The 72,089-nt window shown below is 38.8% G+C and overlaps 1 long non-coding RNA gene across 2 annotated transcripts; it reads right to left on the bottom strand.

The window, feature by feature from the left end:
* Positions 1–39,951: 39,951 nt before the first annotated feature.
* Positions 39,952–71,707, bottom strand: LOC135416128 (uncharacterized). 2 transcript variants are annotated; one of them, XR_010431452.1, is made up of 4 exons: positions 71,438–71,707; positions 65,620–65,859; positions 54,184–54,301; positions 39,952–40,098 (listed from the first exon to the last, which is right to left on the bottom strand). It is a non-coding gene; the product is annotated as an uncharacterized LOC135416128 (long non-coding RNA). The 2 variants fall into 2 exon arrangements; XR_010431451.1 differs by lacking the exon at positions 39,952–40,098 and adding an exon at positions 50,867–50,994.
* Between the last annotated feature and the right edge of the window lie 382 nt (positions 71,708–72,089).

Here is a 72,089-nt window from a genome sequence, read left to right as displayed (position 1 = left end):
ACTACTCCATTGCAGGTGGCAGCAAATATCAGACCCAGACCTTCCTGATCTCAGATCATATTTCTTCTCTATTTGTGTTATATAGCAGTCATCATTAGCAATACCAATATACCCAACAGTTGCAGAGCACTGAGAAGCAAAATAAATTAGCTTTTTCCCTTCTCAGTGCAGCTCTTTTTACACTGTTCTCAGTGCCTAAGTTAGCTGAGCTTAGTAGTCTCTAACTTGACTTTATTATATAACCTGAAATGCACAGTGGAATAATTTTATGTTGATTTGGCTAAGCACAGTGATAAAGGGTTTTAACCTTTATACCATTTATCTTTGATAGCTACTCTACACCATGTGGGCCCTTTCTACATGGATTAAAAAGCAAGCCAGTCTGTATGGCTAACATACATTTCTGGCACTATGACTCCATACGAATGTCATATCTACGCATGTCATCATCTTTATTCTACACAAAAATCTGTGATAGAAAGAAGTATTAAAAGACAAGTAATAATAGCAACAATGTTGTGCCCCAGCAGTGTGATTGAAGTCAAACCACTGTCTACATTGACACAGCATTGAAGTATTCCCAGGAATACACTCTCTCCTCCCTCATCTTCTCCAGGAGCTGATCTACCAAAACATGCCTGAGAAGGGCCTTTGTAGACCTGCCTTGCTCTACACTTCAAGAGCCAGATTCTCCATAGATCCAACTTTATAATGAAATAGGAACTAAAATTTTACAGAAGCTTGCTGGGCAAGACAGAAGACAACACACTGGAAAGCCCTGGGTTTTGTGGTGCTATTTTTCTTATAAATTCTTCTTCAGGACAGAAGTGTTACCTTCCAGATCAGTTGCCTGAATATTTTCATTCTTGGTATGGAAGCTGACGTGGGTAGATGGCCTTCTTAGAGACACTGCCATAGGCTGTTCAAATAGCAGCAACTAATTTGACTGGTTACCTGAAGCCCAGAGTAGTTTTTTCAGTGGTGTTTTTTCTTTCTTTCTAGAGTCTTTGTTTCTTGCTCAGGCTCTGCTTCTCTCTAGGTTCCTGATTCAATGTCTCTCTCCCTTATTTCACAGGGAGTCAGAAGCCCCCTCCATCCAAATCTTCTGGAGGAATACAGATCATTCCATCTATTTTGCTCAGTGCTTTACAGTGTTTCAGGGAGATGTATGGGAAAGCATTTTTTTCCAACAGTTCACATGAGCAAGGAGATTGATGTTTTATCCTGCCCAACAACAGTGAGTTTTGGCCTTTGCCTGGAATAAAGCCTAACTCAAAAGAGAAGAATTCCTAACCCAGTGCTCGTCCCATCACAGAGCTGACAGAACTGGGGAGAAGGGTGTCTGGCACTGCAGTCCTCTGGCAATTTATCTCTTGGTCACACTTCTGAACCACACAGACACTGAAGCCAGAGCCAATACCTCCTTGCAGAACGCAGGATAAATCCAGTGTAAGAGAGGTGTTGTCCCAAAAGCTGTGCAAGTTAAATTGTTATTATGGGCAAAGTATTATCGTCCCTGTTTACAGGTAAGAAAGGAACACAATTTGGTCCTCTGCCTTTCCTTAATGATACTTTATCTGTATGACAAAAACCACACATGTACAATTCCAGACGCTCAATAATGAACAAAAATATTATGTGGCAATGAGACAATAAACAAACATGAATAATCTATCCAATTAAAATTGCCAGTAGAAGTAGGCAGCTACTATAAATTATCCCAAATCATAATGATGAGTATTCACTGTGTATATCTGTACAATACACATTGCAGAGAGCCTTTTGGAAATTTCACTGAATGTTCTCCATCACCATGGAAGTATCTATGTAGTATTCATTTTCTGCACAGTTTCAGTTTTTGCCTTTGCTTGCACCTGAAAGCTGAAATGAGTGCTCACTCCTGCACAAGAAAAAAAAAAAAAAGAGAGAGAAATAGTAAAACAGGTTTTTTTTTCCTTTTAGAATCTGGCAGATACAATTGTAGGGAAAAAAATGTGATTTGTGCTTACATGATGCACACTGTTACCTCATGCACAACCACTAGACCATCACACCTGTCATGAGAAATGAAGCAAATCAAGGGCCAGTAAACACTGAACTTTAAGAGCAAATCAGCAGACAGGGCATCTTGCAGGTGTTTTTGGAACCATGAACCACAGAAAAATTCAGGGAGATCAAAACTCCTTGGTTTTCCTCTTCAAGCCATGGTGGAAAAAAAACATGGACTATAATCAAAGCATTCAGGGCATCAGCAGAGTCAGATTTTTCAAAAGGGATTTTTTCTGCTATTTTATTTATCAGCTTATGTTATCTTGTCACTGCATTTACATAAAGCTGGATACGCTTATAAAAGAACATGTGAAAAAGTGGTAGACTAATGTGGACAGCACAAGTGTACTTCTGCCTCTCCCCTTGTATTCAGTTTTGACTTTTTCAAAGCCATTTCTAATATGGTTTGGCTTCAGGAATAAGAAATTTATGAATTCATAAATTTGATAAAGGTCACACTCTTCCAGGTTACAAGTGGTTTGATTTTAAGGTGCACTCTGCTGCTATATTCTGATCACTTACAATGTTTCACAATTATGTCTTTCTTAAAAGTAAAGGACTATCCCAAATATATTAATTCTTACCTACTGCCAGTCTTTCTGTTGCTCTTCTACTATATGACGGGCTGTTCATCTTATCTCATGCTATTGCTTAGAACTACTGTGTTCAGTGAAGCTCCTGTTGTGTTTCTCTCCAGAAATGGATGTAATTCATTGATGACTACAAGGATCCTTTTACACATACTATAAATCAATGTTGCTGCCATTCAAACAGTCAATAAAGACTGCCAAAACTTTGAATGCTGACAGTGAAAGGCTCACAGTATATTCAAACAAATGTCAAAAATAGACACAAAAACGAAATAGCCCACTTCCACCCGATAAACTTTGTGGCTTCCTCAGAGCTGCAAATGTCCATTAGTCCTGTGTGATGGCTTTACTCTGCTGCAGAAGTAATGGGACCATAACCTACTTTCTTCTCAGCACCTATCTGAATTTCATTTTATTCTAAATATCATTCCAGAGTTTTCTGATTTTGAGAGGTATTTAAAGCCTTGCTCTTAAAGTTTCCTATTTATAAAAATCACTTATAATTTCTCAGTCAAACGTTGCCTCTAATCTGCCTCAGGTATGAGAGGAGATTAGGGAATGGAAAGAATAGAAGTGCATTGCAAGAGGCTGTTCATCAATTGTGCATCTTAAAGAACAACTCTAGGTCTTTTAAAGGTCCAACTGTTCACCTTGTTCTCAGGACTCCCAGCTAGTGAGATGCACTCTAGACAGAACAACTACCTCCATAGGGTAAGATGCATAAAAACTCAAAACCTTTAAAATTTATTCCCTAGTTCTAACCTAATTATGGATTCAAAGGAAAAAATACCCATTGTTTCAATTATGAGGAATATTTCCAGGAGTATTCTCAGACTTCTTTTGAGACTTCTGGATCTGTTACTGAACAAATTCTATTCATTTTGGGTGGTGGATTGGTGCACAAATACTTGCACTCCAAAAAATAATCCACTATTCCACGAGCTAAAAGAGGACTCTCACAGGTTCTCAAGCATGGATCTGCTTAGAGGTACAACAGCTTCTGGTTCATTGATTCTAACTGGACTCTCACTGGTAGAGATAAACACATACCAGGATTCTGCAGGTTCAGATCTTCATCAATCATCTTTATTTTCTCTTGGCAATTAACATGTCCCACATGTACTGTCACATTAGGTTAAAAAGCAGTTCACAGTTCTAAAGTTAAAAATAAAACAGTCAACATCTAAATCCCAACCATGAAAAATGACAGTGACCTCTTTTTTGGCACAGCTTTCCCTCACCTTCAGGTACCTTCCAAGAGTTGGATGCAACTGAGTAACACTTTCTCTAGGGCACGTTTACTAAGGTATTCAGCTATGAAGCCATGCAGCAGACATCAGGAAATTCTCTTATTGACCACTACTCCAGACAGTAAAAATTCTGATAAGACTACACCACCTTAACACAGTTGTCCAATTTCACTTGTATTTGATGCAACCATTCTCAAATACAGTGCTAATTTGTAGTGAGTGTTAGACTTTAAAGAAAGTTTTGAATGCTGAGGAAATTCCACTGTGTCACCCTATTTAGACTGGTTAAGCAATCTTACTTATTAGATTTGGTCCACAATTACTGCAGTGTAATGAGGACCAGAATGCATTGCCTTGCTATAAAGGCTGTAAATTCATCTTTTTGTGCTTAGGTAAATTATAATAGATGATGTATCTAATTTTCCAACATATCATCCCTCACACAAAACAGCCAAAAAAATGGAAATTGGATATGACAACATAAATAATATTACATCCTCACTTGTCAATTTCTTCCTGCTGTCAAATCAATAAAACTGTTTAAACTATTTTGAAAACAGTGGCATTTTCATGTTGAAGCTTTACAGTTGTCTGCTGAGTATATGAAGCTGTATGTTTATTTTAGGGGAGATGGGGAAATGGGTACTTAGTGTGCCATATTGTGCAGTGGAGTCCAAAGTCTCTCTTCCAATAAAATCAATAAAGACTTCAGTTCTGACCACTGTTATGTCTATCACATTTACTAACTTCAACACCAGTAATACAATACAATCTACTTGAGCAACAGGTGGGGAAGTAGAAAGGGACAGCTCCTGACAGCTCAGAATCAAATCCAGACATCTTTCTCATAAACAAAATATCCACTACAGACAAAGTAAGGTCTGAGCAAACCTCAGATCCTTCTTTGTTAGGCCATCTCTGAAAACTTTCAAAAAAGTAAATCATAAGCCTTGTGATTTATCCTGAAACTGCCCATTCTTTAAATGTAGTATTTAAATGTCTATGGCACACAAATACACAATGATGGGAGAAACTCTCATTTCTGTCCAAGTCTTGTGTTACAACTTTTGTAGTTGGATGTGACCTTCATGAAGCTGAGTGGCTGAAAAAAAAATTAAAACCAGTTTTATCACAAACCTTTCCAAAATATTTTCCTATTCTCTAAAGCACATCACTGCTCTCCCTCAGACCTTTCTAATGGCAGCAGGAAAAAAGCCACATTGCACATGAAGTGTTTTAAATTAGCTTGTAGCATGATGGCTTCTAGCATAGAAAACACAAGTTAAATATACTATTCACAATCACACCCTGAGTCTATGCATTGAAAAATAGGAAAGGAGAAAAGGAACGTGGTCTGACAGCATCAAATCCCTGAACTTTCCTCATTTTTCTAGAAAAAAGAGCAGTTTGAGTGGCAAAGACCAATTGAACCTCATTGGCTTCAGCAGTCATTGGGTGGTGGGGATCAACCTGGTGTTCTAAAGAACATGCAAGAGACACCTTTCTGCAGTACATCTGTCACTTATTTTAGGGTGGCACCATTCAGTGCTAATTCAACCATTTTCATTTAATTTAAAATGATTTTCCTTCCATGTTACAGTACATAATATAAAGCTGATAGTTTTAATATTTTTCTTCTTCCATGACACAGTTTCTAATTAGACAACTGCAATTATATATGTAGGTGTAAAAAGTTGAGCACACATTATGAAAAATCAGCATTTATCACAGTGAAGTATATGGCTTTACAGCAAGATCATCTCTACAGGGCACAGAAAGATACCAAAGAGGTACAGGAGAGAAATCTCACATAAACAAATTATTTACAGAATGAAAATATGATGGATTTTTTAAACTGCCTGGCAGAAAAATGTGAAAATTATCAAGCCCTTTATCCAGCTACTTGAGAGTCCTGTTTCTGTCACTGACTCTCACCAGTCACTCCAAAGAAAGTTTGCACACACAAGACATTTGCCTCAAGCCTAAAGGTCCTGGTGAAAGGCTGAAATCTAAAATTATCTCAGGCTCTCAGAAGGCTTGCAGATCATGTCACAGCAGGACAGCAACAGAACGTGCAGTACTGAGTACTTTACTCATCCCCCTGCAGCTCAGCCTTCATTACAAACTATAGGTTTTTGGTTTAGACATACAGGAAAATGTTTCAAGAACCTTCCACAAAAAAAAAAAAAAAAACAAAAAAAAACACCAGTGAGACTGATGGTGCCTGTGAAAATTTCTAATTGTTTTATTCCTAAGATGAATATTCTATTCTCATATGTTGAGAAACTATTGTCTTCAGCGATGACCTGCCACAGTCATTTTCAGGGTGTAATTGCTGGTGTGAAAAAAAAAAAATTATCTCTTCTTTGAATTTCTCAGTATATTTCCCTATAAACTTTCAGATAAATTTTTGTATAGAAATGATAGAAAAATTGACATGCTTTTACTGGATATGTGCTTTTCGCAGAGATATTGTTCAACAGTCTTTTATTCTACCCGAGGCAGATACACATTCCTATACCAGCTCTTCACTGGCTTGTCCCTTATATCACACTCAACCTATTTTAATCTCTTTCAACTGGTGTAAATAGAAAGATACCCTTTATTTCTTGAAGATACATTTAGATGGGTCTCATCCTAGCTCTTTCCAGTGAAAAGTAAAGCAATTAAAATTGTGTCAGAGACCTACACATGGGCTCTCTCACTGCAGATATAAAACCCCAGAAAAGCAACCTTTTTTTTTTAAGTGCCTGAAAGTTTACTTAGTTTGAGATCAAATTTATGATTTGCCCTTTTGCTAGTGCTTCATAGCCAACTGCAGTACTTGCCATCCCATTGGTATTTGCTCTTCCTCTCCCCATCACCTCAATAAGCAATGGAGCTGATCTTCAAGCTGACCTCTGTGAGGCAGTGAGGATTCACCTCCTTCTGCTGTAGCTGTGTTTAGGATACAGGAGAAAGAGGAGCAAAAGCTTTATACTAATCAGCAGCAATGACTTGAAAAAACTAACAATAGATAAGTCACAGAGGAAGTTGCTGCTTTATAGTCACTTTTATGATTATTATGGTACTTATAATACACCTGTAGTGTTTTGTTATTTACTGCTAAAAATTACCATGAGAAACTTGTTTCTCTGCAAGTCAAGGGTCAGTAAACTTTACATAAAAGATGAATCGGCAAATTGTAGCAGGCAAAATGGGCCTGGCAGATAATCAAAATGCATTTAAACTGATAATTTATAGCATTAAAGTTTGTAACATAACTGAAGTTTAGTTTCTTAATGCATAAACAGATGTACATGCGCACTAGCAGAGGTGTATATAATATGCACACAGACATGCAGATATGCAAGGTTGCAGCTAATTTTCCAAGCTGTGAGACAAATGCATGGGCAGAATTGCCTCAGTCTCTAGACAAAGAGGACTGCTTTTCATCTCATATAAATTCACTGAAGACAGGGGAATTACACCGGAGAGAGGTTTGACCCAGAATGTCAACAATTTTGAGAACTAAGAGCTTTTATTTATTATGCAATTATTCACACAGAGGGACTTGCTTTCTCTTTTAAGAAGATGTGTCATGCAGTTTGATGTCTGCTGCTTCTTTTTCAGAAACTGCTTTCCCAGTTCAGGTGACGGCAGAACAAGCAGTGTCAGGGACATACATATTCGATTTGCCTGTGTTTGCAGAAGGAATGTAAAATTTGCTAGCCAACCATATTAAGATATGCTCCATGTCCTAGGACAATGGAGGAGATGGGATTCCTCCTGCCTGAGTGAAGAAAGATTGAGATGAATCGTGATACATCTTCCCCACACGTGTTTTCTGCTCTTTTTTAGATCTTGTCCCTCCCTTTTCCTTCCTTTGACAATATTTCAGTTCATTTGGCTACCAGTGGCACATCTTCCCTATAATACGTGTCTAAAGCTCAGTAATAGGACCAAGGAGTCCTTTCTGGCACCAAGGCAAGTAGTCCAGGCTGACCTGTGTACTCCGTGGTATTTCTCTCAGGGTCTGCTTTCAGTTGTATATGATTTCTCTATGGTCCCAACATAATTATAATTGTTTTGTGAATTCCTTTCAGTTAAGACCCAAAGACCAAACACACACTTACATAGTGGGGGTGGTTGGGTAGAAGAAATGCTTTAGTTTCTTCTTTGGCCCTCATTTATTTAACAACAGGCACACACCGATTTTAATTATCCTACATTCCTACAATCTCAGGTAGCTTTCTGGAACAGATGTCCCTGTACCTTCTTGTATGTCAGCTGGCAGCACAGCTGCCACTAGCCGGTAGTTACTGAAGCCCTACAGTAGGATTTCTTTTGCTCAAATGTAGAAGTAATTCCACAGAAAATTACTACCAGTGCCTCTCTTTCTTCCTTCTAACCAAGTGTATTACCTTGCTCATACACTTAATACTAAGTTTGCCCCACCCAATCCTAGACATTCAACCAAATGTATGAATCACCATCAGCTCCCCCTGTGTTTAAAGGCAAGAGGTGGGAAGATTCCTTTAAGGCAAGTCATGTCAGAACTGCATTATTTATGGCAGGTGTCTGCATTTTTCTTCTAACAATATGATGCCAAAGCAATCTTATTTGAGCGTAATATTTGAAAAATAAAACTTGGAGAAAAGGCAGGCCTTGGCAGAAATAAACAGACTCCTGTCACGTCTCTCAATGGAGGTAGTTATTCAGTTCTGGGTCTCTCTATCAGCAAATCCTTTTCCCAGGACCCATATAAAGTTCCAAAGCAAATTCTTCCTAAATCTCTTGGCAGCTAGTTTCTATAGGAACAACCTCAGGATCCCTGTCATGACTCAGTATATTTATTACTCACCTTATACATCAGACATTTAGAGGTAGGCATTAACGCCAAAATCTCAAGAAGCTGCCAATAAATACAACTTCAGAGATCAAATACTCAGTGAGAGCAAGTCCCTCTATAAGAACTCTGTGTCTTGATAGAAACCATCGCTTGCTTGCTGTCTTTCAAAGAATGAAGTTATTTAACAAAGATCAAAATGCAGGACATATACAGGCTAGAAACATATCAAGGGATTCATTGTCTTGATATCTCATAGAACTGTTATTGTGCCTCTCATGCATAGTCTGTAAGCAAAGTGCATGCTCTTTAGACTACAATGATTTCCAGTACAGAGATTTGGTATGGGGACTGCCCAAAAATGAAATGATGAAGACAGTCACTGAAGTCCAAGGGACAAAATTGCTGAGTTCCTTATCAGGACTTAAGAAAAGGCAGCACAAGATAGTTGATAGGAAAATATAATCCAATCTTCACCAAAAAAAAGTTATGTTGGCTTGGAGTTTAATCAGTATCTTAGAAATAGCATACTAATTTACAAACCACTAAATTTGTAGTTAGTGTAACTGTTATGAAACTATGCCTTCACCTTGTAAGCTGAGAAATAACAAATGATGATTTACAAAATGACAGTCAGTATATCAGCACATATAGGGATACTTCTGATTTTCCTGCCTAAGGCCAGAAAAGGGCTTTTATCTTTATGTGATAAAAAAATAGCAATAACTCTTCATCCTCAAGCTCAGAGGGGACAGTATGGTGCCAGTCATGTGATGAGGTTAGGAAGAAATTGCTTACAGAAACATTGTGATTAATAGATTTTTTCTCCAGTAGTGCCTTTGGAACATATATCACACAAATTATTGGGCTATATTTTCAGTTCCAAACTTCCAACACAGTATCGTATATAGTCCTTTAAACTGTCTGGAACACAGAGCAGTCTAACCACAGTGACACATAACAGTCACTGTGGTCACCAATAAAGCAAAGACAAAGAAAACAACTGAATAAAAAAAAAGTTATCATTGCATAAGGACTGGATCAATACAGTGGCAACAGTTTAAATGCATTGTCCATATGGAGTATTTTATGCCAGATTCCAGAGCATTTCTGTGTGTCAATCTTATAACAGAAGACCCAGCTCTCTTTCCCCACCCCTGAAACATGTAGATATTCATGACCAAATTTATTTAAAATGCACTCCATAATAAGGATTTTAAAAAAGATAGATTTTGTCCAATGTATTATTAAAGCCTAATGTGGTCCCCTAGGTCCCAATTAGGAAACTGATTTAAAAATGTTTGAGTTTAAAAAGCTGCAGGTAGGGAGTTCTTCTCTCAGCTGCCTTGAATTAGCATATTAATGACACCACAGCTCTAGCTGGAAAGAAAGGCAGAATCCCAGCACACATTTTGTCAGGCAAGCACAGTGCTTTTTGAGCACTCCTACCTCAATCCAAGGAAAGAATTACACAGCCAGGCCTGACCAGCAACAAAATTGTTACAGTGAGAGAAATGTACTGGGCAAAGTATTTGCTGGTAGTGGTAGTTAAGGGAAAAGGCACTGTGATTGGAGCAACATGAAAAAGAACAAATGCTAATCCAAAACAAAACCCAGGAGGCTTCTGGTTTGGATGTGAAAGGACATTAATCCATAACCTTGACCCCTAAGAGAGCTATAGCCTCAGTTTCGACATACAGTGAGGTTCTGGCACAAACCCAGAAAGTTGCTTTAGAAAGGCCCTTGAAATCTGGGTTAACTTTCATCCTCTTTGAAAATTTAGGACAACTGGATATAGTTGTTTCAAACTGAAACCCACAAAAGGTGGTTTTAGTTGGATATTACTTTATTTTTTTGCTGAGAGCTCTTAAACATTAAACTGATGCTGGTATAGTGCCTAAACCCACTTTCATCCTGGAAGTCAGTTAAAAGACCCTTCAGGCACTTATTGAACCCCACAAAACTTTGTCAGCACTGTGGACCCCATCGATGGGAGGAGTGGGAATTTCCCACTGTGGGTTCCTGGCCTGCCATTCTACCTGTCCCTTCCCAATCTAACACAGTGTCCTTCAGACAGAAGCAAAGGAGAAACTGCAAGGCACCTTTGCAGCTATTAAGGAAATTGCTTAAATAAGGTGCTCAAGAGACTCTATATGAAGTTCAGTCTTGGTGAGATAAGAGAAAGGAAAGCACTGGGAGGGATGGTTTTGACAGGCTGTCAGAAAAGCACAGAATGGATAAACTGGTGAAACTAATGGAAATTTGCACAATGATGACTATTACTTGAAAAAAGGATGAAAGTGACTCATGCTTTGGTGGAAATGGGGCATTTTTATGTTAACAACATCACTTTTGCTTCAGGCAGATCATTTGGCAGGAGACATTGGAGGGTTTGCACATCGTCAAGGATTACTCTGGTGGATAGGGCTTAAGCAATCACAAAATTGTGCCAGGATCTCTGATGATAGAGGTGTGGGGAAAATAATTGGGGATTATGGGGTTTTTATCATCTTGCTTCATCGCTAATAATAAAAAAAAAAAGCACTGAAGGACCACCTTGGCATTTTCTTTCTCCTAGATAACCATACAGTCTTAAGGCTCATGAAGGCAGTCCACTGCAGAAATACAAGCCCAAATGCAGAGGGAATCTTCCTTGGTTTTAGCTCAAGGACTCCCTGTTCTCTGTAGCTTCTCAGGTTACAACAGCTCACTTACACATGTACAGTTTTCTTGCAAAAAGATTTTTTTCAGGTTTTGAAATGGCTCTTCTCCCAAAAAGCATGTGTTAAGTAAAGAAAAGAAAATGCAAAGCCAAGAAAGTCATGGTTATAGCTCCCATGGCACCTGTAACTCAGATGTCCCCAGGACTTGCAGTACTTCATAACATTGAATTTGCTGCTAAATTTATGTCTGTATGTACAGTACAGTACAGTACGTACAGTCATTTGACCAGTCACCTTGTAGCCTGTTGAATATTATGGGTCAGTTTTACGTCTGTTTCTTATCTGCTAGTCTCTTGACCCTATTCTAGTCTCTACCACAAGTTATGTCTTAGGCCCTGGACTAGACACCCCTTTAGTTTCTCCCCTGGGGAACTAAGCAACGCCTCAGCTAAGTCAGTTCTTCTCACCTGCTGCTTCTTTTGAGAAATGTTTTTCCCACTTCCAAGAGCAGAGTATGCCTGTGCTGAGAAATGACATTGTGTCTTCGTGAAACACTTTGCTAAGCCTGTATAACTACTAAATACCACATTGCATGTGGGCTGAAACAAAGCTGTTTTCTGGAGAATGCTGCTTATGAATCCCAAGGTTTGTAGATGCATATTCAACAATATTCAGAGACTACCTAAGTGCTGTGCACATCAACACTTTCTTTGAAATACCACCTAAAAATGTCAAGTGATGCCAACAACTTAAATCCAGACTCTGAAAGTCTTTGTGTATGTGAGCTGCCCTTCATGCAAGGAAGGGAAATGAGTGCGTGAGTTCCTCTTTCTTCTTTCACATCCTGCCCTCAAAGGGCACCCAGAGACCTTGTGCCTTGTACCTTTGAGTGTAAGATTTTTAAACAAAAGATGCAGTATTGCCTGCTATGCTGCAGACAGCAGGAAGAGCCAGTGTGAAGAAAAACAATTCTTTGTGGAAATCCCTGGAGCATTGCTAACTTCTATAACTGGATATGTGTTCTTGAGAAGATGCACAGGAACAAAACAGTCATCCTGATAAGACAAAAGGTTAGTCAAACTCAATATTATGTCTCTGGGGATACTATAAATGCAAAGGAAAAAGTATAAAAACAGGCAAGTACATGACAATACTTTCCTAAATACTCTCTCATGATTCAGATATTTGTAGCTTTTAAACTGTGCCTTTAAAGTATGGAATTCATCCCTCAAGAGGAAGTCAGGTCATGAAAGGAGAATGAAAAGAAAGCAGTTGCTAAGAGTGGATGCACATATTGCCACAGCAACAGTAGTTGAACTCTTGAATCTGTGCACAATGCAGTTGCTGTTTTGAGGCAGTAGGAGAGGACATGCTCTCATGCTAACCTCTAGAGACCCTCACGGTTAGGTAGACCAACAGCAGCTCTTGATTGTTTCCTTTAGACCTATGAACTTACCTAAATTCATAAACTTTTTCTTTCAGAGATCAACCACTGAAGTGAGGCAACAAATAGTTGTCTTTTCAAATGCCCTATATTCACCTATAGATTTTTATTTAAATAAAATGCATTCATGGCTTAAGTGTAGTTCCCTTTATTACATTGAAGACTAAGATCCTTCTAACTTCGTAAAATCCCTTCTTTCACTGAAGTTGATTAAAAAAACAGGGAGAAATTCTTCCAGAAAACTGTATTGCAATAGTTTTGCATTTATTATGCAAATCAAGTAGTCGTGTTTAAAATTTTCATGAATATATATATATATATATACATATATATATATATATAGGAAATGGCAAACCAAAACGATGACAGTCTTTGGTGTCAGTTCTTCTGAGCTTTAAAAATTTAGGTATAGTACCAGGGCTTCCACTAAGCTAATTATATGGAAAGAAGAGGAATACACACAGTTATGCAATTAAATAAGGACACAGATCAATGCCCTGTTATTTTAGCAACGTTGTGCAAGATCCAAAAGGGAGTATAAATACAGATCAATGGGGAAGAAAAAGAAGAAATCAGTTTATTCAGTCAGGTCTTTACATTTGCTTAAAAACAGTTCTGCAAAAAATATCCTGGGAATGAATAGCTGACATTTTTCTCTATGTTGCATCCCTCAAAGTTATATTTCATTTAACCTAAACAGACTAGAATATCTGGAGTGCAAGATGGAATATCTAGTGGCAGTTGGGTTTTCAAAGAATTAGGACTCTAGTTAGTGACATTTCTGGACCCTGGAACAAGTGCTTTGCAGAAATCTTGCCTACTCTAACTCTGTTTTCTAGCAGTAAATAGAATTAGCACTAAGGAATATTATTACTAATCTATCATCCTAAGCTGATAGTGCTTCTAAAATCACTTGAGAGGGCACACAAAAATCCATGTCCCCTGAAGCATTGTGCCAAGATGCTGACTCAAAGGGACAGTGTAAAACTCCACTTCCCAGGAGAGGTACTTGAGCATTCCCACAGAGCCTGAGCATAACATTAACCCAGTGGACTTTGTGTTTTGCAGGTTTCTTCCCCCAACCCAATGGATCAAGACAGCAACCATCATTTTGACAAATGTACACCAAATGTACACCAAAATTGCAGAACCAAGTCTCGTCACTGGATCCAAGGGTGACGACTATTAATCTTTCTCCTTTTTTTATGTTCTCTTTAGCTCTCTCTTTCTTCTCCTAACTTCTTAAAGTTTGCTAAGTTAAGTTTGTGAAGTGCCTTACTTTGGATGTTCTTTTAAAATTTGCCAAGTACCTTATCCTACCTTAATGTTCTAACGTTTGCAAGTAAAAATTCATTAATGAACCTCTTGAGAATTTTGTTGTTTGTCCAGCACACCACCCAGAGTAATTCAAACAACCTTCCCCTAAACCCACTGAGCAGACAGGCATAACACACATCCTGCTATGCTCCTGTGCTAATCCACCAGGCTCCCTACAGGCAGGCCTGCAAACCTAACAGAAAGCAAAATCAGTGTAATGCCCTCCTGATGTTCTATTCAAGGTAAAATATTTGATATTATCAGAAGCTGAAGAACTACATTAACAGACAGAATTTCCCTGGGCTGATTTCTAAACAACCTTATGGTGTGTCCTATGGGGTCCTGTGAAATGCACTGAGGAGAGCTCCAGGAAAGGCAATCGCTCTGTTTGAAGGAGGATGCAGAGGAAGAATGTGTGAGAATTGTGTGAGGTGGACTGGGGCCACTAAAGCCCTTTCTTGAAGATGGTGTATTTGTATTGATTTGCTATTGCAGTTTATTTCCATCACATAAGCACTGTTTATCTTGCAAGACTACCCTGGTGAGGAGCAAACAACTCTGCTTTCAGTACCTGGAAAGACATAAAGAGAAGCCAGAGAATGAACATCTCACTGTTCTGTATGTTTCTCACAGATTTCCTTTTACCAGATCCACTATACACCATGTTATACATTATTATCTAGAAAACTATAAACTCTTTACACTGGGGAATTACATTTTGGTTCTGTGTTTGCATCTAATACAGTGGAGTAATTAGTACTCTACACTTTACAACAGTCTATTTGTTTCTCGGGCCACTGCTTCAAGCTGCTCTAACTTCATTTTTGCCAGCCAATTTTTTTGCCCTCTGTAGTCTGCTTAAGATGCATGTTTGCTCTGAGCCAAATCACCTGACATGGGAAGAATCTGGTCCCTGCCCAGATGCAATGAATTGGCTGTTACTGTCAAGTTATTCAAAATTTTGCAATGGCAGCACTCCTGCAAGCATCTTGTTTTATTAGTTCCTAATTTATATTAATTCCATATGCTGCTGTGTATTAATAATTCTCTTCTCTTTTGCCTTTAGAAATAAAAAATGTGATTTATCAGCAGCCTCTTTATACTGCCAGCATATAATTGCACGTGGGCTAATTGACAAAGTTCTGAGGGAACTATATTAAGGGATCAATCATTTTATTGCTGCAGAAATGAGCTTCTAATGGTTGGCTGGCTAGGCCTCCTGGCCTTCACAGGGAGGCAAGCTTTATCCATCCCCTCTCTGTCTGCCCATTAATCACTGGTCTCCCATAATGGTATATCAAGGGCAGTAGAACTGCACTATTGAAAATTGGGAGCAAAAACCAAGACTCATTGCATGTCATTATCTCCACTAATATGTAAATATAATAACACTGCAGATAATTTCCTTACATCAGTTGAAAAGAAGCCCTGGATGGCTCATGGCCATGGTAAAGATACATTAGGTTTGACTTCTTTATGTCAATGTTTCACATCCTGGCCAATGTAATAGTGACCTACAGTCATTAACAAGTGACAACATGTTTAAAACCTTACACTCTTGGGAAGCTGCCTGGCATCACTGACAGCTGTAACTCTCATAACTCATCACTGGAGAGCAATAGCATGTTCTTTCTGCAGGACAGAGAGCAAACCTGCTGATTCAACTGTACTCCCAAGCCTGGAAAAACTGGATGAAATTTAGCGCTGAAAAAAATATTTTATGTGTGAAGGAAAAGTCAAGAAAGAGGTGAGGACTTGAAACTGGTCTGTTCAGGTAATGGAGCTTAATGTCTGTTACCTGTGTTACTTGGGATAGAACAGGAATGGACTCGTTGTCCCATATTATCTGTCCAGTTTATATTACCAAAACAGTGACCTGAGGGACCGGCTACACATACCTCTTTAAGACTTCATTTAGTATTACTAGTAAGACTTAGGGTTACCTAAAATATTCTAGAGGCAGAAGGTGTTACAAAGATGGTTCCTCATTACAGTATAAAGTCTCATGTTGGGCACCAAGGAAGCGACCTATTCAGGCTGATTCCCAGTCCTAATGTAGCTGAGGATCCAACTTCTCTCCCTGCTGTAAGCCCATGATTTGTGGAAAAAACAGACTCCAACCTGAGACATACGAGTCAAGTGCCTTGCCGTGTTTGGTGAAAATATCTTACTTTACAAGACCAGTAGTCTTTTTTTCTTTTTCCTGGAGATTATAGACCTCATTTTCAGGGGATCACCTTTAACCTCAACCAGCAGCCAAGCACCAAGCAGCTATTCATTCACTCCCTCACCAGTGGGACCAGGGAGAGAATGGGAAGGCTAAAAGCAAGAAAACTTGTGGGTTGAAACAAAGACAGTTTAATAGAGAAAGCAAAGCAGAGCAAACAAAGAATTAATTCACTGCTTCCCATGGGCAGGCAGGTGTTCAGCCATCTCCAGGACAGCAGGGCCCCATCAAGCGCAACCATTACATGGGAAGACAAATGCCATCATCACTCTAAACATCCTCTCTCTCTTCCTTCTGCCCCCCACCTTACATACTGAGCATAATGTCATATGGCATAGCACATCCCTTTGGTCAGTTGGAGTCACCTTTCTTGGCTGTGTCTCCTCCCAGCTTCCCATGCACCTTCAGCCTGCTCGTTGGCAGGGCAGTACAAGAAGCAGAAAAGTTCTTGGCTCTGTGTAAGCACTGCTCAGCAGTAATAAAAAAACATCTCTATATTATCAAAACTGTATTCAGCACAAATCCAAAACAGCCCCATACTAGCCACTATGAATAAAATTAACTCTGCCTCAGCCAAAACCAGCACAGTATCTTTTCTCAGTTCCCAACAGCAGGACAGTGTAAGAGTCTTCACAGACTGCTAAGTGATAGATTTGTGGATCCACAGAGAGTGATCAAGTAAGCCACTTTGCTCCAGCCCCTGGGTAGGGCAGGAAATACAGCAGATGGACATGCACTGCTGACAAACCAACAACCACACTGCACAGTTGCACATTCTGTCTCAAGGGAAGTGTTCTCTACAGTCCAGCCAGGATGTTACCTATCAATTGAGTCTGCTTTCTCTCTGATCCATCAACTATAAGGTGAGGATTTTGCAAGTCAGCTCCTTTTTAGGCAACATATTTATTTTCCATGTGAAGGAACCATACACCCTCTTGCATGCAACAGCAGTACTGGATTGGTGGGAGGTTACACACAGTTCTTTTATGTTCCGCCATAAAAAACTCCAGCCAGGCTAAATAACACTAGGCTCACTGCACACAAAATAAATTATACCATCACATCTTGTGTCATATATTATTTCTACCACAGTGCAAATATTTGGATGATAGTAACTGATGAGTGCAGTGTGTTTGAGCATATGGTGTTGAGGGAAGGAACAGCAATCTGCATGTTCAATAAATAGAAGTAACATCTTATTTCCTCGCAGTTACATCATGATCTAACATGCAACTTACACATCATAGAATCATAAAATGGTTTGAAATGAAAGAGGACCTTAAAGATCACCTGATTCCAACCCTCTTGCCATGGGGAGAGACACCTTTCACTAGACCAGGTTCCCTAAAGCCCCATCCAACCTCTCCTTGAACACTTTCAGGGTTGGGGCATCCACAGCTTCTCTGGGTAACCTGTTTCAGTGCCTCACCACCCTCGCAGTAAAGAATTACTTTCTAATATCCAATTTAAACCTGTTTCAGTTTCAAGATATTCACCCTTGTCCTGTCACTACATGCCCTTGGAAAAATTCCCTCTCCAGGTTTCTTGTAAGCTCCCTTTAGGTACTGGAAGGCTGCTATAAGGTCTCCCTGGAGCCTTCTCTTTGGCTGACATGTAGCTATCCTTCAAAGAGGAGGACACAAAAAAGGTATTTACAGCCTACCTACAGCCTACAACAGAATTAAATATCTTCATTGAATGCAAAGACTGTTCTAAATACCGCTGAGTAGGAAAAAGACGAAAAAACCACAGTGATTTCAAAAATCAAATGGTTCCTTATTAGAAGAGCTATATTTAGAGAAGCTAAAACCGCAGTTAAATTTCCAGTCTTATGTGTTCAAATTGATTTCTTCATGCCACCTCTGCACATTTATTCTTGCCTCTTCCTCACCCCCCCAAATTCTAAACAGTTACAAACAGCCAAGTAGCTAACACAGGAGAAGGCAGATGGCACTTGTGAAAATCTTTTCAAGCATCACATCCTGTATATCCCTCACTGCCCATAGAATCTTAGACAGCTATTTTCATCCCAGTCCCTGGAATTCTTCCTCTGACAGGGAGAGATGCAAAGAGGTCTCTTGCCTGGAGTCAAAATGTAAAGGCAAGGTGTTAGGACAGCGATGGCACTGCAGTCCAGTCTGCTGGCTTCAGTGTCTCTATTTGGGATGCCAAAGTACAAAAGCAACCCTTAGCATCCTAAGAAGATACAGGAACTTTGTGATCTGTCTCTTAATGAAACAAAGAGAGTAAAAGACAATTCTGGAATTATACATTTACTTCTAGTTTCTGTATCCAGAGTTTAAATTTCTTTGGTAACAGACAAAATATTTTTTTTTTAGTTTTGGTGTAAGAAGAAAAAGACAATAGAGAAAAAAAAAAAAACCAGAAAAATATAGTATTTAGTTTTCCTTTCATCCACTGGCCTGAGCAGCAGTAAGCAAACACTTCTGTCACTTATTGTCTAGTAAACTGGAAGTCATCAGGATAAACAAGCTTTCTGAGTCAGGCCATGGGAACAACTGGACACCAAGTGTAAAATGCTGCAGTTTAGAAAGCAACATCTAAGCCCTCATTTGATCTAGTAAATTAAAGACTCATACTCACTTTCACAGCACTCACTACCCACCACTTTAGGACAACCATACTCCCCACCTCAATTTCAAATACATAGAAGTGTATCTTAAAACAATTAGCAATTAATAGAGTTGGCATTCAGTGAAGCAGCAGAAAAGTTAGTGCCATCAGTCATCTTTCAATATCCACTGCAATATTGAATAGAATTCTCATCTCCATATTATGACACAGCTCAGAAACTGAACTAGTATTGTTGTTAACTGAAATAAAACCCAATCTACAGGATTTCAAACCTCCTTTGAAATTCAGTTTATTAAATGCATCTCCTATCAAACTAGTTTCATTGTTTAAACAACACCACACAATAAAAGCACCTCAAGATTAAACTTGCCATTTAGTGATTAATCGGTAAGTCACAAGGAAAATGGTCTCACATATTGCTTCCAAGCACAGATTAAAATACTGTTGCACAAATTGGCATGATTTGTACTCTCTACTTGACAGGAGTTTGGTCCTCATATATAAGGGAATAAGCATCCTTATATGGAAGGTGCTTTCTCTTAGCATTGATTCTTCTGTCACTTATAGGCACAACTCTGTTGAAACACCCACTGAAGAGAAGAACCTGACACAGGTACTACAGACCTGTCATCATCCAGAACTCATGTAACAGGGGAGGTACAGGTCAGAAAGATGTACTAATGGTTTTAGGCTCATAGACCTGGAGATCATGCACATGGAAGGATTTTTCTCTCCTTTTCAAGAGAAGAACCAGTGAAATCAAAGGAAAATAGTGGGCTGCAGGTGCAAAAGAAACAGTAGATTTGTCCTCACATAGTTAAGCTGTTGAACTCACTGTCACAGGACATGACAGCTGCTGCATGTTTACAAGGACTCAGAAGGCAATTAATTGGACTAAATCCCAGAATAAAAATCTATCATGATTTAATAAGTACAAAGATACTACTTCCAGATGATGAAGTCCTCGAGCCACATGTTGTTAGATGCTGGAAGAGTGCACCATGGAATTTTTACTACAGGCTTAACCCAGTTCTTGTAGTCACTCCAGGCACCCAGATCAGTCCAGTCCAGGCATTTTACATTCATATTCAAGTACTAAAGGGATAGACACTGTGTGAAAACTTGGATCAACAGAATAAAAAAAAAAAGACAGAAATTACTGTTGGATAGGAATAAGGCAAATTACTACAGCTTTGTGCTGAGAACACCTCTTTAGGGATTGTGTATGTATGGTTACATAATAAGCTTGATTCCCTCTGAACATTTCTCTCCCTCAATTTTCAGGAGCATCAAATTCATTTGAATATCCTAGAATATTATTTTTAAAACATGAGTCAACTACATACTAACTGTTTCACTGTTCTTCAGAGGAAGAGCAGAAATTTATTACAGGCAGTGGAAGAAAGAGTTGTCCAAGTGTACTATTTCTTTGTCCAGGAAAAAGCTGAACAGACCCATGTTTTTCCTGCACTTAGAATCACTCAACTTTCATCTGTGTAGTTCAGTGCCAACGTAATGTTATTACTGAGAACAACAGCAATCAAGTTGCTTAATGGACTTATACCCAGAACTTTTACTATTTTCATTTTTCCAAGGATGGGAAAACAACTCTGTTCAAATAACAAAGGCAGGCACAGGGTCAGTTCAATAAGCCAGTGAGTTTTCACACACAGTTAATTGTTTTGTCAAGGTTTCATGAAGATGATGCATTACAAAATGTTTTAAAGCATAATGACTTTTTATATATTCTTCTTCATGAATCTTCAAACCCTAGGGGAAAAAATACTCTGGCTGGACCATCTACTAAAACATAATATAGGCAGTTATAATGGAAAAAAATAGAACCAACAAAGTAGGTTGAGGGAGACATGGGTATATGTTTTCCTTCCCTCAGTATTTAGTAAGAATACAAGAGCTGTTACAATTCAGTAAATTCAAATAACAAAAACTAGTTCTGCAAAGTCTATCTAAGGCTCCGTATACCCCAATATTTTGGTATAAGACATCCACCTTCCCAACTGAGCCTACAGAAGCTTTCCAGTATGTGTCTTTGGGGCCATTAAGCCAACTCCTACCAGAAGTCTGAATACAGGTCAGTAACAACTGCATTGTGAGTGGGAATCACAGGGAAGGGAAGGCACCTTCCCACGATACCCTAAGCCGTGCTATCTCCAGTCTGAATCTCAGTTCCCAGGTCAGACTGGACAGCCATACCTTGTCAGTGGGTTCTCGGAGTGTGGGGGAAAATCCACGGTCCTCTGCTGCAGACACTGAAAACACAGGCACCATGTCCAAGGAGCATGAGCGAGAAATGGAAAGGGTCAACCTAAAAGGTCTCATACTGAATCATGAGACCTAATATGTTTGTGTACTAAAGCCATAGGACTACATCTCTCCTGGCAATGATGTGCAAAGGCTCACACAATGCCAACAGCTGAGTCATCACATCCACTTCTTAACGTTTCAGTGGAATGGAGGACACACACATCTTTCTAGAGCAAGATGATAATAAACAGATTAATGTAACAGAAAGACAAAGGTAGGGAAATGGGACTTTAATACTTGTCTCCCTGTTTAGCTGGAGGGAATAAAATAGGCAAACGAATTGTAGGACCTTAAGACATTACTAACATTCTTCCTGTGAGCAGAATGTTGAATTGTACACATGCTCCTCTGAACACTTACTCCTTCCAAAGGGGAATGTAGGCTGTTTTGGAGTGAGGAGGTTGGGACTAAGAGTCTCAGACAGTTTAATTTTTTATCTTTGATATTTTCAGACAGTTTCTGGTCTTAAATGCATGTTCTCTGCTTGCTTCAGTGCTCTTTGCATTAGGAAAGAAAAACATGCATACATATGCACACAGAAAGATAACTGCAAAGGGAAGATCATTTTCAAAGCCAGAATAGTTCACCGAAAATAGAAGAAACAACCCTGTAACTGCGTGCAAAAGGAGAAGAGATCAGTATGAACATAGCAAGAGGCCACCAAACCACTTATGCTAATATTTGCTTTAATTCTCCCCTAGTTATTCTAAATCACTGAAAGAAAATCAAATTTTAATAGCCAGAGTAATTCTGCTAGAATATCACGATATTTAGTGAACCTAGAAGAAGAGAGGAATGAGCAGTAGCTGATTTTTTCTAATAAAAATGAGAAAAATATCCATATATATATGTATATTGTTCACACAAAAAATACATATATATATATATTTCACATATATATATATATTGTTCACACAAACTGAGGGCTTTGTGTTCTTTGCTGTCATCAGATATGACACTGCAGCCTGTCACTGAACAACACTCTCAGTTCCTGATCCCAGCTGGGCCATTTTTACTCACTAACAAGATGGGAGACAAAACTGTGTTTACTGCAACCTTTAAATTCTACTGCCAAAAAAATCTTATTCTATATCTCAGGCATGCCTCCATCACTTCTAGGAAAGACATCCACTGTCACTTAAAGATCATATTTATTGGTGTATAATTTGTAGATGTTTATCTTCAGCACTGAATTCAGGATTTGGGAAACTGACCACCACTGAACTTCTGGTTCTCTCCTAAGTCTTGGACTTTACACATATTTTTACCCACTCTCAGAAGGCTATAGATTGATGCAGCACTGCACTGCACTCAGCTTCCATTGAAAAAAGCAGGAGGACAGAGTTCAATCACAGGCAGGGCACTAAAACAGAAATTAAAGCAATGAGTGTCAGAAGGTATATAGTGGTAAAGTACACTGCGAAAGCACCAAGCTCTGAAACATCTTGACAAAATGCCGTATTATTGGGGAAGAGCAATTATAAAGTTCACAGTCTTTCCTACCGAGGGAAATGGGTCAGTTTTCAGTTCTCCAACCTGTTTCAGGCTTTCTGCAGAATCAGATCAGATTAAACTGACTTCTTCTTTGCTCACTTGCAAATGTACAATTAATAAGTAATAGAAATAGAAGTGCATTAAGAAAATCTGATACTAAAATGTATGGATGTATGACAGGAAGTAAATTCTGTGGCTAGAGAACACAAGGCCATTATGATAAATTAATTTACTCTTTAAGCAACATTGTGACAGGTCCTACTTTTTCAGATGGGTAACTAAATCACAGAGTGCTTAAAGAACAAAGTTCCACCTATTTCCCCATGAGACGTCCACTTTCAATTTTAAAACTTGCAGTCCTGTTTTGCCCTCTCTAATAGAAGAGCCCTTACTATAACCCTTCAGGAAACTACATGCCAGGCTGAGGTCTGCTTCTAGTCACGGACTCTTTTAAAGATAAAGAGTTTAGCAGGTCAGCAGAGTAGGTTGGTGAGGAGTAGAAGGCACTGTTATCCATGTCAAAGAGCAACTTAAAACCATTCTTGGCTTAATCTAGCAGAAATCTTCCATATAGAGGAAAAGTAAGCAGGACAGGGACTACCAGTGTCACCATGAGGTTTGGGCCTGCGTTTGTTCATTAATAAAGCACACAAACATGCACAGAGGGACTAGCTTATCTTGCTTTCCTTACAAATACTGAATTTATAACAAAAATATAGGAAAGAGAGAGAGAAACATAATATCCATGAACACTATCAAGGGAGTCTCCACAGAAAATACAAGCTATGTCTGTACATTTCTAAACACGAAACATATATTTTCTTTCTACAGCCATTTTAGCTGAAAGACTGGATTTTACATCTGGGCTACAGAAGAGCTGAATAACAAGGAAAGTCATTAATCTATTTTCAAACGAGTAGAAACAATTAGCTCTTAATGAGTGCTTTTCATAAGAAAAGACAGAAATAATATGTTTTGAGCTAAGGTGATTTCTGTACCTACTCCACCATGAGGCCTCTGTGCAACATCAGCAACACATGTCAACTGCAACTGCCTGAGAAAAGATTTGCCGGTGATGTGCAGCACAGATAAATGGCAGATTTCAGACCTCACCTAGAGGTGCCATCACATCCCATCTTTTCTTTGCCAGTGCACTTTATCAAAGGCCTGCAATGAGAAAGTGCTCACTCTAGTCAAGAAAGGGAACTCATTTTTCAGCCAAGATCTAACAGCCCTTGACAGACCCAAAGGGTTTGACCGTTGCATTATAATGGCAATGCCTTCACTGAGAAGGGCTTTGAGGAGCAAAATGAGACTATAGCTTGTGTGCCTCCCTGCATGTGTCACATGTGACCCTACCCTATGTGGGCTAGTTCTGGTAGAGGCCTAGTTCTGTGTGATACTTCTAGCACTGGCCACAGTGACAGACAGATGGACAGACAGATGTTTGGCCTTAATACTTGCGCAGACAAATAGAGAAAGGAAACAGAGACACTGATTCAGGCTAAAGTAAAGCCAGGACCTAGAAATTTTAATTGTTATTACATGCACATTATCTTCACATCCATGAACGTTCCCCCAAGCCCAAAGTTCATGGCTGGATCCAAGATGTTTAGTGCTGCTTCAACACAAGCAATTCTTTGTGAGAAGCTGCAGCCTCACTAGCATCCAGTATAAGGGAACTGTCACTGTGACAAGAACTACAGGCACAAAATATGAAATGCAAATTTTACCAGTATTTATGTTTTTAAAAACTATATTGACAGCAGCAGATTGAGAAAAACAGACTTGTGCACTTTAACTTCAAAAAATGCTTGCCACAGTTTCACTGTGTCAGACAGTAACTGAAAGTCAGCCGAGCTAAAGGGAAGGCGCAAATGAGAACTTTAAAAGATATAATATACACTATACACTACTGACATTTAAAAAGATAACCACCAAGTGCAGAGCAAAGGGAGATAATTTAATAAAATAAGGGTTTGGCAATGAGTGTTTATTTGTCTCGGAGGACTTTTTTTTTTTTAAAGAGCACCATTCATGTTACTCATTTTCAGGCTTGGTTACATTCCTGATGGATCATTTTCTAGTTACCACCCTTATTAAAAAATACTAGGCTATTTCACAGAAGTAGTATCAATCACTGTATCAATATAATGCTGCGTATTACACTATTCATCTTAAAAATGCTTCATAAATATTAAAGACTAGACCATAACACTGCAATCTACCTTGAATGAAGGTAGCCAGTAGTTATTCCAGCCAAAGAACTTAACTGTCTGTACCCAAACACTGCAATTTCCCGCTTGCATCCTTCTTGCTGTAAAGGGCTCACTGTAAGCTGAAGGGTGATTTTCCCTGAGTTATTATTCCTTACTTGTCCTCTATATGATAGTTGAGACCTCTTTAGAAATCTCTTAACGTGACAGTGAATACCAAACCCATGAAAATTGGCTTTTCACTTTCTAAGATATCCTTGAAGAATCTTCTACTGGAAGTCCATATACTAAAATGGTTTTCCTGAATGTAAACTGGACTACACTAAAAGCGTTAGAAGTGGCACCATGCAAAGAATATGTCAACACATAGCCCTTAAAAAGCTTTTTCAAATAATTCTGTGAGATTCTGGGTCCACTTATTAGCTTCAGAAGAGGAAATACAGAGAAAGGATAAGAAACAAAGATTTTCCAGGTTGAAGGTTGTTTCTAAGACTACTCTGTTGTGCCAACAGTAATATTAAGAGGTTATTTCACATGAAGACCATTTCCTGAAATCTTCAATATGTTTCTGCTTCGTTATCAGCAGCTGCTTACCCAAGACATTGGTGGGGCAAGGAGGTCAGCAGGCACTCTCTATCTGCACTAGAGTGCAAGCACATACTTCTAGGTGGAGAGAAAAGTGTTGATGTTGCTCTATTACACTGGGTCTGCATAAATATATTTTGTATCAAAGATGAAGATATTATGTTGCTAATTCACCTATCATCACAATAGATATATATAATTGCATATCACTTAAATCGCCACTGCATGTCCAAAAAAAGGATAGAAATCTACAACTTCACTAATATACTGTTTATTTTAAAGCAGAAGCACCTACAATTATATAGACGTGAAGTAACCACAGCTGATTAATTCTGTTAAGGTTAATTGCAGATGAATTTAATTTAAAGATTCATTTGAAGTTAATTATATGTTCTTTCAATAATCAATATTTTTATATTGCATAAAACAACTGGTAGAAAAATGCTCTTATGACTTAAATCCATGTTGATGTCCAAAAGATAACTCCATAAATGCATGCAACTATTTTTTCTCTCTGTTTCAGAAACTGAAATAGGGCCTTATAATCAGACAATATTGAGCATTTTTTTCTGGAATTCAAACCACCTTTAGTACCTCAAACTGTTACCTTAAAACTTGAGTAACTTATCCCAAATCTGTCGGAAAAAATCTTGACTGCAGGAGGCTTGTATCACAATGGGGTGAAAATTATTTTTTTCCTGGACATTTCAATTCATCAGAGATCCAATTGATCCTTCAAGTTTTGAAAGGAATTACTTAAAAAATGGGAGGGTGAATATTCTAATCTCACAGAATGAAATGCTTTCTGTAAGAGTAGCAGTTCACTCAAGATTTGTCTATTGATACTGAAACATTCTGAGCATTTCACTGCAGAGAAGTCTCATTATTTATTGTCCAATTTATTGTCAAAAGCACCCGGACTTCCAGAGAGTCAAGGCCTTGTAGTCTCAATACAAGAGCAGGCATAAAAGTTTGAAACTATCATAATTTCCTATTTTTACACCATGTGGCTTTAGGGAAGCAGTTTCAACTACCCACTCTAGTTTCTATCAGATAAAACCTTTCATTTAACAGGTGATATTTTGAAGAGTTCATATATTTTTTGTAAAACACCTGAAGCTACTATTTTAAAAACACAGAACAATGCCAAAGTGATATTTATGCAATTTGTGTCTTTTACCTACATTTTTTTTTACCTTTGGTTCTAAAACTATAATTGTAATAGGCATTTGTAAGGGTTAGCAAAAAAGTCATTACGAAGCATAGCCAAATTCTTCTATGGGAAGCCAGGATCTCACCTCCCAGAAATCTAGCAAACTTGGTGTAAATAACTTGGAAAAGATCTGTAAGAAACACAAAAGGGATTCTGAAGCAACATTTGTAAATTGCAAGCACAGAGTTTTAAAAGAACTGAGACTGGAAGTGAAAAGCCTCTCTTCATTCTCTAAGCTCCAGCTGAGCTATTAACCCACTTGCCACTGACTTGACATGGTATCACATTGGGTCTGTTTGGTAGAAACCTGAAGACCTCACTGCCGTTAGAGAATGGAGCTCTGCTGCTTCTGGTTCACATGGGGGCAAGAAACTAGGTGCCCTGTGTTCTGGCTGCTGGATATCTGGACCTTGTCACTGCAGCTGTTAAATAAGAGAAATTCCACACCTGAGATAGTGTCCCAATGCTATGAGAGCCTTTCCATTGCTTAACATTACTTAAGAGATAGACAAAGCTCAATAGAAGTTTAAAAATAGTTCCTTCTCTGTATTCCTATTCAGGCAACTTAGCATTTTCTGCCCTTTGTTTAGTTCTAAAAGGCTACATGCTGATCAGTCAGCTATATTGACCAAGGTATTGTTGATTTTTAAGGTTAAATTCAAAAGACAGAATGAAAATTATCTGGATTTCTGGAGGAAGAGGGAAGTCAAGGGAGAGGAGGAGTTCAAATAATGAATTTCCACATCTGTAGTAGAATTACAGATTTCCTCCTTTTAAGGACACCTTTATGTTTGAGGAATGTAGAAGTTTATTATTATTAATTTTGTAGCATCTCATTCCTTTACTGAAGGGTATTCCAGTAGACTGGAGATGAATCACAACACTAGCAAATGAAGCACAACATCTAAGATTCTAAGATCATAGTCCTCAACCTCCTATATTAGACCTTTCTAAATGCCATAAATACTGAAATTTTATTCTGCATGTTTTGAATGAATAAAGCTATACTATCTTAACAACATTACATGCATTCTAAGTTTTCTTCATGACATCAGGTGGCTATCTTGAAAGAAATAATATCATAGACTTTTAAAAATTGTATATGATATTTTGGACATAGTTCAACCCCTTTTCTAATATAGGAATGATGAAAAATAATTGGCCCAGAATACACCTATTTTTCAATGATTTTTCACCCTTCTGTCTCCTTTCTGTAAGACATAAGCCACAAACCTCTAACATGAAGTACAGAGCGGTACCAGTATAAAGGTTTGGTGACTGATTCTGCAACTCTTACATTTTGGGTTTTCTCTTTATGTCAAATTTGGGCACATGATTTTTTTTTTCTTTTTTTTTAATTTCTGGAAGGAATTGTCAAATGAACAAAGTTAGCTCACATGGCCTTCAGTCAATTTATTCTGACCTCAATGATTTTATGGAAGTAGTCAATACCAGCCACTTGTTTTCTCTTCAGAATGTCATCCTTGCTGTTCAGGCTTTCTTGTATTTCTTTGCTTTCTTCACACAACATACCTTTCAGGATGTCATCCTTCATTGTGTCAATGGGAACAGATATCTTCATTGAGTTTCAAAGACAAAGGATAATGTAGTAATCACACATGACAAATCTATTTTTCACTAAATGCCTTTTTGTCTTTCCATCAGTGTAAAAAGCTCAGATTTGAGACATTCCTCATCTGGTCACCTCAATACCTGCAAGACTGAAATGGTCACCAGGAACAACTTTTAGTTGTTCCATGACACTTTCGAAGACTTCCTTTAAGTTCAGGTTAAACTCCTACTTCTCTCCACAAGTAACACTACTGTCATCTTCTCTTCTGATGACTGAGCACCAAGAATTTCTTCACAACATTATTTTACTTTATGGACAACCACAGCTTCAAGGTTTGGTGCATTCTACTCTTCACAAGCCTTGTGTCAGATTAAGGAATAAAAGTGGTGAACAAGCAGATGTAAAACTGGCAGAATTCTCTAGAGCATAACCCAGTAAATCCATGCCTCCAATAATTACTGCCAAATATAAAGAATAAAGCAGCAGTATGCCTCAGCTACCTGCTACCTACTAGTAACTTTCAGAGAATGATTTGTCTGAAAGCAGTCAAGAGGGTTTTATTGATGGCTTGGCAAAGACAAACATATACTGATGTCAAGAAAAACAACTTATCAAAGCATCTCATCTACCATAATGTATCATCAGCATGATGTCTCAGAAAAGTTACCCAGACAGCTAGAATTACTTCCCTTTATTGTGAAAGCTGTATTGTGGAATAATACTACATCTTCAAATTCATTTCCTTTCTCACTTAGCAGCTTTGTTTGTATTCAGAATTTTTGATTACTCCTTTCCCCACTCCATCCTCCTATCCCAGAGAACTCAAGGCCTTCTGTTGTCAATGCTTCTGAACATACTTTTGCTAGATGATTATCCTATTAAATTGTTTTAGTTGAAACATAAAAGCAATCTTAAACAGATTTGAAAACCTAAGGCCTCATCTGAACCTCCTGAGTTATTCAGGCTTGGAAAATAAGACTTTTAGTTTGTCTGTTCTAGGAAAGGTAGGATCAGAGGAGCTATACTAAAAATCACTGGATGACATTAAATAGGGGGTTTCTTTCTTTTCCTGTTTGCAGTCTGCACCTCAGAACTTTAAACGTTTAGTAACATGTTTAAATTATGGGAGCTCCTGTGGAGATCCAGCAGAGAGTGCATCACAGTGCTTGGGATCAGGTTGCAGCCATTGAGCTGGGAGACAAGCCTGTATCAATATAGTGTGAAAGCAAAGTCAGGAACTGAGAAGTTAAGATGGAATCAAAGTTGAAAGGCAAGGCAATAGCATTGCTAAGCTTCAGAAAAATGACTCAAATATGGCCACAAAGGATGTTTTGCAGGAAGCATAGGATTGCTGTCAGAAATCTGGCTCCAAAAGGGAAGGGACTGAGCAAGAGCAGAGAATCCAAAACCCAAATGGCTACCCAAACAAAGGAGCAATGGTCAGAACCAGCAATCAGAGATGATTGTCCAGCTCGCATAGGCAAAGAGTGAGCAGCCCAAAGCAACTGATGGATTAGTTCTTACACCCATTTGGATACAGTAGATCCCACAGCAGTTTTACAGACCAGTTCTCAACTAGTTCAACTTGTCAGGCTCTTTCCTGTCCAAGCTGGACCCCAGACAGTGACAGAAGAGTTTAGTTGTACAACTGAAATCTAACAGACTAATAACAACCTTTAAATAAATCTTGAGACTTTCAGAACTGCTCAGTAAACATTCGTTCCTGTGACTTCATTTTTACTCCGTCATATACTGAAAACTTTCTTCACCTCCCAGTGGAAGTTTTAGAATCATGATACAGATCAAAGCACCTAAAGTTAGAAAATGAGTTGCTGTGGGATATGAAATTCAGTTAACCATAACAAGTGCTTGGGACACCTCTGTAAGAAGTATATAAGTTTCTCATTTCACAGCCCTCAACAAATGCAACTGACAATCTATCAACAAATAACATTTACTTATAGCTTTAAAATCTTGTTGTATGGCATCTTTGGATTCACTAATCACAGGGAGGAAAAAAAGCCAGATTAAAATTTGCATAACCGAAGTTTCCTGAATTTGATTATAATGGGCAAAAGGAGATTTTAGGACGCTGCAACTGCCCTCAATATTTTGCACAGAGTATGAAGTGCTCGGAAGAATGGCGTAATCCTGGGATTAGCTCAGTTGCTTAGAGCATGGTGCTAATAACACCAAGGTTGTGGGTTTGATGGTTGTATGGGCCATTCACTTAAGAGTTGGACTGGATGATTTTTGTGAGTCCCTTCCATCTCAGAATGTTCTGTGATTCTGTGTCTGACAGAGTAGGAGGAGATGCAGATCTGCCTGTTCTGCCTCGAAACCTCTGAGAAGTATTATTGTCACAGCTCATAAGCTTGTCTCCCTCCCTTGCCTGACTCTTTGTGAAAGCATAAACATGTCTATCAAGACTGTTATTATGACTGCCTCAATGGAATTATTCCATTTAGAGTCTCTCATCCTTCCAGAAACAAATGCTGCAAGCATGACCTGCATGTAGATGTGGTTACACCCACGCAGATACTGTTAATAGATGAAATCAGACAGATGAAGCATCAGAAGCCAGTACCAACATAGGTATTTAGTGCATAGATAGACAACTGGTAATTGTTTGCTGATATCTGTTAGTCTGATTTTATAGTATAAAGCTTTATTTTAGGCTCATGCCACAAGTACAGGATAACCTCAGACTTACCTAGCAAATTTTAGTCCAAAGCAGAAAAAGGCAGGAATTCATAATATGACTGCTAGCTCATTACTGCAACACAGGGGGCAGGGATCTCTGTATCACACACTGACAGAGGATAAATTCTGAGATGGAGAGACCACAACACCCTCTGAAGGCACACTTGAGTTTCAGTAAAATAATTTTTTTCAGCAGTGTTTTAAAATTGCATCCCCAGCTTCAAGCAAGTGCATCTTGATGTAACAGGAATACAGTTCAAGTGATGAAGTGCTAAAGGATGTTTTACATAAGAGTCATAGCATGAGGAGACATGCTAAGAACTCTGCTGGCAGGACTCAAGAAAGAGATGAGCAACTTTAATAAGATCAGAGTAAATGAAAGAAAAATTAAAAAAAAAAAAAAGGTAGAAGAAGAAAAGAAAGGCCAATGTAATAGAAATCTTGTCTGACTACAAAGGCTGAAGAGATGAAAGCAAAAGGAACTTCATGTGCTTTCCATCTTCTTGTTTTGGGGCTCAGATGCACTGGCGCATCTCTGCAAATGTCAGTGAGTCAGGAAGCAAATCAAAAGAAACAGCTCTGATCTGGGGAGCATGCTTTTGAAAAGGAATGCTTCTACCAAAAGTGTAATGTGGCACATCAGGCTACTTGGATAATGAGGGGCAGCAGATGAGAAGGAGGATGAATTATGTCAGCTCCTAAATGAGAAGGCTGATGGCAGAGATGGGTCTCTTTGGCTGGAGCTTTCATTAAGGAATCATTTGTGTAAAAGCACTTTAGACCTCAGCTTCAGAGCTCTTTTTTCTGTACACAACAGGTTCTGTTGGACATGAAATTTCAAGGAGGCAATCTCTGGCTTGGAGCCAAGGATGACCAAACTCTCACTTAAAAACATTTCCAAAAAGCAAAACACTGAACTAAAGTCCATTTCTGTCTACATTTTCCTAGAACTTCAGAAAATATTGTGAAGTTAAAGGAAATTACCTAAGTGTCACAACTTGTGAAATGCATCTAAAAATGCCGATTTATCTTTTAAGATTGTTAACTGATTCAAGAATTTCTTCTGATATCCAAAGATTTTTATCTTGCAATTGTAACAAGTAATATTCATATAAAAATGTAATGACAAATGCAATTTTTCTAGCAATGATTATTAAAAAAAGAAATGAGTACATATATGGGAAGAAGTTTAAATAAGTTTTTGAGATTTTGTTGAAAAGCTTTAGACAGAAAGTTTCCAATTCAACTCCAGGAGAAATGTGGATAAGTGCAATTACTCTGATGAATAAATAAAGAGCAAGTTGAAAATGTCATGAAAAGGAATGGCCATGGTCTCTTTCAGTCACCTTTTCATAACACATTCATTTGAAGTATTTACCATTACTGTGAAATAAAAACAGGATGAATGTATAAAGAAGAACAACTATGACAAATACAGAATTAATGCTGTAATGTTATTGTTACAATTTTTTTATTAAATTTTGTGTTTACTTCCACAAATATTCATGTACCCATGTGAACATTCAGACTATTCAAAGTGCTGAAGGAATTGAAAAGTGCGATCTGATTTAATTCACAAATAATCAATTAAACTAAAATAGCTAAATAACAAAAACAGAACAATATTAAATTATTTTAATTGGTGAACTAATTTAGAAACTGGACATTGCTCTGTTTGTCACTAAAACAAGTAAGTTCTCTGTTGGCTTCATGACTTACAAGCCAGCATGACAAACAGGACAAGAGAGAGTCAGGTAATGTTCAAGAAGCAGTATTACATTTTGGCCAGTGCTTGGACTAGCTCTACTGTCTGATTGTCTCCAGAAAATTAAGTTCTTTTCTCATTAATTTTCGTATTATTCTGCTACCCACTTTTACTCAGAGCTACAAATGGAAATGTTGGGAAAAAAACATATTTGAAAGCAAAGCCACAAATGATGCTATTTCTGTTCCATTTTAAAGCCAACCAAGAATGAAACAAAACTCAAAGAAAGTCTGTTCTAATGAGATTTCTCCTCCAAAGAGTTTTGGATGCACTTGGATACACATTTGAACCCTTCAGGGTTTATCTGATGGGAAATGAATTGCTGGGCAATCCTCTTACACTCACAGGTCCACGTCGTGACCTGGAACGTCTTGTTGTACTGGAAGTGCTAAAGCAATGAAACTGATAGCTTTATAGAATTAAAAGGTTGGAACTGAACCAGGAGAAACACAAGATAATTAATTGCAGCCCATTAATTTTTCAGGGTGCTTGGTATCATGTCTCAAATGCAAAGCATTTCCATAAAAGCAAAAGATAAATATTTCACATGTTATAAATGAAAGTGCAATTTGTCTTTATCTGGGCGCATCCACATCAATGCTGGCTTTCATCTGAGGATGCATAATTCAGATGGCAACAGAATGACAGAGAGTCCTTAATTTGAGTTGTCCAGGGCAGAGTAAATTGATGGAAATACACAGTTTTTCAGAAAGAAAAAGGCTTTGCTGGCTGACAGCTTTTAAGCACAGCTGCTTTCTGGGCACTAGGGAATTGCACATTTGTTGTAGCTTTGGTATGCTGCCATTTTAGTCCTTTAAATCTCTGTCCAAGACAGTAAAGATTTGTGAATGAAATAGTCTAGGAATATAGTTCCTGAACCCATTATTCCTGTCTCAGAAGAGGAATAAGCTACAATATGAGGGCACCCTGTTAACCAGAGTCCCTGGTAATATCATGGAGTCATGAGTCCTACAGATGGCTCAAAAGTCTGTCCTCCTTCTGTTCCAAAAGCTCCAGATGAAAAGAAATGTGGGAAACTCACATGATTATGGATAGTGGTTTGGGGAGACTAATGCAGTTTGAGATGGAGAGAAAGTTTGAAGGAATTCGGGAATACAACTTCGGTTTTACAGGGTTACCAACACTTAAGCACAAGTTTATCTAATGAATTATGGCTACTAAGAGTGAGGGAGATTTCTCCACTACCGTTACTCTTTTCTGTTCTGAGTAACAGTAGGGAATAGCCCGCAGCAGCAACGAAACACACAGCAGTATACCTGGAACATGGGGCTTTTCTGCAATTCCCATGGAGACAAGTATGGTTACTTAGTCATTGAGAGAGAAGACTCCTTTCTAAAATTTGGCAGGAGACCTTAAGTGGACACAATTAACATCATAATAAAACCAGCAGAAGCTTTTGAGAGTTTCCTATTATTTCAGTAGGAGAGTCATATATACCCATGCAGTATACTCCCATTTTCCCTACTATGTGTTTTACTATACATATATATTTATGAACACTGATCATTCAGTGTCATTTAACTCTAATCCACCCCCAGGGGACTCATTAACAAGAAGCTGGGTTACCCTTGCCTTCAGACATGGGTCGTAACATCAGCCTTCTTATTTCTTAAAAAAGCAACACAGTTCGAATCATTGCAATTCTGGTCCTTACAATTCCACATTCAGATGAAGTGGGTTTTAGAATTAATTCCATCACTGTCTTCTCATTGAAATGAATGGAGAGAAACAATTAAGGGTAGAATTTGTTTCATTGTTTGCAATGCCCAAGGTCTTTCTACAAAGAAATTCAAGGTTGTGTTAAGCATAGAAAATGAAAGAGCCAATCTGGTTTATCTCTTCTGTGTACTTGCAACCTTCTTTCTCTGCACACATACTCCCTTTGCTCTCTACAACAACCCTTTCCATTATTACTAACTTTACCTGCCTAAGAAGCATCCTGTGTTTTCTGAGCCAAAGACACTGTGTTTTGGCAGCAATCCCGCATTTCTAGGGTAGATACGGATTGGTAGCATTTGCATAGATTTGTTTGGCCAAAGAAATGTCATATGTTACTTCAAAGATAAGAGTCTGGGTTTTTTCCCTATTTTCCCCCATATGTTACTTGCCAGAAATTTTTAAGGTCTAGAGCGTAAGACAAGAGGATATTTTAGTTGGTTCTCAGCACCTATTTCTCATTTTTATTAGTTATTAGTAGGAGAAGAAATGGAAAAGTAAAATAATCCAGACATACTATTTGGATTCTTACATCAATTCCTGTGACTGTGGATAAGCTTCAGAACAAGAATTATTCACAGAAATAAGCCACGAAGAAATCAGACAAACAAATCTACTTCTGAAACTTTTAAACATTTTGAGTGATTCTCTGAATACTGTAATTATTTTAACAGACCATGAGGAGAAGAATGGCTTTGCAGAGGATCAGTTGAAGGTCTAGGTCCTTAATTAGCTCAACGGATTTTTGCACAGAGATGAGCAAGGGCCAGAAGGATGCCAGATGGGAGCAGTAGTCAGGCAGTTGACACAATTAGTGTATGACAATACAAAACTCAGCACTAAGTCAGAGGCAAACAGCTGTTGCATCTATTGCAAAGAAGGCAACAACTGGGAGGAAGAACCACAAGTCCTTATGTAGGACATGAAACTGGATGATTGCAAACACTAAAGAAGGAAAATATAAAAGCACAGTAAGCATGACTGGACAAAGATGACACTAAAGAAACAGAAAGTGATATGGATAAACAAATACTGTTCATGTCAAATCAGAGGCAGAAACATGCGAATCAGGAACCAGAAATGTAGTGGCTTTATTTAACATAGGGGGAAAAGTGATATTGTCAACTACAAGGCCTGATCACAATCAGGAAAAATATGAGTGAATGAATATCATTATATATAAAGCACCATGACAGATAACCTTTATTAAGGTAGCTGATTTTCTAGGGAAATTAGGTAAAATCTAATCCGTCAGACTTAAAGAAAGCAATCAACATGGTCTCAGATGAAAAATTATTATTAAGATGAAGAAGATACAACATAGTTCTAACTATGAGTAAGGTCTCCTCCAGGCCAAAGGGACCTCAGCCACTCCTCAAACTGCTTCCCCTCAAGGCCCTTCACCATCTTCATTGCCCTCCTCTGGAAACTCTCTAATAGCTGAATATCTTTCTTATACTGCAGAGACCAAAACTGCACACAACATTCAAGGTGAGGCTGCACCAGTGCAGAGCACAGTAGGACAATCCCCTCCCTCAACCAGCTGGCGATGCTTTGCCTGATGCACCCCAGGACACGGTTGGCCCTTCTGGCTGCCAGGGCACTGCTGACTCATATTCAACTTGCCACCAACCAGGATCCCCAGGTCCCTTTCCACAGCACTGTTTTCCAGCATCTCATTCCCTGGTCTATATGTACACCCCAGGTTGCCCCATCCCAGGTGCAAAATCCAATACTTTCCCTCAGTGATTGCCCAGCCCTCTAATTTGTCCACCTCTCTCTACAGGGCCTCTTTCCCTTGGAGGTAATCAACAGCTTCGCCCAATTTTGTATCACCTGCAAATTTATTTACTATCCCTTCCAGTCCTGCATCCAAGTCATTTTTGAAGATGTTGAAGAGACTACAGCGTAAGATGGAGCCCTGCGAAGGTAAGACAGATGTCTCTACTGAACACCACAGAAACACGAAATTTGAATATCTGGCAGAACAAAAATTCAGCTGCTGCCAAAATGCAGGCTCTGACTTATAACTGAAAGGATATTTCTGCAACTGAGGGTCTACAGAGTGCAGCTGTGTAATCTGGGTCCCTCCCACTAAAAGCCTTAACACTATGCACTGCTCAGGGCAGTGAAATTGGGAGTGATGATTGCCTGCTAAGTCCAATGTCTCAATGACAGCACATGTGAAATTTTTATTATCTTTTTTCTGGTACATTAATTGGGCTGACTTACACCCCAAACTGCCATAGTGGTCAGAGAAGTTCTTCATATGGCCATTATAAACAGTTGCATTAAATTCTTGTTCATTTTTCCTTGTGAAAGAAAACACTACGCTTGGATTATTACAATTCTGTTTCTGTTAAAGCAGTTCTGTGTGTCATTGTCTGTGGCAGGGAATATGCTGTAGCTCTCCAAGCTATAAAAATCTCCTTGGAAATAAGGCTCCTTAGTACTGGGAGAATGTGACCTGCAGAGCTGTATCCCATGTATCCTTTTTGTCATGTGGACATGGGCTAAGTAACCTTAGACAGCAGTTCTCTTTTCAGTAAGTGGTATTAAACATACACACTTTAGCAGTGATGTCTACAGGAACCCAGCGTGTTCAGGAGATGATGTATTGTAACCAGTAGAGAAGAAATGGATACTGCAAATCTCAAGAGAAAAACAAATTGATTAGATGCATGAAAGCCCAGTCAGTATTGCAAGTGCCTACAAGAGTTTCCTTAGGCAGGCTTAGTTTCTCTCAGTAGCTGCCATCTATAGATCTAATATGATACTGTCTTGTGTGTATGCTACTTTTCCACTGGACTGTGTACTAACTCAGAGAGGTGAGGTGATGTCAACATAATTTTCCTAGAAGCTGTGTCCCGGTTTTTGATCCTTGACATCCTGACCAGAAAAACTGGGAGCTTTACCTCTTCATTTCCTCCCTACTCAATGGGGTGATCTTATTTTCCCTACTCAGTGGAGTGATCTTATTTACAATAACAAATCAAATTTAGAGGATACGTGCACACAGTTACACTGAGTCTCATGCAGAAGTGATCAAACAGCACTATGTAACATTTTCTCTGATGAGGATGTTGCATGAGAAAGGATTCCCTGCTCTTTTAAAGTCAAAAGCAGAAAAACTTTTTTTTCTAAGCCATAATATAAACACATACCTTGTCTTAAATTTCTTTTTTCAATGAGGTAAGAGAATCCCTATAATGATTTAAAAAATGTCATTTTCTTGATGTCATTTTCTTGATAAAAACCTAAATTCTGAAAGGCATAACCATGACAGAGAGCTCAGAAAAGGAGGCATTCCTCTCAAAAGAATCAAATATTTTTAAAATCACCTGTGTTCTGATAAGACTGGCTGGTAATGCAGTTGCAAGAAAAGTTGCCCTGTACATTGCACTTTTACTCTCTTATAGCTGTATAATGCATCTATTTGTATCTTTAAGCTTTTCTTAAAACTTCAATTTCTAGAGGCCTCAAATCCCCAAGGCTTTCTAGAGGCTATAAAAGAGAGTGTATTTTTTTACATGATGAATTTTCTTGAGTACTCGTGATACTAAGAATGTTCATTTGCTGTAGTAAATCAAGATTCACATTTTGAGGCTGAACATCAGCCTCCTTCATTTTTGTTTCTTAAAAGTGTAAGCCTTTTCACCCACGGACCTGTGGTGAAATGCTGTTTCCTGCATCCTATTAACAGTCGAGCTGCCACAAACAAGGACTGTAAGATTCTTCTGACTGCTTCATGATGCTGCTAAAAAAGGTATTCACCCTTGCAAGAGACTGGAAAAAATTATTCCTGGCTCAAAACAACTAAGCTGTGTTGGGGGGAGAGGGCAGAGCAAGTTCTGCAAAGGTAGGACAGTGCTCTGCTCACACACCCCACCTCCCTAGAGCCTCCAGTACAACCCCGGAGTGGCTGTCAGTCACTGGCACACCACAAGCAATGCTTCACTCGCCACCCCTGGAGCCCCTAACCCAGTTCCAGAATGGATGGCAGACCAGAGGCCCACGTGGGGGGTGGCCACAGGCGGCCAGACCAGATAAAAATCATTGCAAAAAGATGTGTGTGATCACATCCGTACTGTCCTTGGCTAAGACCATGATGGAACCAAAGGGGTAGCTATGTTTTTGCTTTCTCTCTCTCTCTTGCTTTCTTTCTCTCTTCTCCTAATTTCCTGTTCCTGAAATCTGGGTAACTTAAAGTTGGATTGGCTGGAGTTTGCTAAGTCAATGCTTCGTGAACTGCTTTATTGTGATTGAATGTTGCCTTTAAAATTTGCCAAGTTTCCTATTTTCTAAAGTTTGCCAGTAAAAGTTTGTTGTTTAACCTCCTGAAAAACCTTGTTTCGTTTTCTCCCTCGTGCCCTCTCAGGGTATAAAAAGAACAAATCCCCTTTAAGAAACTTGCTGAGTGAGACTGGGACCTTACAACCCTCTATTGTCATCTCTCAGGAAAAGTTTTTCAATACAACTCAGCCCTCTCTGTCTGTTAGCAAGGAGAAAAACGGGAATGTATAAGCATACAAGGTAAGTATGGAGAGAAATGCAAAAATTCTTTGGAAGGTTTCAGGTCATCATCGTGCACAAATATCCATATTTCCTTCTACTGCATTCAATTTAATTATTCTTAATTAAGTCCCACTGATGAGTCCATATGTTTCAAGGCTCAAGAACTACTTAAAGGAGGTTATTTGTCACTCTATTTGGGAATCATCCAATAAAGAGATATCTATTTAGTTCAAACATAAATCATATCCCTGTTGGGTCATCTCTGAACTCTTTACAATATGGCATCTGCACCGATGCACAAAAATAGTAGCATAGCTGACAGTTTTAATAGATCCTATGTATTAGGAGTGGATGCAAATTCAACAGCTCTACCATTGAGTAGTTACAAGTGGAATAACAGATGAGATGACTGACTCTTAGAGGGATTTGATCAGAGTAGAGGAGGCAAAACAGGAGAATTTTCTGTTTCTCAGTGGTGCTCATAAAGAAGCTATCTGTCTAATTGGTTCATCACATAACATGGTATTCAGCTACAAAAAGACCACAAGGTAAACAGCTAGATTAGATTAATTTCTTCTGTCAGAATATCACTCACAACTTCCCTGTATTGAGGGTGCTGTATGTGGGTGGACTCACAAAATATTGTAAGTCCAGAATTTGCAAAATCAAAGCCCTGAAGTCCCTGAAAATTCTTTCAAAAATTTTTTTCCACTGCCATTTCACCTTCTAAGTGATTTCATCTAGCACCATTTGCACCTAACTTCAGATTTGAAAGAATGCCCGTGTGTTTTCATATTCCATACCTACTATGTACAGCAGAAACACCGCTTAATAATATCACTAAACTCTGCAAAAGTCTTACTTAGTTGAACAATTAATTTAATTAAACTGAAGGTTAATACAATACTCTTTACTGGGAAACAATCCGTGCTGAGTTATTTGGCGGTTCCCGATTCCACAGTTCCCATCACACACCAATTCTTCCTGATCAAGATCCTTTTGGACTTAACTGGAGGGTTAAAAATATGTGAAAATTATATTAATTGAAAAGCATTTTCAAAGGCAGTCAGTGCCAACTAGAAAAACTATAGCCAGCCATGAAAGTAAAATATCATGACACTTAACCCTTTGGTAGGGATGATAATTAGTAGGAAGGTTAGGCTTAGTATTAATGAGGTAGTATTTTTATTTCATTGAGGTTAAGTTTAATAAGGCAATTGGTCTATTCTAGGGAGGAACAGTTGCTAAATACCACCCAGAGCAACATGAAAAGGCAGATACAAAATACTCCACTTAGAATATAATCAGGAGAAGACGGTTACCTGTGGAAACCTATGTCATGGGATACCTCTGAGGGTTTTAAAGGCATATGAATGATTAAGGAGGACAAATCCTGGTTCTTGTAATCTGAAGTCACTTTACAGAATCACAGAATAGGTAAGGTTGGAAGGGACCACAGTGGGTCACTGGTTCAATATCCCTGCTCAAGCAGTGTTGTCCCAGAGCACATTGCTCAGGATTGTATCCAGACAGTTCTTGAATATCTCCAGGGAGGGAGAATCCACAACCTCTCTGGGCAGCCTGTTCCAGTGTGCGATCACTGCACAGTAAAGAAATTCTTCTCATATTCAGGTGGAACTTCCTGTGCATCAGTTTCTACCTGTTGCCTCTTGTCCTATTGTTTGGCACCATCAAGAAGAACCTGGACCCTGCCTTCAGATAGACATTGATGAGGAATCCCCTCAGTCACCTCTTCTTGAGGCTGAACAGGCCCCTCAGCCTTTCCTCATAAGAGATGCTCCAGTCCCTTAATCATCTTTGTAGCCCTTCACTGGACCCACTCCAGGAGCTCCAAGTCTCTCTTGTAGTGAGGAGCCCAGAACTGGACACAAAAACATTCCAGCCCTCACTAGGGCTGAGTAGAGGGGCAGGATCACCTCCCTTGACCTGCTGGCAATGCTTTTCCTAATGTACCCAGGATACCATTGGCCTTCTTGGTCACAAGGACGCACGGGTGGCTCACAGACAGCTTGTTGTCCAGCAGGACCTCCAGGTCCTTCTCCACAGAGCTGTTTTCCAGCAGGTCGGCCCCCAGCCTGTGCTGGTACCTGGGGCTATTCTTCCCCAGGTGAGGACCCTGCATTTGCTTTTGTTGAATTTCACATGGAACAGGCTGCCCAGGGAGGTCATGGAGTCTCTGTCTCTGGAGACATTCAAAACCCAACTGAACATGCTCCTGAGTACACTGCCTTAGCAGGGGGGTTGGACTAGATGATCTCCAGGGGTCCCTTCCAACCCTAACTATTCTGGGATTCTGTAATTCTTTGCCCATCTTTCCAGACTGTTGAGGTCCTTCTGATGGACTGCACAGCACTCTGGGGTCTCATGTGCTCCTCCCAGCTTAGTGACATCAGCAAAGTTGCTGAGGAGGCAGTCTCATGACATCCAAGTCTTTGATGAATAAGTTAAACAATACTGTTTAGTAATGGACACCTCTTGTCTATTGCTTCAGCATGCAGCAGAGTTTTAACTTCTCTTTGCTCAGTACCTTTGTTCTTTACACCATGAAACATACACCAGGCCCTCACAGACACTGTCCATCTTGTCACCCACTTTGGAATTAAGAGGATAATTAGCAGAGAAAATGATGGAGAGTTTGTTTAGGCATATCAACAATAGATTCTGGGGCACCAGGAAGCATTTGGCCAATGGTTCTTTGCCTGTCTCCTTTAGTACCTTGAGTCTCTTCATCAAGCACAGTTGCTCAGGAATTCTGAGTCATTTTTAAATGCTAAATATTATTATTAAATAGCAACTGTGATGTCAAATATAGCCTTCTACTCTCCAAATCCCATCTATACTGAGATATAACACTTCCCATCATAGATCCTGATTTTTTGTAATTTTTAGGAAACAGACATCAGTTCCTAGAGCTCTTGGATCAGTCTTTTCCATCAGCCCAACCACAACAGATTTTTCTTCAACATTTTCAGATAGTTAAAACACTCCAGAAGGCCTTGTGAGGAACATACAATTTTGAGTAAAGAATAATGCCATATGTATGGCAGATCCAAGTAATGCCAGATACTTCTCACCATCAGGTCTCTGAAAATCCTCCCAGTTTTTTTAATACAGAGAATTACACAAAGGGATAACTGAAACCTATAAAGCTTGAGAAATTGGTTATCTCTGGCAGTTCTCAGACAAGACTCTATTAATGTAGGTTAATGTGCTAATAAACCATTTTTTAACAGCAGTAATTGACCAATTATGAGAAAATATGCTGTAGTTAATGAATAAGGCCAGGAAGACAGAGTGCACAAAAACCTGCTGGCATTGCTATTCATATTTTTGGTACCTATGGTAGTGGATATGGGTAAATGGTTGTTTCTAGTGGCAAATTGCTGTCAGAGCCCAACAGCAGAACTGGACTCTATGATAAGCATAAAAAAGCCAGGAGTTCAAGGTAAACTCAGAAGTTTTCTCTATAGCAACCTGTTGCTCCCCAATGGCTAAAACTTCATATATGATCTCCCCTGACCAGTAGATTCACCAGTTTAACAGAAGAGCCAGCTTTTCCAAACAGTCCAGCAATTTCTCTGTATTAAACAAAGCTAGAAACAAGGCCTTTGGGGCTCTGTGCTCTCTTTCATTGAGTCTCTGAAAGTGCTAAAACATAATGAGGAGTTCCGAATTATAAGGGGAAGGAGGAAGAGAAGTATTTGTTAAAAACTCCCCAATAATTCTCATATCTCCAAAAGATAACATTTCCTGCCCAGCTTGCCCCCAAAACCTAACAAAATGTGCTTCAAAAGATTTTCATTATTTTTATTCTTCCTCCCCTTCTCACATTTTTCTTGCACTCCTATTTGCGATTGAATGCAACATATTAATAGCATTCAGACTTCCTTTCATTGCTTTCTTATCACTTTTCTATACTCCTTTTTGACAGTACAGCTATTTGGAGGTAGAAGTCTTGAAATATCATTGCGAAAGAAAAAAGCATAAACAAAAGGCAAACAATTCAGTTGTTTGTTTCCACTAACAAAAAGTAGGAACAATAGAGAGGAAGATAAAAAAATGTTATGTCACTAATTCTACATCTCTAGTTTTAAAAACCAAACAGAAGTTAAAAGTTTGGGGAAAGTTTACGAAATACACTTTGATAACTCGTGTCAGCTTTTGATACTACAAAGACAGTAGTGGCTCTAGAAACAGTCAAAACCAAGGTAGAGCTCTGAAAAGTGGTGAGCATGTAGAAACAACACTGTAGCAAATCTAGGTAAGGACCCTCAACTTGTCAATTTTGCAATATTTATATAAGAACAAATTCATCTTTTCAGATATTCCTAAGGAAACAAGATTATTGCAAGTCCCATAATTACATCATAAATTCTTTATCGCAAAGAATGAATTGTCATCATTCCATGCTTTTACTGAAATTTCATAATAAAAATCAGCTTCATCTCCCATTTACCTCCTTGTTTGCAACAATTCTGGAAACAAAATTCATCTTTCACAGGATTCACTGGATTCCAAGACAGAATAGAGGATTTGTTTTACAATATGTATATCAATTAATGTGCAATGTTATACAATGGAAATATGTAAGTAAAAAATCTACTCAGCATAATTACACCGTAGATCAAACAAACCAATATTTCCCACTTTAATTCTAAAAAGTACCAGTTTTAAACTACTTAATTTTGGAGACACTGCTAATAAATCTTAATATTTCCTAAGGAATAATGAGTGGTTTGTAATTTAATTTTTATTGAGCTGTTACCAAGTTCTATGCAAAATAAACCCAGGTATCAATAGCAATTCTTCCAAAGCAAGATCTGAAAATGTAAATGATGTTTTAAGTAAATACCATTGTGTTACCTTGAAACAAGCCAAGCCAAGAACACAGAGCAAGAACTAAGGAATTGAGAACTCGAGGGAATTTCTATATTCCTGTCTCTCTCATGTAAATTTGCTCAATATTTTATAACCCCTGCTGCATTTTGCATGTATTTCACACCAACAAATGTCCTCTTCATGTAAGTGTTAACAGTTGACAGCTGAGGTGCCTTCTTTGACCAAAGGGCTTGTGAAAGAATCTTTTCCCTGGTGATGAGATGTAATAAAAGATACAGAGACACGAGAGATGAGAGAGGATCACCAGACAAAAGAGTCTCCAAGGGCTCCTCTCCTCATGCTGGCAGACCTTGCTCCCACTGTGTCAGGAGTAAGAGACAAAGCTTCAACTGACTGTAATGAGAACGTGACAGACGCAGACAGAGCAGGATCTTAGATGTGTGCATGTCACATTTTAGGTGTGGAAAAGTTTAACAGATGGATCAAATAAAAAAACATGGAGGGAAAGACTTTCTTTGCTTCCCTTGCAAGAAATTAATATGTCTTTTTACCTGTATTAGAATAATCTCTAGGGATCTCAGTCAAGCTGGAGATCCTCTCTATAAATTATTTACATGGAAAGAGAGACTCCTTACAATTTAAGAATACAAGGTTGGGAAAAAGCAAGGAAAAGGTGTTTTGTGTCACATTTTGGAGACCAGTTAATGCCAGAAGATTCCCAGCAGTACCACTGGTATTTGCTCATCCACTTCCCAGCAGACAAATTGGACACGCTAATTTTATAAATGAAAAGTGAAGGGCAAAAAGTCTGAACAAATCATCCAAGTTCACATGAGAAGTTGCAGAGATAGCAGTAAGTAAATCCCTCTATAATAACATTAGTTCTTTAGTGTTTTAGAAATACGTCCCTCTCAGAAACAGTTCAGCTTCCAAGTTTATTAGGGTGTGCCAGTGAGATCAAAATACTAAATCTGAATATCTAGTCAGCTATACTAAAATTAGACATCGTAATGAGAGATGATGCTGTATATTCAAGTAACAGGAGATGCTAAAACATTCTATCCTGAAATGAGGCAATAAACACAATAAAATAACAAATGAAAAAGAACACACACAAATCTTATCTGTAGGAATATTCTTCTCTGACAACAAGTCATTCTTGCTACATAAAAAGCCAAAAACAATAGTGCCACTGCATGAACACATGAATATGGAAGCTAATTGCATAGAAGGAAAGAGGAGAGTCCTTGCTCACTGTTCAATGTATCACTGCTCTGTGCATACAAAGTGTGCCACACTGGTGTTTAGTGGTAGCGTAGGATTGAAGTGCCCCTCTTCAGAAATATGTGGTGGATTTAGCATGCTTTTTACCTTTTAGCTATATATTTTCTTGGCTTTGTATTTCTGAAGTAAGTTCCAAGAACTTTAGCAGTCTTCGGTGTTTGAATTGTGTTTTGCCTTGGTCTGAATGCCAGTGCATTTCTCCCCATTAATTCTGCCTGTTCATTCTACACACGTTTGTTCATTCAGGTGTCTTAGTATGTAACAAGGTTGTTGCAACTGGGGCTTTTTTAATTTAGTATTGTTAGGTTTCATTATCTCTACAAGTTCCACATAGCAAAACATTCGCCCTGATATTAAAATGCACAGAACAATATCCACCAATTAATGCTGGCTCCAGAAGTGACCATGCAGACACCATGAAATAAGTCTAATGAAGGAAATGTATTCTTCCAGTGCCGACCTTCCTATCACATTTTGTCTTCTAAAAGAAGAAAATCTTTCTGGCCCTTTCCAAGGCCACGTCCTCTGGTAAAGTACAGAATGAACACACACGTGCAGCACATACACAAGCTCACAAGCTCACTGAAAAACAGTCAACTTAAAAAAACAAAACACCTTTGTGTCCAAACACCAGGTACTCCCTCAAGAAATAAGAACCAACCCAAGATGACAGTAAAAGAAAAAAGCAGACATCAGAGCAAGAGCTGTCCACAGAAGGCAGCCCCGTGACATAGCTTTCTGGTCTGCACACCAATGCAGCCACATTAAGACACTTCCCTCACAGGTTGCAGGGTAAGGATCCAAAGTCACAGCCACCCCAAATGTGCTGGTTAATGGGGCTCTATAGATGTTTAGACCTACTGTGCTCCTGGCGTGTTCCTTCACACCCTAGGTGTTGCATCTGAAATAATTCTGTCTATGCTGTAATGGGGAGGGCAGAACACTACGCAGCAGAAGAGAGTGCACTTTCACAAGGGATGCCAAGGAGAAAATATTCACCCATAGCTGCTGGTATGCAGCATCACAGTTCTCTTCCTTTCTCATGACCCTTCTTTTCCCAAAGGTGGCAGATGTAGCTAGGCAGCAGAGCACAGAACCAAACATCTGTTATACAGTGTCAAAGATGAGGAAGAGGAGAGGCCATAAGAGCTATGCAATGAATATTTGAGGTAAGGCTGCAACAGCTGGGAACATGCAGAGTGAATAAAAAATAAAGCTCACACTGAGTGTATGAGACTGGTTAAGTCAGAACTAAGAAGTGTGGGAAAAGGCCATCTGAAAGGTATTTTAATCCCTAAAGAAAAGAAAGGTGTAGGAAACACGTTACAGATAACTCACTCCAAAAGCATTGTTGTGGGGAAAAAAAGAGCTCACTAAAACAAGTTTAAAATATTTTAAAGGGTATTTAGGAAGAAATTTGAACATTTTTAAGAGTTCTTGTAAAAAATAAAAAAATCAAGAGGTCAGCCTTCTTTTAAATTATGAAGAAGGAACTCTTCGTGGGTGGTATTGTTCATGTTTCTCTGACACCGCAGAACAGTCGGGTTTGAGGAGCACATTAGGATTACAGCTTTTGGTCCCCTCTGGATGCTGAGTTTATGTAGACTGCTGTGAAGTGTGTAGGCTTGTGGCAGAGTTGCTGCCTAGACCTTTATAGACTAAATGTCTCTTACAGAGTTGTGTAAGGCTTGATGGATTCACTGATTATATACTGGTTCTACATTCCTATTCTATGCATCTGTTTCCTCCTGCAGGGTTGATGAAGAAAAAATTGAACATTTACACTGATTGCATAGAGGACAATTTTGTAAAAGGTAGGACAAGTTTATTCATATCTGGTCATCACATTAAACATGCTTCTGCCAATTTACCTATATATATAGCATAACTTCTTTTGTATTTCTGGTTATTCTGAGTTTTATAATAAAGGTCAGTGTTAATGCTAAGTAGGCCTGTAATACCAATCCTGAGTCTCTTTGGGTGGGTTTGGGGGTACTATTTTAATGTCAAAATGCTCTATTTATCATACTCCAGTATCTCATAAATAATTGTATACACTGCACTATAAACCCTAAAGGGAAATTCAAGTCTTATAAAGACACTACCAAAAAATTCATGTTCAGAAAGCCAAACCCTCCATATATACTTCTTTCCTCATAAAAATCTCCCAGCCACTTTCTAATTTGTTTTAATTACAAATTTCTATTCAGGGAAAAAATGGTTTGTACATTACACAATATAAAGAAAAATGGCCACACACAAAAATCCCTTTTTCCCCTAGGCTGACTGAGTTTTTCCAATGCTTGCCAGCAGGTTAAAAAATGCTTCTATTAAAGCAATTAAAAGTAATGCCACAAATAATTATTTCAGTCCAGTGCCCTATACCATAAACATTTTGTGCCAGGACAATTGTGTGCTTAAAACAAAAGTTCCTCTGTACTCACTCTCTTTTGCACTCTCACTCCTCCAATATTTTAGTCACAATAGTCTCTATGTGTTCAGGTCCTCCCCAAAAAAGTACAAAGAGACCTATGTCCAAGGAGGGCCTATCTGTCAGATTATGTTTCTTGCTTCTCTTCCTTAATTCTTACTGTCACCATCCTTTGAGATGGTGTTTGGACAATTACCCAAGTCCCTGACGGGTTCTTCTATTAAACTACAACAGGAAACATGGATAGAAACACATAGTTCCAGGTCTTCACTCAGGCAAGCACTTGGGCTGCCCCTTCCTGTGTTTCTGCCCAGCTCTTCTCTGTGCCTGCTCTGGGCTGCTGGCAGCCCCTGCCCACTCCAGGTCTGGCTGCACTGGGCACTCCCTGCTGAACTCAGACACTGGTTCAGGTTTTTCTGCTTTTTCATTTTCACAAAGTAAACTCAAGTTCCAAACAGATGGACTTCTTTTAGTTATAATACAATAATGCAAACAAATGTAAAACATTCTAAAGATGGTGACCCATAAATATGACCATCCCTTTCTATCTAGCACACCCTTCATGATTTCCCCGCTAGAGAAAAGCACAAGTTCTATTTACAAGCTACATTTAACCTTCATGTACTACTTTTATGAGCCAAGCTTATACCACTATGTCAGCTTGCTAAATGAAGTTAGAGCAATTTTGTAGCTGGAGAAATTGAAGACTTGAAAAGCAATTCAATCCATCACAAAGCGTGATCCTGCTGGAAAGGCTGGATTCTTCCTTGTTTTTCCACTCTGCCTTCCTGTACTGCTATATGTAACACAGAAAAAGAAAACTACCAAAAGTATAATTACAGGGAAAATTTAATCTTACTTCAGCCATATCTCTAAAGCATGGGAAATGGGAAAGATATATTAGGCAGAGTGGAAACCTGCATCTGACAAATTTAAGTTCATATATCAGGCATCACAAATTAAAATGCCCTCATACACACAATTCTTCTATTCAAACTCATTGATTTATTGTTATAAAGTTATATATAATTAATATAATTAATTCACTTTTTAGTTGTGCTGACAAGTCCAGAAAGTCTGAACCAGCATTCAGAACTGGAAGAAAAAAAAATTTTTTAAGTTATATTTTTCTGCCTGCTTGGGTTTTGGACACCACCTACTTTCTGCAATTCTTGAGACAGATTCATAGGTTCAAAAGACAACTTTCCATGAATGCATAAGTGAAGGAAAAAGACAGAAGAGCCCATGATCACCCACCTGACTGCATGCCCTTTCCACACAGGATAGATATTAAAATTATTTAGCTCTTTGCCACACTGTAAGATCAAAGGACCCTCTTCCTTTGAAAAACTTGTTTGGTAAATCCTCCTGCTCCTGAAGTTGCTCTTCTACCCTCCTGCTTACAACATTAAAAAACAACATGAACAGCACAGATCTAAAAGCATTTTCTTTATTATTGATTAAACATTCATGCTTCATACAACTTTAGCATTTATTGCTTCATTTATGTGCAAATGCTTTGTAATGTAGAGACTGATAATTCCACCTTATCAGGTGACACTGTATCGAGGGTCCTAGTATTTAACAACACTATCCCTCTGAAAGCCACTGGGGGCTCCAATTCATGGAGCAGAGGGGTAAACCGAATTCTATGAGGAGATCCACAAATGTAACAGATAAGGAATGCTAATGCAGTAAAATCCCTCCTTCATTGTACAGTACAGCTGCATCTGTCCAAACCTCACAGCCAGGTCAAACCAGAGCCACACATACCTCAGAGGGCTAGCGTAAATTATCAGAGGGACTCTGGACAGGATCACAGCCCGTGGAAGGGATAACTTAGTGCAGGCTGCTACTTCTGACAGGCATCACTACCACCAGCACCATAATTTTCCCCTGAAGACAGGAAAGACTGTGCTTTTAAAACCAACAGAATAAATATGACTGAATTTGCCAAGCCACACACTAGATTTTTAGTGGTAAGAGCAGATTTTTAGACACGACATATGAAAGAGGTGTTTATGATCATTCATTAAAGAAAAAATGTAGCACCTCAGGAATACATGTGAATATATTCTCCAGCTCACCCACAACCAACAGTTCCCATTCTGTTGAAGAATAAAGACTTCTGAGGCCGTTAGTAAACAACTAACTTCTTTGATCTGTTATTTTCATTCTGGAACAAAGAGTTTCTAAGCAGCATAACAAATTAGTTCACCCATAATACACTATGCCAGACATACTGTTGCCTTGAATATTTTTCATCTCTCAGCTCTGTTTAGGATACACAGTACCATCTACATCTTTTCTAAGCAATCCCATATAGACCCTGACCTCTTTGCACAGTCCAGAACAGGAAGTAAGAAACTGCAAGTTCCAAAGAATTAATGCAATGAGCCTCACATTCTACATTTATTTTACTTTTAGACTTAGCTAAGTCCATTATATGTTCTTAAATTGAAACTAATATATTTTATTTAGCTTTAATCTTTATTTCAACTCAGTCCAAACCTCCTTCACCTTCTCCAAAATGTTCCTGTGTTAGTAGGTATGATACTTTCACCCCCCAGAACCAAACAGGTAGTGCACTACATTTTGAACCCATAAAGCACACAGCTGACAAGTACTGACATAAATATCATCAGAACTGCAGGAGCCATGAGTGGCTGGACTCTAGTGGCAATGATTTCTAATAGCAGAAACATTCTTAGCATAATACCTCATTACTTTAATACTTTGTGTGAAGTATTATATCCATTATAGATAGAGGATGACATCCTTCACTGACAGCTCTAAGACAAAAAGCACTTAACTTCCCATTATTCTGAACCGAGTCATAGCTCGTCACTAAATTTAAGAGCCACTTACAAAGCATTCAGCACCTCGTGCTTTCTTGTAGACACTTGCACGGAATTTAGTCCTTACTTCTGAATACAGCGAGGATGATGCATTAGACACTTTCACTATTATAGACTGTCACAACAGAAAAGTCATTAATTTACAGAGAGATAAGAATATTTTGCCTCCCCTCCTTACTAGTCATTCCTTTGTCCCATTCTTGCTCCTCAAGTTGACTTAGAGAATCTCTAAACTCTTTAATTGAAGTTTTTGGAGTTTTTTTCATGAAAGATGTCCTCCTATTCCAGATAGAAAAAATTTCAAGAAAAGATACGAATACTTTTTAAGGAAATGAAAATCAAACTTTTGGAGTGTTGTGCTTCCTTTATGCCAAGCTACATGGTAAAACAGATGATCAAACACAAATTCACGTTTTCTTGTGTCACTCGGTAGCTATTCTAAAGCTGGAGACAGTTTGAGAAAAGGTAAGCTCTGAAAGAAAAATGTAAAAAAAAAATTAACAAACTTGGTCTTTAATATATTTTACTGCACTTATTGGCAAGAAGAAAAAAACTGGCGGATAGGAAGCATGAAAATTCCTTTTCTGCCTTACACAACATTATGCTTTAAAATGCATATACACCAGTTGTTTCATTTTCTAATCTTGTTCTATTTTCTGACAACGTCCTGAAGATTTGATTCCTGTACCATTTACTTTCATTGTGAAGCATTTTTCTTTGCGCTTACTTCAATCAAATTCAGATAAACTATTTTAAAAGCAATTTCTAGCCTGATTATGGGTGACAAAACCCAGTCTGTATCTTGCCAAGATCATTAGGGAGAAAAAAAGTGATTTGGCAAATCTATCATCTTTTTTTCTCTTTCTTTTTCTCTTTTTCTCTTTTTCTTTAACCTCTGAGAAGCACAGAATCAAAAAGGGAAAGAAAGCACAAATATCCAGTTCTCAGTACAGGCTAGAACAATCTAGATGACAGACCTGCATCCTGACTCCAGCTATCCTCAGGCAGATTTACTCATCCAGAATCTTCAAAGAGTATCTCCTTCCCTCTCCCACTGTATTATGTGGCTCTGGGTTGGGTAAAGAGTTTGCATCACCCCTTTCACACATAGAGGCACACTCAGACTCTTACTGGGACTGTCACAGTTGTGAGTATAACCTGTAAGGCTCAATGCAATACAGCCATTCTTTTTACTAACTTTGTGTCTGTTGTACCAAATGTTCCCCTTCTACCCTTGGATCACCATCCACACTACCTTAACACCTGAGACAACTTCAGGTCATTTCCACATGGTCTTCAGCTTTTGCTCACATAGCATAAAAAAGCTTCAATAAAAGAGAAAACCAACATTTACAGTCCTAATAAAAGTTTATTTCCTTATCAGTAGAAATAGCTACTATATTTTCAGCTGTCCAGTAAGTTACAGGCTTCCTTACTCATTAACTCAAGAAATAGACCAACACCTTTGAGCTCAGACATAGTAAATCATAAACTCTAGAGCTTCTCATCACTGCCATGTTATGTAACTTAACTCCTCTCTTCAGTCAAAGCAGTTTCCTCATTACCTGTATCCAACATTTTTTCCCCTCAGTTCTTATCTTCTTTGTTTCTTTCCCATCAATTCCAGCCAGTATTCCTTGTTCTAAATTACCTCCTAATTTTCTAAACACCATATTCATTGTGCAGGTATGCTCTGATGACAGAACCTAAGAACATGATATAGACTGGTATCATCAAAATACGTTGCATTTGTTGAAGTTTACTTTTTTAGCTAAACATGACTTGAAATGGAAAAATATGGGCTTCTAATATTTCAGTCATCTAGACATATAGAAAAACCTTGAAGTACCATAAAAAAGTCCAGGGCAGGAGAAGGAGAAATAGGAGCACTGAGTTGGGATTGGGGGAAGAACAATTCAGGTCTCTATCGAACGTACTGTTCTTCCAGAAACTGTGCATGAATGACTGAAAAATGTCAGAAGGAATATTACACCACAAGTTACAAACAGCAGCAAATCTTGATTAATTGAAAAAGAAAATTTTTCTTGTTATTGTATCTATTTGAATTCCCGCATAAACATTAAAGAAAATGGAGGTAATATTCTTAGTATTGGGTAAAACAAGAACTGGCTAACAAGCAGTAGGAAAGAGCTCTCAAGTGTAATATTCAGTTCCCCTCACCAGTATGTTGAAGGTATACGAAAGCTCCCCAGCTATTTTACTCCATTGCTATCTGTCTACTTTTATCACCCTGCCAGAGTCAAAGAATCACTCAATTTTTTTTTTTAAATTACAGCTATTGATTTGTCTCTTTTTCCTGTCTTTGTAGGAAAAATATGACTTATGAAGGATTTCTCTGGTTGGTTTGGGCTTTGTTATTTTTGAAAGAAAACTTCCCATTCTTCCCTCCCATTTGTTCCTCTGTATTCCAGAGAGACCAGAACTGAAACCAAGAAAAAAAGAGATGCTGACAGCCCTGGTCTTTCTAAGGTCAACTACCATAATAAGGAACACCCTTGGTGGTTTCCATACTCTGCTGGAAAAAGGGCACAAACAAAGCTTACACGCTCTTTGCAGAGACAGTGCACACAACTGAATCCCCACAGCCACATCAGACAAAATTTATTTGTACAGCAGGAATCACATCATCAGTCTGAAGAAATAGGGATCATTTGTATCACAACAAACAAATGAGATTACCCTATGCTAACAATCTCACCACCCAAACACAGCTCTTACATACTCTTTAATTACTGATGAGAACTCCCGATCCAATGGAAGAAGCTGTTCAACCTTCTCAGGGCACATCTAAGGGCCATAGCACTTACAAGTATTGATTCACTCTTTCTGCTTAGTGGAAATATCCACAGACAAAGAAAGGCTGCTGCTGTGCATAATCAGAATTCATTTTAGTGGGATTTCTCTTTTATATTTTCCTAGTTTAATTAGCATGTCCTGATTTCAAACTATTTTTAACAAGACATTTTTCTTCAATCAAAGGGGCAAATGCTTTTTCAAGAATGTCAGTCATCTAAATTATCCATCATTTTATAGTTTCTGACAAGCCTTGAGACACTCTACTATGAAAATAAAATCTACAGCTGAATTAACTTAAACTGTTTTATAGGGGCCTGCTATTATAGTAGTGCACTGAATCTTGAAGATCACCAAAGGCTGTGGTCCTTAGCACTAGCTTTAGTTTTTGCAAGAATTATCCAGAGTACATGTGGATACTGGGACCAGAATTTAACTTTTGTTTAATCTACATGAAGCTGAAAGGATTCTAAAATCATCAATGAAATTATTTTGCAGGTACAATGGTACAATTGAAACAAAAACAATTTTAGAAAAGGTAAGAAAACCCATTTTTTTTTTTACAAATGGAATAAATGGGTGAATTTGAAAACACCTAGATGGCCAGGCCTGTGTTTTTTGTTTTTATTAAATTGTTCTGAACATGAAATAGCAAGAACATCTAATTTCTCAAATTCAGGCTCTCCTGACAGTGCAAAACTACCACTCCCAGCCCAGATTTCTTGTTTGGCTGATGGTTACTGATCTTGACACTTGCTGGTACTCTGTGTTGTGAATAATTCAGGGATGCTGAGTTGTTCAGTGACAAACTCTGGAGGGTAAAATGAGATCTGACATTGCTGCTTACCTGTTTGTGCTTCAAAGCAGAATTAATAAGCAGAATTTCTCTGTTAGCCTCAGGATTACTGAGAAGAGATCTGAATCAAAATGCCTCATAAACACTCCCAGTGTTTGCTCCACTGCAGCTGAAAGGAAGACAGCAAAGGTCTTTGCCCAACATCATGCAGAAATTTAAAGTTACTATCTGATTGCTATAAATTAAGCATTTGGATGAATCTAGAACAATCCTATTTGCTTTCTAAGCCACTGAATTAGAAAAAAAAATAATCTTTTTCTCTGGAAAAGAATGAACTGAAGGTTACAGCTGCTTTCTGCTAGATCCAGCTATGCCACCGTAGAAGAGAATGCTTACCGTGTTTTGCTCCACCTTTTGTTGGAGTCAAAAACATCTACAGATATGTCAGCTGAACCCTTCAACACTTCTTTATTTGTTCAGATAAAATCAAGTATGTCATCTTGAGCAATGGTTGAGCTGACCTGCATGATTTTACCTGAATCAGCAAACTAGAGAGCACTTTCAGCACCTACACTAAAGAAAGCTGATAGAGCACAGTTAAGCTCCAAAATGGATATGATCTCCTTAGGCTGAGAGCATCTGGAGAAGAGGAATCTTGGTTTACATCTGATGTGGCTGTGGAAAATCAGTTGTGTGCACCAGTGCTGCATCCTGACCCCATCCTACATTGGGCTCTTCTTCCACTAAGGTTAAGAAGACCCTAGAGTGTGTTCTTTACAATATTACTTGACCTTAGAAACATCAGCAGGATCCAGAAAATAATGTCTATGAAGGGCCTCGAACCAAATGCCAAGAGCCTGTAGTCCAATCTGAGAGTATGCTGCCAGGCCACTGGTGGAGTTTTTCTGGGGCAGAGTTACAGTTCTCAGGACACACAAAGGGCTTTTGCAAAGAAAAGTTTGTCATTAAATGAGCCCTAATCAAAGAAAGTCTGTACAGCTACTGACTGATAGCACTGATCAACCATGCAGAGAGTCTGTCTGCCTGAGATATTACTTTATCTCAGTAATATTTATGTTGACTTCACATTTTTAAGGAGAGGGATTTTGTGACTGGAGTCATCAAAACACACTTAAATGAAAAAATGCAAATCCCTGTAGTGCCTTGGGTTTTGGCAACACAAAACAATTGTTTCTTCCCTTGATTTACATAACAAAGACACCAAATTCCTCTTTTCTCTAAGCTCATGGGGAAGGTTTCCAAGGCACTTGAGGCACAGCAGTCAGATGGAGAGGCATAAGGAAGGCATTTATACTGCTAAGCTTTCTATAGCACAAGAGGGTAGACATTGTAGTAGCAGGCAATTATTTTCTTTAAATCAAAAAAAGGGGATGATAATAAAAAGCATAAGCTTTAGAAAATCAAAATGAGGTTCTATAAACCTTAAAGTGCACCTGTGATTGGCAAGCTCTAGCAATAGCTCTCTGCTAAAGACCACTATAACTTTCCCTGAGGGGCATCAATTTATCTGCACTGAAACACTTCTCTACAGCACTAGAAACCCAGTACCATGTACAAGACTGAGAAATCTTTAGCAAGTTAGGTGTTGGCCATTAAGGTGACAAGTCTCATTTTACTACTGCAGAGGCAAATGGAGTGGCATCCAAAAAAATCCAGAATCAATAATGAGAAATAAATGTTATGTATAACCTGCATTCAGTTTTACTGATCTGCCTTTCCGTGGTTGTAAATTCCCTGCCTTTTGTATGTCAGGACACCATGAAGTATCTACAAAACATAGTTTAAAAGTTACTGGACTAACTTTGTCACTTGATATGGAAAACATTTTGATTAGGTTAAAAGTATTTTCAGTAGTAATAGTGGTGAAAAAAAATTGTCTTTACTATATAGTGCTTGCAATTATTTTATTTTCCCCCTAAATTTTTATTCCTTGGTTTGTTTCTTTTTATGACATCAGAAAAGGAGATGTTGCTACCCTTAGCTGTTTTAACACTTGCACTGTTCTTACAGACACCACTGAGCCACAGACTGAGAAGGCTGACTTTGTACTATGTGTTTATTCCCATATACTGGAAGTTATACACTATCTTGTTAACAGAGAAAATAACCTGCTGCTGAAGAAGCACTTCTACAGGCAAGATCACATGCTATTCTCTCATTTTTTACCTTTATGAACCCTGGATTGGACCAACATGTTTTTAGTTTTGGTAAAGAGCCTAGTGCAGGTTAAGCTGGTTTACTAAGTATATGAAACTTTATGAGTTTAATGAGTTGAATTACTAGATAATTGTCGAGGAAGGATAAAACTTTTTTGAAAACTTTTGGCAAAAAGCAAACACAACTGTATCCTAATTTCTTTTTCTCACATATACACAAATGGTCTACATTTATTTATTTATTACTGTCTATCCCAAAGCTGAAAAAACTCCAGGAAATGCCCTGTACTGTCGTGCTGCCATGTAAGACTGAAAGCTCAAAGCAAATCATTAGGTTAACAAATCTCAAGGAAACTCTGGCTATAGATCAGCACTGCTGAGCTGGGCAATAGGGCTGACACTTTGCGCACCTTTTTGTGCCTACTGAGGGTTCCCATTCTTTCCTTTCCAAAATTTTCTATGCATATTTCAAATAGACAAGAAAAAAAATCCATAGTAATGGAGATTAACTAAAAAATCACCTTGTCCAATCCCCCTCTTAACTGTTGATGTGATATGATGTCAATTTTTCATGCCCAGTTGGAGCCAGCACACTCCGACACACCGGTGGAATATGTTTTCAGGTTGAAAAAATGAATTTGAGTCATTCTGAGCAGTAAATATTTTATGACAAACAACATACATAGAAAAGCCCCACACCACAAACTCAGCCAAGTGGATTTTGAATTTTCCATGTCAGAACTGAAAACCATGTTTCCTATTCTATTTTTCATTCTGACAATAGTAAAACTGGTGACCTGAAAGTCAGCTTGGTTGGTTTTTTCCCACTTCAGTTCTGACCTGTTCTGTCCTCCTAATATACCCATAAATGGGACTGAGACCAGAGGCTCACAAGAGTGAGGAGATCAAGTAGGAGGGATCAAGTATCACTCCTGCAGCTGCAAGAGTATTGAGTTGACAAAAGTTGCTTTCAAAACCTTCGACCCAGATTCATCCCCAGCTCTGTCAGCTTCTGACAGCCTAGATTTGGGCAAGAACTCTGATTGTGATGGCAAAAAAAGACTCTCAGAGGCTTATTTCAAACAGTGGAACCCTGAAGAAGCCTTTATAACACAGCAATGAAATATGAAAAATTTAGATTTTAAAAATAAATTACAATTTGCTGATTCCTGACATGAGTCAGATCTCACATCAGAAATAAGCCAACACTATGTAGTGGCAAAGTCGGGCAGGAGCTGCAGCAGATCCTTCTGCAAAAGGTAGAGCAAAGTGCTACCTATCATAAGGCCAGAACAACATTCCACATGTTTGTCACTGAAAGCTCCATTAAAGCTCATCTGACACAGGGGTTTGTACTTACTTAACATATAACAAATTGCCTAAAAGCCTTTTATTTTTCATGGGTCCGTACCTGAAGTATACAAGAGTAACAACAATAATGTCCAGCCTTAATTGTTTCTCTCCAATTATTTCAAAACCACAGAATGTTGGCCTGAAGGTAGTCTTGCATGTACAGCTAGATTCCTTGCTACATGTCACGGTAACATCCCACAGTCCTGTTGCTTCAGTCAGGACAATGATCAAATTAGTATCATAAATTAAATAATTTTCTGTATGCAAGAGTAGGTGATGGCAAATACAATGGCAACTGAACTTCGATCTCTTTCTCCATTTCATTTTGTTGCTTTTGTCTACTAAATTAGTCTAAAGACATAATGAAAAATGACATCGTTTCTTCAAGTGTATCTGAATAGTTGTGACTTGTGACTCTCAGAAATAGCATTAGCACATGTTCTCTTCATAAGTTCACAGCTTATGATAATATGAAAAATAAAATCATAAGAGCATATGAGAGTTACTGAAAAAAGGAAGCAAAAGCAGAAATATCAGCTTCCCATTGGCAGAAAATAAATAATGAAGGAAAAAAGACGAACTTGTAAAAGCCACTGCCTACATACTTCACATATACCACCTGCTCCAACAATAACTTTGAGATGTTTCCATCTCTATAAGGTCTTACCCTCCAACATAGCTTCTTCTCTTCTTTCTCTGAACTATAGATTCCTTGAGACATCAAATACTTTTCCTTAAAGCATTGCATGCATATTCATGTAATATAAAATGGTGTCTAGACCATTAATGGTGTCTACACCATTAATTTTGTCTACACAGAGGAAAATAGTCCTCAGAGGCTTAACCAACTTTATTGCAAATTCAGAAAAACTCCACAAAAGGATGAAGAACATACAATAGGATATTTTTGGAGTATTTTCTATTGTATTAAGGCACTGCGTTTTCTATTATAGAATCATAGTATTGCCAGAATTGGAAGGAACATTAAACATCATCCAGTTCCAACACTCCTGCTGTGGGCAGGAACACCTTTCACTAGACCAGGTTGCTCAGAGCTCCATCCAACCTGGCCTTGGACACTTTCAGGGAACGGGCATTCACAACTTCTTTGGCAACCTGTTCCAGTGACTCACCACCCTCAGAGTAAAGAATCTCTTCTTGCTATCTAGTCTAAACCTACTCTTTCAGTTTGAAGCCATTCCACCTTGTTCTGTCACTACATCCTCTTGTAAATAGTATATCTCCATCTTTCTTGTAGGCTCCCCTCAGGTACTGGAAGGCTGCAATTAGGTCACCCTGAAACCTCTTTTCCCGGCTGAACACTTCCAATTCTCTAGTCTCTCATGTGTTGGTTCTTTTCCCTGTAACACCATATATACATCCCATCTTACAGACTTCAACTGAAATTACAAGAAAGGTCTCATAATGCAAAGACTTCACAGAAAACTCAGCTGAACCAAAAAAAACACCAAACAAGCTGGACTTTGGATATTTATCCTGATATGAACTTGCTTTAAACGGTTTGATATTTTCTCATTCAAGGTACTACCTTAGAATAGGATTTTCTAATAATTTCAGTTTATCTTCAGTTCCAGGAAAAAACAAGTGCTATTTTCTTCTATATGCTCTTTAATACATGGCTTCTGTATTGAATATATGAAAAATGTTTGTGAATCTCAAGTACTCATGAATTCGTATTTTAGAGATATATAGCAAGAAAATAAAGGATGAGCGACTGTAGAGAGCCAGAGTAATCCCAGCATTTCCCACTGGCCTAAAGAAGATGTTTCTCAGATATTTCTATTTGCTTGAGCACAGCCATGTCAACAGGAACATTATGAAAATCCAGTTCTTTGAGGTTGTCCTACATTGCACAAGAGTTTCACCTGCTGATGCCTTCTGAGAAGGTCATCACACATAAGTGCATTAGCTGAATGGTTGTAGCAGACATAGATTCTGTCAAAATTTCCCATGCAGAACTGTGGCACAGTATACCTTCCCTGCACACTGACAGATGTGAGAAATAAAGGTATATTATTACGTCAACTTTCTAAATTTTATGTCTAGGTAATTTTCACAGATAAACTACTTTTCTGCCTTCTTCCTCCATGTTAGCCTCTTTATAATCTCTTTCAATGCTGATTTTCAGTAGTTGTACTTATGATGCCATATCCAACATAGGCAAAACAGATCATCAGTTGTGATCAACAGACTCATGTCCTTTGGTCAGCACCTGTTCTGCCTAGTGTCTTGAACTGGCTCCGAGATGAGTTTTATGTTCCAAGAATAAATCCTTGACATGGAGTACATCCAATTTCCTAGAAATGCTGATACTTAGTTGTACTGTATATGCAGCCTGGGACTGGTGACAGCCAAGCAGGCAGATGACCTTTCTACTGATAATTGTCTTTAAATAAAATCAAAACCTCAGCCAGCTATAAATTGGCTAAAATTTTTAAAAGTCACTTTCAAGCTTGGTTGACAGTTCTAGCTGGAGACTAAACACTTTCATCCACTGGTTAAGTAAAATGCAGCCAGTTGCAATGCTGTCTCTCCAGTGAGATGGGTCCAATTCTGTAGAAGACAGAGGAGTTCATAACCTCTAGTTTGTTCTGCCTTGTCTCTCAGGCGACAGTATCAGCTAGGGTACCAGTAGTGACATCTTCTGCTACTTTCTAGTAGCTCAAAAAGAATTGAACAATGAGCACTAGTGACCTGGACAGCATTTGAACTAGAACTGTATGTTGTACAAAGAGTCTCCACAGCTGCAAGAAGTTCCTTGTTCTACTTACAGCTAAAAACAATCTTTCCTACACATAAACTTGAAAGTTTATCTGAATTGCACATTGTCCTGATTTTTCCTCATGTTGGCTACAAAAACAGCTGCCTTCAAATCAGATGTGTGAGAGGATTTCAATTCAAAAAGATGCTCACCAGCCTCACTGTCCTCATAAAAAGTTTTGCCACTTCTTCCTTCACCATCCTGTAGTTCACAGCAAGTGAATGAAAATAAAATTACAAAGAACATCAAAGGAAGAATTGAACAATAGCCCTGATTTTGAAAGTTATTCCAAGGTCAGAATAGGTATAATCTAAGCTTTATCCAGAAAACAACATTCCAGGACAAGAAGATGCCAAAGATGCTTTTTGCAGTTTTATCTCATAGTTGCTTGTCATGCTTCTGAAACAAGAGAGAATACTTGATAAAATATGTGCTCTTGTAGACAATTTGTTCTGGGTCTGGCTAAATAATAGGTGAGAGTGTTATTTTGAACAGTGACAATTATGTCTCTTCAATAATAGCACTCTGTTGATTTTAAAACTTTTGAATGATGGATTACTGGTGTGATCTCCGATTCAGAAAGAACTGTGTAATTCCCTTGCTGTGCTGCAAAGTGCCCCAGCAGCACTGCCCTGATGAAGTCCCGCAGGTATGATCTGAGACAGCACACGCTGTGCTGCCAGGCGTTCTTGGGGCTTAAGGTACTCCAAGGATACAACTACCTGTCTAGCAATAGTTGGATTCAATGCCAAAAGATTTCTTTACTATCACTCATATGTGCTGAAACAGCACACATAGCAAGAGTTCCCAGAAAAATCAACTACCATTAAAAAAAAAAAGAAAAGGCACACATTAAGAGAGAGATTTCTCTGGCACAATTCAGAGCTACTCTCTTGACATAAAAGTGCAATATCAGATAAGGATCTGGCCCATCCAATTTGAATTCTTTAATATATGCATTCTTTAAAAATAAATAATTGAACTGTCAGTTCCATCTAAGTGCCTCATTACTGTTCTTTCGTTTCCTGTCAGCACCACAAAAATAGTTAGAAGAAGGGGTTTGCATAAGGAGAGAGCTCACAAGGGAAAGAGCAGGCTGTTATACGGAAAAGGGAGAGCATGTAAAATAGCAGGCAGCACAGAGATGAGAGCAGGGGAGGCAGATCAGTGGGCCAGTCAGTACTGAGGTACAGGATGAAACAGCAGAAAAGTAAACTATACCTGGGGAAATGTGGCTTGGAAGGTGTTAAGAGTGTACTATTTAAGTAGTTTAAGTTAAAAGGGACATTATGTACCAAGGAAAGACAAATTTCATGTTCCCTGTGTCCTCTGAGTGTAAAAAAGGTCCCTAACAAGCCAATTCTCAACAGTGGAAGGAGACTACATTAATGCATCCCTTCCAACCCAGTATTATCACATCTAGAGATCTCCTCTGTGCCACTAGCAGAAAAAACCTCACAGGCAGTATTTTTTCATTGAAAGCAGCACTGAAAACTACCCACTTGGCAACTAATGAATAGATCCTTATTTTCCTGCCTTTCTTACGCTACAGGCTGTGAGACTGTCTGATCATCTGAATTTCAGAGCAGTTGTGCATAGAAAAAGAAGACAGCCTAAAGCTGCAATACCTGCCTGCCTGTACTAGTAGTCACAGTAATTCCTTATAGTACCCCCACCATGCTGATAGGGAGGGCAGTGATGTCCCCCTTCTCTTTTCAAAGGAGAACAGTCAGCACCAGAAGTCAGCTGGAGGTGTCAGTGTGAGAGGACTTCAGACTTCAATGCTCAGCTCCTGCTGAACCCTTGTCTGACCTCTTATGCTGCTGTATGTTCAGAGGATAGCTGGGGAGACACAGAACATGTGAATGACATACGAAACAGGAACCACTCACGCTAAACAACTATTGTCCTTTGCCTTCTAGTAGAAGAGCATTTATATCTGTCCTTTGTTCTACAAGGGCAGTGGATTCATATATTTTTAATAATGAAAAAATATCTTTAAAACTATTTTGCAGACCTTATAGCCACATCACTACTGCACAGTGAAATGCAGTCCCTTCTGACACTAAGCAGCATTGCAATGGCTCTGCCTTACACTGAGAAAGTGCCAACCATTGGGTTCACTGCGCTGAAATCAGTATAGCATGTGGGTAACTGTAAACATTGAAACAACTAGTCAGCTGCAAAATTTGCTCATCTTGTGTGGATGAGTACAAAGTTTATGTATATATGCAAATCAAGCTATCACAAGAATAGATGTCAAAATAAACAGTGGAAATATAATTGATCATACAACAACAGCAAATCTTTTTTTCTGTCCTCATAAGTGCTGATTACAACAGTAACTATTAAATATATGACTGTATCTTGATTTGATAACAGCATTTCTCTGCATTTTGAGAGCTTAAAAATGGAGTAGTAACTCAATTATGTATGTTTATGAGCCTACTATAATTGATTTTCTGACCAGCAAGGATATCAGTGGGAATTATCTTGGTCCAAAGAAATCAGTGAATAATGACACAAAGTCCTGTTTTGGCAGAAGCACCATAAAAATGTCTTACATAAAAGTCCATAATCTAGCCAGCATCAGAAATCCAAGCTGAAATCCAAATATATCAAGTTGATAACAACTGTTCCAGTACCGCACGATAACACATGGTTCTTATATAGTGTTATTGCACAATGTTTTTATATGTGGCTTGTTTCTGTCTACATTGTCAATAATCAAATTGTAATGAGTGACTACCATACTACTTGCTTAATAAAACCTTGTCTTTCTAGGGCTGGATTTCTGAAAATGATGACTGCAAATGAGAATCTAATGCTTACTGCCATTCAGCTCTTCTGAAATTGTCAGTATGTGCCTGCATAAGCAAGGACCTCCAAGGGGTTTCATGGTGCAACTCATATGCCAAATGCTGAGAATCATCCCTCTTCAGGATGTCTTCATGGAGAGGGTTCTAGGGAAACATCTATTTAAATAGTCAGGAAAAAATGGATAGAAGGGGATGGATAGAATATCTCAAGCGTAAATCACTGTACTTCATATACAAGCACTTTCACTGTAGTACTTTTGGACTATGTTATTCTCCACCTTAACTGCCCATATAAATTGCATTTTCAGCTTTCAGCAGAACTGTGTGAAGAAACATTTGTTTGTCTCATATGGTTCTTCACCCTTTTCCAAAAATTTTCTTTTCCCCACAATCACACCAGGAACTCGCTTTCTGTTAACTGCTCAGTAAAAGAGAGTGCCTCAGGGCTTTATTAAGTAGGATTTCTGAGAGACTGAACTATGTGTAACCTAAATTGGCTTCATAAGTGGTTTCTGGAGGGCATAGTGCAGTATTTATACGCATAATCGCCTTTCACCTTGATGTTAATTATATACTTTGCCATTCAAAATAAGTCATGGCCATGAGCTGAAGCATTTGTAAAGTAAACATGTCAGGAAAGCAAGATACTGTAAAATGAATTTAAATAGTCAATTCAACACTCCTAAAAATTCCTTTTCTTTTTACCCCCAGTCTCTAGTGTGGCCCGAGCAGAAAACAACCATTGGTCTCAAAAAGGAGGGTAGAAAATTTTCACCTCTCTAGGTTGCTTTGTTATAAAATAGAAATATAATGCACAGTCTTTTTTCTCCAAATATGATAATAAACGGGCCTTGCTGGTTAACGACAATTTGAAGAGCTATAAGTGCCTCAGGGTCTCATAAAACACATTTTAGCTAGGAAAAAAATTACATAATACGTCATTTTTGCATTTCATTTTCTACTTTTTCTTCCCTTTTCTAAATCAATGATATTTATACAAAAACAGGATCTTTATTTCTGATCTGTGTTCTACTCCACTGAAGTCAATATGCCAGATTTTTGAGAATGATTTTTTTCTGCTGGGCTTTGTTATGTGCTGCTTAAGTGAGGACAATAAGAACCCAGCAAAAATCACCATGATCCAGAAAGCAAAGTCTCTGACCTAAAGAAATGGCATCCAGAATTTACTGATTGCCAACAGCAAATAATTATGAGTTTGGAAGGGCCTGTTCCAGAGCTGGCCAGCTTTAAAGAACTGGCTCAGCTGAGACAAAAGTACTAGATTTCACAAGCACATTTTGGAGGCATTTAAGAAAAATCATAAAAAATATGCTTTGCAAAATAAAAATATAGAGATGCTTTGGTTTAAATTGGTATCTGCCAGCGTGTTGACAGTCCTTTGAAGACTCAGTACAAAGTGGTAATTCAGGTTTTTTCCTGTCATTTCAGGCTTTGAAACTACCCTGCTCACTTTCTACTGAATAGCCCATCTCTGCCCCTCAGTAGTCCCTCTGGGGCACTGCCTCTGAATCTAGGCTGTGCTCACTTCTAAATTACCTCCTACTTCAAACATCAAAATTCTGTGTGAACAATTCCCTGTTTCTCATTTGACTGAGATCTCCATTTTTGCTCTCTTTTCCATTCACCATTTTGTTTGCCTGATACCTAAATGCTAATCAAGTCCTCAATGTTCCCTTGTAAGCCCACCAAAAACACCCCAAACTAAAATACAAAAATAAGTGTGTGTAGCTTCAGAAAAAGGCATGACAGAATTATGGAAGACAAAACCATTGAAAGGTTCAGTATCTGGGACAGTATTTTGGGGAAGTTTTTATGTTTTCTTCTAAACCACTGCTGATGGATCATGTTAAATCAGACTGCTGAGACAAATAATACTTTGATCTGAGCCAGTAGGGTTGTTCTTAGGCACCACCTGTACAATACCTCCATTCTCTGTTTACTCCCTTCTTTTTCTTTACAGAAGCTAAGCCTAAGCTTCTTGCAGAATAATTTTGTTGATATCTGTCATACTCTATAAACTAAGCGCTATTTCATAAGCCTGCAACATCATCCCTTTGTGTCATACTGGATAGTAGCTACAAGTATAATAGATCACATTAATACTAAAAATATCATTATGAAGCACTTTCTTTAAGATTACAGTACTAAAGTTTAGATAAAGAATTTCTCACCTCCTTCAGGATATTAACTGCAGACAGAAAAGAATGATGATGGCATTGACTAAGCACACAGTAGAATAAAAAAAATTAAGGAAATTAAGTCTCTTCTAAGCCATTATTTTTACTGATAAAGTTTAATTTTGTCTTTATAGACTGCAGTTTAAGTCTTCACTCACCTCTAGAAAGTACCAGAGTCCTCCTGTACTCAGCACTGGTGAGACTGCACCTCAAATCCAGTGTTCAGTTTTGGATCACTGACAACAGGACATGGAGGTTCTCGAGCATGTCCAAAAAAGGGCCACAAAGCTGGTGAGGTGTCTGTAGCACAAGTCAACTGGGGAGCAGCTGAGGCAGCTGGGACTGTTCAGCCTAGGTAAAAGGAGGCTCAGGGGAGACCTTGTTCTCTCCACAACTACCTGAAAGGAAATTGTAGCAGTGTGGGGGTAAGTCACTTCTCCCAAGTAACAAGTGTTAGGACAGGAGAAAATGGCCTCAAGTTGTGCCAATAGGAGTTTGGATATTGGGAAAAAATTTTTTCACTGAAAGGCTGGTCAGGCATTCAGATAGGCTGACCAGGGAAGCAGTGGGATAACCATCCCTGGAAGTGTTCAAAGGGCATGTGCATACAGCACTTGGGGACATACTTTAGTGATCAGTGCAGTGGTGCTGAGTTAACAGTTGGACTCAGTGATCATAGTGGTCATTTCCAACATTAATGATCCTATAATTCTATGAAAGACATTCTCAGTTTTCAGTTCAAACCAGTCCTAATCCAAAATCCTCTGTGAGACGCTTAAATATTTCGATGGTTCTGTCTTCTTTGTAGCATTTCAAGTTACTCATGCTGCTTGAAAACACACTTAGTACTAAACTGTCAATGCTGAGAATGTCCATGAACATTTTGAGGTGTTTTGAAAGAAGATGCAAAATTCTCCACTACCAATTATTAGAACAGTTGTTATAGTCTACTCTTATTTCCTTTCAAATTTCAGTGAATTCTATGTCCTTTCTTAGGAAAAGGTGTGAACACCTTTACCCAGCTGATCATTTTTCTGGCACTTTGGAAAACATCTTATGCCCCATTATTAATAATCTTTTTGAAGTGTATCTGTTTGCCAGTAGTTTGTTCCCTTCTATTTTCAAATTGTCAAATAACAGCTGAGGACTCTTATATGCAGCAGCTGATTCAAATGCATTATTATGTTCAGGTTGCACTATTGTACTTCAAGGCATCACTGTGATTGCTCTGGCAGTCAACTTTTCCAGGCCTTGCCATAAAATCTGCTAGCTTATAGCATGTGGTAAGCATTTCAGAGATGACTCTAAGCCAGTTTTGTAACATGGTGTTTTAAGTATATAAATCAGCAGCCATCAAGAATAATGATTCAAGCCATCAGGTTTCTACAACAGTGATGCAATTTATTAAACTGCTCACTGTTACTTGCAAAACAAGCAAAGTTGAGCTGAGATAAATAAGCTTTAAAATGTCATCATGAGGAATAGTATCTGAAAGAGCTAAATTGCTCATAGTAATGAACAAAATGAACAGGCAGCATTAAAAAGTCACAAGGAGACAGACCTTCACCTCATTGCAGAGTTGTAGCACCACTAAATACTGGATATCACATTCTTAAGGTATCTTAAGAGATACATTACTTATACCAAAACATTTTTAAGTAACCTTTATTTGGAAAGTATTTTACAGAAATGAATAATGCATATAATGAAGCATTAGTGCAACAAATACATCCTAACCAACCTGAAACTGAAAAAGAAGGAAGAAGGTAATAAATTACTTGGAAAATGCTTAAATATCTACATGAGAAATATCTGATGCAGTTGTGACTGCATACATCCCACAGTGACAAAAGGGGTTTGTGCAACTAAAGATGAGAGAGATATTGATTCCTCAGTATCTAGTAGTATTAGCTGTAGCAAATTGTTTAACACATTTCCCATTAACTACACCAGGCAAAGGTTATGGCTACAGCAAATTATTTTGGTAGCCAGTCTTAAGAGTAACTTTACTCCAAAGAATAAGAAAACATAAATGAATCAATATTTTCACCACAGCTGGCTGAAGTATAGATAAAAGCCCTATCATTACATTCACCAGCTTATTCTGTCATTAAATACACCTAGATTAGTATGAATACTAAGGCAACTATGGTTGCCTTCTGTAGTAACAGAAACCAATCCCACAATGATACAAGAACACCCTTTTAATTTCATTCTTTTGTCCACTTCAAGCTTAAGCCTCCAAAAAGATAGTATTGGTCACAGCATTAATCAAATATACCAGAAACATTCATTATTAATCATAAAGCAGTGTTTAGTTTCAGGGGTTTACTATCACACTCATGTACTTCAAAAATTATATGTCTTTTTCCATTTTGATCCCATTAAATTGACTGAGAGCCTTTCCATAGCCTGCCTTAGTCCTGAGTGGGGTTCACAGACTCTCCAATAAAGGAATTCAAGTAAAAGTAACACAAATAACTAAGGGGTTTATGCAGCAAATATATGAAATCTATAAAAGCTAAGTGAGCTACCATTAGGTACAGGTCTGGCTTATTATGCTTATTTTGGCAAAATGAGAGCTATCTCCAAAAACGAGGAGTCGGAATTCTCTCTGTTCTTCTTCCCAGTCAACAGAATTTCCAGCTCTATGAGAAAAGTTTAGTTCTCATAGGCCATTTGGCCCCTGTTCTCCTGCTCAGAATATTAGCTGGCCTGCAAATTAAAACATTTCCTACCACAGGGTGCATGTCCCACTAAAGCTACATCGACACCAAATGGTACAATCACCATGGGGAAATGATCAAAGTCTACTGATACACTTACACACTTGTGGATATCACTTACTCTTGCTCCTTGAGCAAAAACCTCTTGTAACACTAACTACATTAATCTTTCAATGTTATTGAAACATAAAAAGACAAACTTTACTGTTCAATTACAGTATCACAGGTAGTAATTCTAATGTTACAAAATCTTGTAAAAAAACCAAAATCCAATGGCCCCTTTCACATAAACCACTAAAAACACATTGGATGCTTTCGCTTGCATCCAGCTATTTCACTTCCATCGAGCTATTCCCTAACCGATTGGGACTGAGATAAGTTTCCAGGTATTAAGAAACTGCTGTCTCCCACCACTATAACAGGAATGTTTACAAAACTTCTGATCGGCATTTCTGTTCTTCCTCTAGTTGTGAGAAGAAAAACTTATCTAAATCTACTGATTACATCATAGCTCAATTTTTATGAAAGAAAATTGAAAAAAATTCAGTAAGCATACCAAGTTGACTGTTCATCAACATTTATGAAAAAACAAGTAAGGACAAGGACAGAATTAAAACAAAAAAATGTTACTGATAAGAGAACTCACTCCATTATCCTTTTGATGATTCCATCCCCACAAAACTTTTACTGTGCCTTCAATTCAGTGCAACAAAAAGAGAAAAGTAAACACTTTGTAGTTATTAACCAAGAGGTTAAAATAACCAAAATTTAAAGAACCTAAGCTCTGATCAAAACTTTCACATGTCCTACTTAAAACTTTAGTTCAGTCATACCTGAAATCATCTACCAAAAAATGATGAGTTAAATATGTTAGGACTTCAATTTAACCACACAGAATCACAGAATATTCTGAGTTGGAAGGGACCTATAAGGATCATCAAGGTCCAACTTCTAGATCTGCATAGGATCATCCACAAGAATCCCACCATGGGCCTGAGAGCATTGTTCAAACTCTTCTTGTACTCAGACAGGCTTGGTGCTATGACCACTTCCCTGGGGAGCCTGTTTCAGTGCCCAACCACCCTCTGGGTGAAGAACTTTTTCCTATATGTAACCTAATCCTCTCCTGACACAGCTTCAGGCCATTCAGGACACTCTCTAATAGCTGAATATCTTTCTTATTTTGTGGTACCCAAAACTGCACACAATATTCAAGGTGAGGCCACACCAGTGCAGAGCAGAGCAGGACAATCCCCTCCCTCGACCGGCTGGCGATGCTTTGCCTGATGCCCTCCCAGACACGGTTGGCCCTCCTGGCTGTCAGGGCACTGCTGACTCATCTTCAACTTGCTGTAGACTAGGACCCCCAGATCCCTTTCCATGGCACTGCTTTCCAGCATCTCATTCCCCAGTCTGTATGTACATCCCAGGTTGCCCCATCCTAGGTGCAGAATCTGGCACCTTCCCTTGTTGAACTTCATGTGGTTGGTGATTGTCCAGTCCTCTAATTTGTTGAGGTCTCTCTACAGGGCCTCTTTCCCTTGGAGGGAATCAACAGCTTCTCCCAAGTTTGTATAATCTGCAAAGTTACTTACTGTCCCTTCCAGTTCTGTGTCCAAGTAATTTTTGAAGCTGTTGAAGAGCACAGGGCCTAAGATGGAGCCCTGTGGAACCCCTCTAATGACAGGTCATGAGTCTGATGTTCCCCCATTCACTATTACCCTCTGTGCTCTACCCCTGAGCCAATTGCTCACACACCACTTGACGTGTTTATCCAGCTGCATCCCGGACATTTTGTACAGAAGGATCCTGTGAGACACAGTATCAAAATCTTTACTGAAATCCAAAAAGATTACATCAACTGACTTCCCTTTCTCAGCTGGGTAGTTACCTTGTCATAAAAGGAAATCAGGTTTGATAACAGGACTTTCCTCTCATGAAGCCATCCTGGTTGTGACTGCATTGTGTTTAGGTGGTTTTCAGTACCTCCCAGAATAATCTTCTCCATAACTTTACTAGGAACTGAAGTGAGATTAACAGGCCTGTAGTTTCCAGGGTCATCCTTCTTGCCCTTTTTGAAAACTGGGACAATGTTAGCCAGCTTCCAGTCAACTGGGACCACTCCAGATTCCCAAGACCATTAAAAAAAATAGTTGAGAGAGGCCTCAATCTCATAAATATCCATAAGCACTAATTCATAGCATCTCCATTAAGTCAGTCTTTAACTACAACTGAGAAAAACTAATGCCAAAACAAATGAAACTGTTTTGCTACACTTACAGGGAGTTGCTGGCAGACCTTGGAATGCAGAAGCCTCATCTGCTCTTGAATCATGAGGCCAAACTCACACATAGCACCAGGGAAGGCACTGTAGTTGCAGTATTTTACAGTACTATCACTACAATTACTTTGTGCCTCTCCTGTCTAAGATAAGAAGAAATAAAAAATAACACTAGGATGAAAAGTAGACCTCATCTACTTCTCAGAGAGCTTTTCTTCAAGCGCAAATACCAAATATCCTGAAGACAGTTTTCAGAAGCTCCCTTTAGGTCTTCCGCAGAATTTTTGCCCTATAAATGATAATACGCACTTGAGCAGAAGCAATGTTTCTACCAACACTTATAAACTGATTATAAGCCACCATTCTATGAAGTTTGAAGCATATCAGGTTATTTTATTTTCATGGAGTAATTTCCATCAGCAAACACTGCAAGTGACTAGTTTGTATTTATTTATTGAGTATCATTTAAGGACTTTTAGGGTCTTTTAAGCCTATGCTACCACAATAGTAACAGTTTCTGGTTTGAATAAAATGACACAAAAGTATAAAATAAGACAGAAGGTTAAATTGCCCACACATGGTTGTAGTGATGCAAGGCCAGTGCAGCCATGGATAACGTCTTTAAGACTACATGACAGAAACAGTCCTGCAGAGCCCAGGACAGGAGAGAAGGAGGGGAGGAGGTGTTCCAGGCATAGCAGTAGAGTTTCCTCTGCAGACACTGGGGAACATGATGCTTTCACAGGCTCTCACCCTTCATCCCATTTTGCGCCATTGCAGAGCAGATATTCCCCTACACCCCTTAGGCATCCACAGTGGAGCTGGGTCATACTTTAACCACAGCCAGAAACAAAGCACTTCAAAGACACTCCCTCACTGCTGGAGTAAAATTACTTGAGATAAAAGTAATTACTTTTATCTCATTAATTGAGATAAAAGGCAGTTTACCAGAAAAAGCAAAAGCCCTACATGCAATCAAAGCTGGAAACGCCATCACTGACACCACTGCCACCACTGCAGTGGGCTTCTCTGCCTGTGTATTGCCTCTCGCACTGCCAGAGAGCCCGGACACTCCTCTTGCTTCTGCCGTGTCAGGTCAGTGTCCAGCAGACCCACTGGCACATGCTGGTGGTGAAGCAAGGCCCCTGAAGACACAGCTGCCCACTTCATGTGGACTGGGGTTGGCCAGTAGCCACGGAGCCCATGTGTGGCCAGCGTGGCCATGCAGCCATTGTGACAACACTGGTGAGGCTGGCTCTGTAAAGCCCTTGTGTCACAAAGGGCTCCACCCTGGCACCCCCTATAAAAGCAGAGCAGCCATACACGCCGCTCAGCCAGCACCACCATGGCCGGCTACAGACGGAGGAGGGGCAGGGCTCGCCGGAGCAGGAGCCGGAGCCAGCCAAACCTGCACAAGACGCGTCGCGCCGGCCAGAGCCGCTCCCGCCGCCGGAACACGCGGATGAGGGGCCATGCTGGCTACGCTGGCCAAGATGAAACAGGCAGCCCCCCCACTGGCAGGCGCCGGCCCCCAAATAGGAGACGCAGACGCCGTCCCGTAGAGGAGGAGGAGCCGGAGGAGCCGGAGGAGCTCATAGACTTCGAGTTTTAGAGCCAGAGC

Source organism: Pseudopipra pipra, chromosome 6 (assembly GCF_036250125.1).
Source record: "Pseudopipra pipra isolate bDixPip1 chromosome 6, bDixPip1.hap1, whole genome shotgun sequence".
NCBI lineage: Eukaryota > Metazoa > Chordata > Aves > Passeriformes > Pipridae > Pseudopipra > Pseudopipra pipra.
Note: the sequence above shows the minus strand (reverse complement) of the source record. Positions and strands in the feature narration are given on the sequence as shown.